This window comes from Lepus europaeus, chromosome 15 (assembly GCF_033115175.1).
Source record: "Lepus europaeus isolate LE1 chromosome 15, mLepTim1.pri, whole genome shotgun sequence".
NCBI lineage: Eukaryota > Metazoa > Chordata > Mammalia > Lagomorpha > Leporidae > Lepus > Lepus europaeus.
In genome coordinates, this window is record NC_084841.1 from 59,225,600 (window position 1) to 59,296,884 (window position 71,285).

General features: G+C 48.2%; 1 protein-coding gene across 2 annotated transcripts; it reads right to left on the bottom strand.

The window, feature by feature from the left end:
• Positions 1–4,270: 4,270 nt before the first annotated feature.
• On the bottom strand, positions 4,271–59,826 carry FOXD1 (forkhead box D1). 2 transcript variants are annotated; one of them, XM_062211862.1, is made up of 3 exons: positions 58,220–59,826; positions 33,365–33,560; positions 4,271–5,325 (listed from the first exon to the last, which is right to left on the bottom strand). In XM_062211862.1, the coding sequence occupies exon 1, from the start codon at positions 59,792–59,794 to the stop codon at positions 58,250–58,252; it is 1,545 nt and encodes a 514-aa protein (XP_062067846.1). In that variant the 5' UTR covers positions 59,795–59,826; the 3' UTR covers positions 4,271–5,325; positions 33,365–33,560; positions 58,220–58,249. The 2 variants fall into 2 exon arrangements, with proteins under 2 accessions (XP_062067846.1, XP_062067845.1); XM_062211861.1 differs by lacking the exon at positions 4,271–5,325 and adding an exon at positions 31,359–31,386.
• Between the last annotated feature and the right edge of the window lie 11,459 nt (positions 59,827–71,285).

The window sequence follows — 71,285 nt, forward strand, 5'->3', positions numbered from 1 at the left end:
TGGCTTCAGATCAGTGGAACGCCGGCCATAGCGGCCATTTGGGGAGTGAACCAATGGAAGGAAGACCTTTCTCTCTGTCTTTCTCTCTCTCACTGTCTGACTCTGCCTGTCAAAAAAAAAAAAAAAAAAAAGACGGCAATGATGAGTACCAGAAATGACCACGTGATCATTGCACAAATTAGGACTGTGATAGTTCTTTCTTCCCTTTTTTCACTTGAGTATGTTTATACAAGGGTACTTGAAAACGTTTATGGAAAAGGGACTTAAAGATATGTTTACTTTGGTGCAAAAATTTTTTGAAATCCATGCATGTGAGTTCTCGAAATGTTCGTGGAAAAGGTTTCATGTGAAAAAGCTTTGCATGGATTTCAAAAATATTTTGCACCAAAAAATATTCATCTGTTTCCACAAATTTTTTCAAGTATTCACGTATGTGTATTAGCCCATATTTTTGTTTTCTGTCCCTCTCTCATCCCTACATTACCGAACCTAAATATGTTATAATTAACTTTATAAATAATGTATAATATTAACTTTTTATATAATGAGGAAGAATTATGGGGCCAGTGCTGTGGCGCAGTGGGTTAACGCCCTGGCCTGAAGCGCCGCCAGTTCAAGACCTGGCTGCTCCACTTCCCATCTAGCTCTCTGCTGTGGCCTGGGATAACAGTGGAAGATGGCCCAAATCCTTGGGCCCCTGCACCACATGGGAGACCCGGAAGAAGCTCCTGGCTCCTGGCTGCGGATAGGCACAGCTCTGGCCGTTGCAGCCAATTGAGGAGTGAACCATCAGATGGAAGACCTCTCTCCCTCTCTCTGCCTCTCCTCTCTCTGTGCAACTCTGACTTTCAAGTAAAATAAATACATCTTTAAAAAGAAGAAGAATTAACATCATCTAATGTGGGTGACCTCATGAGACTGCCTGCCTAGCCCACGCAGTTAGTCTGACTGCTGGCCGGCAGCAGGAGCCCCAGGCACTCCCCGTCGTCACCCCTGCCTTCTGCCAATCAGGCAAACTGCTCCTGGGTGTGGCCCAGGCCCACCTGGAAAGCTACCGATGAGAGAGGCATATTGGCACCAGTGTCGGCTCTGTGCTATAGAGTTAGTGTTCCCCTGAGTGAGGTACCCCCTTCTGCCTGCCTTTTATAAGTGTGTGTGGTCGTGAATAAAGGCGGACACGTTCACTGAAGCCGTCCCCGGTGCTTCTTGTGGGAGAACGCCGTCACCCCGCTCTCCCCGGCAGAGCAGACTTCGCAGGACAAGTCCGCAATCCAAGGACGAAAAGGGGGCTTTGCGTTCTTCTCTGAGGAAAGCGTTCATGTGGTTTTGGTTTTCTGCGTGGCGGTTGTATCATGTCAGGAAGAAGCATGACTTTGTTACAGCTTTCATTTGGAGAGAAAATATGGTGTGAGGAGCTGTGTGCAGTGCCAGTTGACAAGGAGTTGACTGGTGGCTTTATAATGTGTCAGCTTGGCTGCACCGACTCCTATTTCCCAGAATTTCACTCCCTGCGTTTCCAGTTAGAGTGGGTCACAGAGCGATTCTTGTGTGAGACCGGGAGGGAGAGAAGCAGCAGCCACCACTGTTGATCTTGTCCACCCCACTGCTGTGAGGCAGCAGCCGGGCCTGAACCAGCCCCACTGACTCCGGGACCCTCCTGAAGCTGCTCAGACTTCCAGGCCAGGCCTGGGGCCCAGATCTGTGATGACAACACAACTTTTCCTGCAGACGCACATACCCCCAAGTTCAGGGGCAGCTGAAACCACCCATTTGTGCTTGTGTGTTCCACCCTTTTCTTGGTCTACTGTATTTCACATCACCTTCCCTTCTGACCTTACAGACTTCAAACTATCTGCATTGAAGATTTCAAATTCTGCATCAGTCATAAAGACACAGTCTTTAAAGATCACTTATCCACGTGGTCAGCGCTGGGGTGTAATAGGTTAAACATCCTCCTGCAGTGCTGGCATCCCATATGGGAGCTAGTTGGAGTCCTGGCTGCTCCATTTCTGATCCAGCTCCCTGCTGATGGCCTGGGAAAGCAGTGGAAGATGGCCCAGGTGGTTGGGCCCCTGCACTCATGTGGGAGACCCAGAAGAAGCTCCTTGCTCCTGGCTTCAGATCAGCTCAGCTCCAGACATTGCGGCCATTTGGGGAGTGAACCAGCAGATGGAAGATCTCTCTCTCTCTGTCTGTCTCTGTCTCTCCCTCTCTCTATAACTCTGTCTCTCAAGTGAATAAATATATTTTTAAAAACAAAAACAAAAGCAAATAAAGACTACTTATGCAGCTCCCACAGTTGATAAAGATCAAATCTCTATAACAAATCCCTTACCATATCTATCCCCCCTAGTGCTTTTTAAAATCTGTTTGTTTGTTTGAAAGGCAGATTGACACAGAGGGAGGGAGAGACAGAGGAAAAAAACATCTTCCATCTGCTGGTTCAGTCCCCAAATGGCTGCAATGGCCTGGACCAGCCCAGGCTGAAGCCAGGAGCCAGGAACTCCATCTGGGTCTCCCACATGAGGAACAGGGGCCCAAGCACCTGGGTCATTTTTTGCTGCTTTCCAAGGCACAACAGCAGGGAGCTGGATGGGGGGCAGAGCAGCCAGAACTCGAACTGGCATTCCAATGTGGGATGCCAGTGTTTCAAGTGGGGGCTTAACTTACTATGCCACAGCACTGGCCCTCTTCCTTGTGCTTTTGTGACTATTGTTGAACCCTGACTGGTGCAGCGAATTCACTTCCTTCACATTTAGCATTTCAAAGGCAGGGCAGCTTTTCTGGGACCACTGTCAGAGGCCATCGTCATTACCCACCTGTTCAAAGCTGAGTCCCCACATTGAAATTCTAGTCAGCCGGAAGGGGCAAGAGGGTATTGACAAGGTGTCCCCAACAACCAGGCACAGCCCTGTGGCCTCACCCAACTCCCAAGAAAGGCTGGGAAGTCAATTCCATGGGACAGCCACGTAGCCGGGGAATAAAGGGAAAAGTTACTTGGGTAAATAACCAAGTATTTCTACCATATATGGAGAATAGTCTTAATAGTGAGAATATTATTATATGCAATATATATACACATATATATAATACTAAAATATTATATGGGGACAGACATCTAATCTTACAACTAAGGTGTCAGTTAAAATGCCCATGACCCGGGCCGGCACTGTGGCATAGCAGGTAAAGCTGCCGCCTACAGTGCTGGAATCCTATATGGGTGCCAGTTTGGGTCCTGGCTGTTCTAGTTCCCATCCAGCTCTCTGATCTGGGAAAGCAGTAGAAGATGGCACAGGTCCTTGGGCCCCTGCACCCATGTGGGAGACCTGGAAGAAGCTCCTGGCTCCTGGCTTCGGATCTGCCTGTCTCCGGCCATCATGGCCATTTGAGGAGTGAACCAGCAGATGGAGGACCTCTGCCACCCTCTCTGTAATTCTGCCTTTCAAATAAATAAATAAATAAATAAATAAATAAATAAATCTTACAAGAAAAAATGTCCATGTTCCAGATTGCAGTGCCTGGGTTCAAGTCCCAGTTTTTGCTCCTGATTCCAGCATTATGCTAATACAGACCCTGGGAGGCAGCATTGATGGCTCAAGTAGTTGGATTCCTGCTACTCACATGGGAAACCTGATTTGAATTCCCAGTTCCTCACTTTAAATCAGCTCAAGGGCCAGCACTCTGATGGAGTAGGTTAAACCTTCGCCTGCAGCGCCTGCATCCCGTATGGGCACTGGTTCATATCCCATCTGCTTCTCTTCCAATCCAGCTCTCTGCTATGGCCTGGGAAAGCAGTGGGAGATGACCTAAGTGCTTGAACCCCTGCACCCAAGTAGGAGACCCGGAAGAAGCTCCTGGCTCCTGGCTTCAGATAGGCTTGCTCCAGCCGTTGCAGCCATTTGGGAAGTGAACCAGCAGAAGGAAGACCTTTCTCTCCATCTCTGTCTCTGTCTATTTCTCTCTTTCTCTCTCTCTCTCTCTCTCTGTGTGTGTGTGTGTGTGTGTGTGTAACTCTACTCTCAAATTCATAAACAAAATCTTTATAAAATGAACAGCTCAGCCATGGTTGTTGCAGGCAACTGGGCAGTGAACCAGCAGATGGGAGTGTTATCTCACTCTCTCCCTTTTTCCTTCACTTTCTCCCTCTGCCTTGCAAGTAAATGAATAAATAAAAGTTATTTTAAAATTATATATATATAATTATATATATATATGAGTGAACATCAAAGTATGCTTGGAATTTAAACTTTATTTCTCAATATAAGCTCCATCAAGTTGAAGACACTTTTATAAGAAATGACAGCAGCCATCTAGTCCTTCCTTAAGGAATGGAGCATCCTGGGAACTTAACTATATCAATTCAACATTTTTACATCATTGGTGGAATAAAATGAGTGTCCTTTGGGGAGGTTTTAAGATTATGAAACAAAAATAAGCCATAAGAAGACAAATCAACACTAGAAGGTGAATTACTAATGATTTCCCAACAAAACTTTTACAAAATTTCCCTTGTTTGCTACAACGAGTGAAGAGAAGCATTCTCATGATGGAACAGGACCCCCTGGAAAGGCTGTCCTGGTTACTTTTTCTGCTGTGACTTTGACTGATTTTGTCAAAACACTCTCCTAATAGGCAGATGTGGTCATTCTCTGGCCCAACAGAGTCAACGAGCAAAATAAGTTGAGTATTCAGAGAAAAAAAAAAAAACTGTTGCCATGACCTTTGCTCTTGACCAGCCCACTTTCGATCTGTGCACAACTTCCTCCTCTTGGTAGCCATTGCTTTGATTGTGTCTTGTCTTCAGGGTCATACTGGTAAAGCCATGTTTCATCTCCTGTTATCAAATCTTGGAAGAAATGCTCCAGGAACTGCATTCCACTTGTGTAAAATTTCCATTGAAGTCTTCATTCTTGTCTCCAGCTGATTTGGGTGCAACAGTTTTGGCAGCCATTGAGCAGAATTTACTCCACTTCAAGTTTTCGGTCAGAGCTGTGTAAGCGGAACCAACAGAGATGTCAGCAGTTGATCATCGGTCATCTTCGATGAGGACTTGAGCAAGGTTGATGCGATGGTCAGCTGCCACAGGCTTCATCTTTAACTTCATCTCATCCCTTTCTAAAATGAGTTGCTCATTTGTAAACTGCTGATTTCCTTTGGACACTGTCTCCATAAACTTTTTATAAAGCATCAATGATTGCCCCATTCTTCCACCCAAGCTTTGCCATCAATTTCATGTTTGTTCAATTTTAATAAAATTCATGTTGCTCTGGATAGGGGCCGTTTTCAAAATGACACCTTATCTTTCTTGGTGCCTCAAACTGGACCCTGTTCAGACATAGGATAAAAAGTTAGGGTGAGTTTATTTTGGTGCAAGCAAATTTTAGAATCCTTGCATTTTTTTATAATATACATTTTTCTATAAACTTCTTGAAGACTCCTTGTATACAACTATATTATAGTCATATATAACTATATACAATTATGTATCATAACATTCACAGTATTAAGAGTAACAGATATTGGTATATGTATCTATATATAATACTATATATGATTCCAAGTCTTAAAAGTATTATGAAAGAACCACAAAAAATGAGCTGAATCACTCTGTGAACCAAAGCTAGAAACAGTCTGGTGCTATGAAAAAGTCAATTGAATGTTTCCAGATTTAAGATTTTTGTGCCAATAAATAAATAAATAAAAGTATTACTGTGACAACAAACTCCAGGCACTTTCCCAACTAAAAATCATAATTGATTACAAACTGTTGCCTCCAGTGTTGAGTTACATTTTGCCTTACCAACTAAATGCCTCGGTAGTTAAAGTGATTTTGTTTGAGATTCACAGGGATTAAATAGCCTAGAACACATCCACCCTAGACTTAATCTGAAAGAGGAGATTTGGTTCAAATGTTCCTTCTCAGCATGTCAGGAAATGTTTTCTCCAATTAAGTAATCTTATTTTAGAGTTAACTCTGTGCCAAGAAAATAAACAATATATCTTTCATGAACACATCTACTCTGTTGTATAAAAACTTTTATTTTCTGGGAGGCTGCTCTTGGAATTTGTACACATAATGAGATCAGAGCTGGAAAAATCCTGTTTTCTTTAGAATTTAATGGCTTTGGAAACTATAAGGGAGCCATGTGACACGGGCTAATGCCAGAGCTCTATGAACAAGTGAATATCAAAGATCTGCAGATAATCTTTTCCCCTCCCAAAAAACCCTGCAATTTGACAGAAATACTGCATGAAGTATAGGGGATGTTTCCACTCAGCCTTGAGCTGCATAAAATGAGTCACAAGAGAAGCTGCTGCCAATCACAGACCAAGCGCTGCTGCACTCTCAACACATTTCAAGGGATTACGCGTTATGGATATGTACTTCCAAGATCAAGTTGCAATAACGGGAAGTCAGGGAAAACACTTAAGGTCCAAGTGCCTGGCTGGCTAAAGGATGGGTAGAAAGCTGGAGGGCTCCTTGCTAGAGGTCTCTGCTCTGAACCCCAGAAGATGGTCCTGTAGCTGAGTGTTCCTGCTCTGTCTCTCTCTTTTTTACTTTTTAAGATTTATTTGAAAGACAGAGTTACAGAGAGAGGTAGAGACAGAGAGAGAGGTCTTCCATCCACCGGTTCACTCTCCAGATGGCCACAATGGATGGAGCTGCACCAATCCAAAGTCAGGAGCCAGGAGCTTCCTCTGGGTCTCCCACATGGATGCAGGAGCCCAAGGACCTGGGCCATCTTCCACTGCTATCCTAGGCCATAGCAGAGAGCTGGCTGGGAAGAGGAGCAGCTGGGACTACAACAGGTGCCCATATAGCATGCCGGCACTTCAGGCCAGGGCGTTAACCCACTGCCCCACAGCACTGGTCCCTGCTCTGTCTCTCACTGTCCCAACACCCCTTGTCATGCTCCAGCAATACCACATGATTCCTTGTCCCAGGCATAGGAGGGTGCCTCTCTCCTCCACGCTTGGCTATAGTTCGTTTTCCACCCTGAAAACTTGTTATCCCCCAACGCACAACTCCAGCATCGCTTCTACCATGAACCTCAGTCAATTACTCCCTCCTCCTAATTGTTTCTTCTTACTATTTCCCCTGCTGGTGAACTTAAAAGAAAGAATCCATGTTGACAGTGTTTATCCTACACTTCCATCGCCTAACACCAATCCAGGTTGTGAAATGAGCAAGTGAATATCAGATTTTAAAAGCTCCTACTAAGGGAACTTCTCATTCATCCAACTTGGGGCTCCCTTTCTGAGACAGTGAACTACCAGTCCCATGGTTCATGGCGAAGGAGAGTAGAAATGCTCAGATCCCCTTTCTCATTCTCCCTCAGTCTGGATCTGGGCCTCCCAAGACCAACAGTTGGCTTCCAGTTACCAAAATGCTTTTGTCCTTTGATTTCCCTTGGCAGCTCACAGAGGGCGCTAATGAACACTGGCTAGCAGGAATTACCCGGCAGCCCCTCTGTCCATAGGGCCCCAGTGGACATGGAAGCCAAGCACTAGGGTGAAGCTATAGCAGAAGAAAATGTGCCTAGACCTGCGTGGGAAAGCTCTAATTTCTTCAGAAGTAGGAATTGGCTTTGCTCCGCCAGCTTTTGTGAGTAGAGGAGTTTAGATGGGAAATTGGGACAGACAGACAGGGATTCCAGCCATGAAATATTCATGTGTGTGGTTTCATCACTCCCAACAATTGCTCCACAGGCCTTTCCAAGTGATGAAACAAGAGCAACGAGAATCCGGAGAACCGTCTAAGTCCTGGCTCTGCCACTACTTGTGTGATCTTCCACCACCCTCATTACTCCCTTGGGCCTCAGTTTTCTCACCTGCTGATGGGGACCACAATACTTACCCAACCACTTCACCATTTGGTGCTAAGCTTTGAAAAAGTTTCCACAAAATCTTTTATAAAGTGGAAAGTGCCGGCCGGTGCTGCAGCTCACTAGGCTAATCCTCTGCCTGCGGCGCCGGCACACCGGGTTCTAGTCCCGGTTGGGGCGCCAGATTCTGTCCTGGTTGCCCCTCTTCCAGGCCAGCTCTCTGCTGTGGCCAGGGAGTGCAGTGGAGGATTGCCCAAGTGCTTGGGCCCCTGCACCCGCATGGGAGACGGAGAGGCACCCGGCTCCTGGCTTTGGATCAGCGCGGTGCGCCGGCCGCAGCGCGCCGGCCGCAGTGGCCATTGGGGGGGCGAACCAACGGCAAAGGAAGACCTTTCTCTCTGTCTCTCTCTCTTTCACTGTCCACTCTGCCTGTCAAAAAAAAAAAAAAAAGTGGAAAGTGCAGTGCCAGGCACCGCTTGTCTCCCAAGTCCTCTGCTGTCACCCCACCTAGATTCTTGCTAGGCCAGTATCACACTGTGCACCTGCAGGCTCTCCCTGGGAGGCAGTCTTCTACACTGACATGCTACTCCTTGGCACACATCACCAGTAGTGTCCCATGCACATCAGGTACCTCTGACATGCTGTGAGGGGGAGGGAACTTCTGTGCTGTTCTGCCCCCAAACCCATGGCCTCAGTCAGACCAGGAGAAAACATCAATTCAGGCTGTGGGACAATCTGCAGCATACCTGGCCAGTACTCCTCAAGACTGTAAGAGAAATTGTCACAGAACACAGGAGACTGATGAACCATGACAAGCAAATGCAATGATGCTGCCTGAACTGGATCCTGGAGCAGAAGGAAGACATGAATGGAAAAGTTAGTGACACCCAGAAAGATAGAGTGCAGTTCATGGAAAGATGCTGGTGTTGGCTTCTTAGTTTGGACAAATGTCATGGATGTGAAGGATGTTAAGAAGGGGGAAATTAATTGAGGGGTATGTGGGACCTCTCTGCTCTATTTTTGTAACTTTCAGTGTATCTAAACGTATTTAAAACTAAAAAAAAAAAAAGCTATTTTAAGATATCCCACTTCTTCAAGCTTCAACCAAATATTACCTCCCTTGTGACTTCCCTGAATTCCCATTCCATCTAACCTTTCTTTCTTCTAAACTCTGCTAGCACACTCATAGAATGAAAAATGCCCTAAACAGCACTCTGGCCTCAGAATCAGCCCTTGGGGCATTCAGATCTGGCTAAAAGCCCCATGAGAGTCTCGCAGGCATGGAAAGCCAAGATACTGCGGCAAAAACAACGTGAATGAAAGATCTCGGTGAACAAGACCCCAGCGGAAGGAACGGGCCATCAGGGAGGGGGCACCTTTCTCTGAAGGGAGGAAGGAACCTCCACTGTGATACGGCCTTGACTAAACAAGTTCAGAGTTGGTGAACTCAAGGGGCTTCCACAGCCTCGACAGCTCATGGCAAGAGTCTCGGGTGATTGCTGACGTCATAAATAAGAGTGCCAATTGTTAAATCAACAATGGGAGTCACTGGGCACATGCTCCCCACGTAGGATCTCTGTCCTTAATGTGTTTTACTATGAGAGTTAACGATAACACTACTAGTCGAACAGTACTCTATATCTTGTGCGGGTGTGTGGGTGCAGTCTGTTGAAATCTTTGCTTAGTATATACTAAGTTGATCTTCTGTATATAAAGATAATTGAAAATGAAACTTGATGTAGAGTGGGATGGGAGAGGGAGTGGGAGATGGGATGACTGCAGGAGGGAGGGAGGTTAGGGGGCGGAAAGCCACAACAATACAAAAGTTGCACTTTGTAAATTCACATTTATTAAATAAAAAATAATAAACTCTGCTAGCATTTTGCTTCTTCCATAAAGGGTATCTGCATGTTACAATTATCGTTACTGTTCAGTCCTCTTCTCCACACACATGCGCGCGCACACACACACACAACACGCACACATACGCACACACCGTGGCTTAACCTGCTGCGCCACAACACCGGCCCCCACATACGTATACACTGATTTGTGAGCAACTTGAAGGGACTTTTTTTTCATCTACAGGGCCCAGCAGAGTTCCTGATACTTGAGAAACCCCTCCTAAGTGTTTAGGAAGGATGGCTGGCTGTACCGTGGCAATCTGAGCTGTCAAAGTCTGGAATTACAGCAGCATGTTCAACCTATTCAGGCTTAGTGGGACCAGACATTTCCCCAGAATAGAATTTATTCTGTAGGCTACGGCAATGTCTGTTACAAAAGGCATTGCTATATATTCGCAAAACACCTCCCATCCTAGCCTTTTAAAGCTATTTAGAAACCACGATTTATTAATCTTCACACCATCTCTCACATGAAATATTTTTGGCAGAATTGAGTAATCCAAACTGTACATACCACAGGGGATTTGAAAAGTAACTAATTAAAGGTACAATGCTGTGCTCACCTTCTGGGCTTAACGCCACAGAAATTAGTGAGCATTTGGACTCAAAAGAAGAAGAGTTGAGGCATTTTTATAGCTGTGGATTTCAAGCGGTTTGGGGTATCAGTACAGTTGGCTTGCATGAGGAAAGCAGGTTAAAAGTCAGGGACAAATAGGATAGTTGGAAACCAAACAGGATATCAGAGTAAAGAAAGAAAATGAGAAAAAGAATTTCTTCCAAAAAGCAGAACTTGAGCTAGGGGTTGTACATAGGTGATTTGTTTTTAGAAGTCAATCCAGAGCACAGAGTTCAGATCTGAGAAGCTAGCTCCAGCCTGCAGTGGTGTTCTCACTGTGGGGAAAACGGAATTTTGAACATAACCTGCAGTAACTGGGAATGTGCGTGATTCTAAATTTCCCATTATACTAATGCAAATGGTAACAGTCAGTGGTGCTTTAGCTAAATTTTGTATGCTTTAAGGAAATATTGCAAAAACAACTTCTACAGACTTGAAAAATTCTATGACAATGAGTAGCCAGCAACCCTTCCTATCCAGTGAACTTCTCCAGGTTATCAGATGCAACTTCAAAGTTTATGGATGGAGCCAGTGTGTGGTGCAGTGGGTTAAAGCCCCAGTCTGCAGTGCTGGCATCCCATATGGGTGCCAGTTCAAGTCCCGGCTGCTCCACTTCCCATCCAGCTTTTTGCTCTGTCCTGAGAAAGCAGTAGAAGATGACCCAAGTCCTGGGGCCCCTGCACCCACATGGGAGACCTGGAAGAAGCTCCTGGCTCCTGGCTTCGGACTGGCACAGCTCTGGCCATTGCAGCCATCTGGGGAGTGAACCAGCAGATGGAAGACCTCTCTCTCCCCCTCTGCCTCTGCCTCTCTGTAACTCTGCCTCTCAAATAAATAAATATTAAAAAAAAAAAAGTGCTTGGGCCCCTGTCACCCATGTAGGAGATTTGGATGAAGCTTTTGGCTCCTGGTTACTGGCTCCTGGCTTCAGCCTGGCCCACCCCCCACCACTGTGGCCATTTGGGGAGTGAATCTCTCTCTGTTTCTGTAACCCTGACTTTAAAAAAAAAAAAAAAAAAGATTTATCTATTTATTTGAAAGTTGGAGTTACACAGAGAGAAAAGGAGAGGCAGAGAGAAAGAGGTCTTCCATCTGATGGTTCACTTCCCAATTGGCTTCAATGGCCAGAGCCGCACCGATCCGAAGGCAGGAGCCAGGAGTTTCCTCTGGGTCTCCCATGTGGGTGCAGGGGCCCAAGCACTTGGGCCATCATCCACTGCTTTCCCAGGCCTAGCAGAGAGCTGGATCGGAAGTGGAGTAGCTGAGACTAGAACCGGTGTCCATATGGGATGCCAGCACTGCAGGCGTTGGCTTAACCCACTATGCCACAGTGCCGGCCCCTAAATATATAAATCATAAAGAAAGGAAAATTTCCCTTAAAAAAATGTATGGATGAAGGATGGAGGGGGTTTTCAAAAAGCTCATGGAAAGTTCATATTTTATGAGAACCCATTCATGGATTTCCGTATTTTACACCACAATAAATTTACCTTTTTATTCTATTTTCCACTAACCTTTGGAAGTACTCTTACAAATAAATCAACCAAGTCCAGAGGCAGTAATACTTTCATAACTTGCATGATCATTCTTCTATCTAAACCAGCTCAATGGCTGTGTAATGCTCACTAACACCAGGACTTTTATTGGAATTAGTGGGAGGGGCTGCATTGTCCTCCCAGATTCTCTTGTTTCGCAACGAACTGCTCTGTGGCAGCCACCTTGGCAGACGCTGAGTCCACGTGCTTGTGCCTGGTGCTGGATTTCATATGCCTTCAGCCTGTGCCTCTGCGTTGTTCACCCAAACATGGGCAAAATGAAGGGGCTCAGAGTTCTAAGGTCGACAAAGAGCTCCAGCTGTCAGAGACAGGACTCTCTCCAGAAGTGGGTCTGGATCTGTTAGGATCACCACTGTTGCTATTGTCTCTATGATCGGGGAGGTTTTCAAGGTGGCTCAGGGCCATCAGCTCTGTGCCTCTGCTTGGCTGTCAGCTTGGAAACACAGTCCCAAGACTTGCACTTTGGACTACTGAGCTCCAGAAGTTAATGTCACTGTGCCTCAACCTTTAACAGGGACCAGCTTTCTCCTGCCTGAACCTCTCCCTATGGAGCGCTCACTGCTGCACTCACGTTGTGTGAGTTGAAGGTTTGTGACCTGGTTCTGCTTCCTGCTGGCCAAGTGACCTCAAGTAATTCCCACCTTCCTCAGACGTCAGAGTCTTAGTCTATAAAATGAGAGTGGAGGATTAGGACATCTTTCAGCTCCAAGATGTTAGGATGTAAAAATTCTGCCAAGACAAACCTCTTAAGTTTGTTTTCTTGTATTTCCACACTTCCCTTCTCTGTCCCTGACCTGCACGTGGGAAGTGTCCGGTGCCTCACCCTTCCACACCCTCTGCAGAAACCCGAGAAAGTCCTGGCGGTTTCTTTTATAAAAGAGCTGGAGCCATGTTTTCTTCACATCTGGCTCCTGTTTGCTGGTCAACTCCTGCAACCTCTCCAAACCTAGTGAGTAGGCAGAACTCTAGCGAGATGGCTGGCTCTTATCAGATTCCTTGAATCTAGTAACAAATGTGGTTATTTCAGAAATCTTTTTCTCTGTGAATCAACTAATGCCAGTCTGCCTATTTGTCTCTGATGCACACTGAGGGAATTTTAAGTAGGATGTCTCTCATGGGGGGGAAAATGTGTTTTGAGGTTTCCTCTGCCTGTTCTGGCCAGACACAGTTTCAGCTGACCCTCTGGGCACAGTGGTAAGCCTACCTTGTCATTTCCATAGATGTTGTTTATTGTGAGATAGTTGGGGAGAGTCGGTTTGGGGAGGGATAGTAGCTAAAAGCAGCTCTTTCATTCCCATCTTAAAAATCCACTCTTTAATATAGCTTGCTTCATCTAGAATCCTCCAAAAGTACTAATCCTGATGGCAGCATCAGGAGACACAGGATACTGCAGTCAGGGGCATTTTCCAGTTTGCTGAGAATGCTCCCCGTGCTGCTTTGCTCCGGGCTGAATTCCTCTTGGGAAGCCACAGTCAATGGCCTCGTACTGCGTGGTGCTCGTACTGCGTGCTCTGATGTGCAGTGTTGTTTGCAGCGTGGCTCAAGCTGGCTGGATCTTAATTCTCTTCTTGACCCTACCAGAAAGGTGCACTTTGATTAAGATTAATCCGTTTTTCTCTGGGCAACACCAGTGATAAGGGTGCACAGAACACGCTCGTTTTCCATAGCATCAGAACATCAGCTTAGCTGGATCCACTTCCTGACTCTGTGACTCCTGGGGTAGAAGACAAGGTGTGTATGCCAAGATTTCCTGACCTCAGGGAGTCAAGTGAGGAAAATCAATATAGCAGCCCATGCTTTTTGGAAATGAATTTTAAAAAATCAATAAGAGGTTTTCCTCATATCCGATCATATCCAAACCTTTCTTCCTTTTGGATTCTTTGAATGTTTTATTTGGCACATTTTTGATGCATGAAGAAGTTTCTTTTCAATATTGAGGGTGAAAACATTTCTCTTTGTGAGACACTTAGAATGTGAGTTCACTTGAGTTTTGGCCCAGAGAAGCTAAGCTCTATTCCTAGCTCCATTCGGCAGGTCATTTATCCTCTCTGGACTGCATTTCTCATCTAAAAATCCAAAGGTTTAGAAGAAATCATCTTGTGTCAAAAGGCTACATAATTTGCAGGTCCAGCGCAAAATAAAAATGTAGGGCCTGGCCGGTGCCACGGCTCATTAGGCTAATCCTCCACCTGCGGTGCCGGCACACCGGGTTCTAGTCCCGGTCGGGGCACCGGATTCTGTCCCAGTTGCTCCTCTTCCAGTCCAGCTCTCTGCTGTGGCCTGGGAGTGCATTGGAGGATGGCCCAAGTGCTTGGGCCCTGCACCCCATGGGAGACCAGGAGAAGCACCTGGCTCCTGCCTTCAGATCAGCGCAATGCCATTGTGGGGGTGAACTAACGGTAAAGGAAGACCTTTCTCTCTGTCTCTCTCTCTCACTGTCCACTCTGCCTGTCAAAAAAAAAAAAAAAATCATGTGTGGCTTTCAATTTTTCTCACCAAAATAAAATAATCTTTTAATTCAATTTTTCTGTGAACTTTTTTCCTTTTTTTTAATTCAAGAGAAAGATACAGAGACAGTCAGACAGAGATAGCTCATATCCAAACACCCACAACAGCTCTGGGCCAGGTTGGGGCCAAAGCCAGGAGCAAGGAACCCAATTCAGGTTCCCCACGTGCGCAGCAGGAGCCAAATTACTGAGCCGTCACTGCTGCCTCCCAAGGTCTGCATTTGCAGGAAGCTGGAGTCAGGAGTCAGAGTCGGGAATGGAATGCAGGCACTCTGATGTGGGATGCAGGCATCTTAACTAAGAGGCTAATTGCCTACCCCCCATCAACTTTTTTTTTTTTTTTTTGAAGATTGATTTATTTATTTGAAAAAGTTACAGAGAGAGAGAGAGAGAGACAGAAAGACAGATTTTCTACCCACTGGATCACGCCCCAGATGGCCACAATGGCCAAGGATGGGTCAGGCCTAAGCCAGGAGCCAGGAGCTTCTTCCAGGTCTCCCACAGCTCCCCAAGAACTTTTTGCAGCACCCTCCCTTCAGGTTCCATGCTGGCCTTGATCTTTTCTGTGCCGGGTCTAGTACCAAGCTTCTCTGATAACAAAGCCCTTCCTTTATATCCACATGCAGTCTTCATGCAAAACAAAATTAAAAACACTTGAGTTGCATTTTTTTGCTTGAGGTCTACCCCACTTTTACTTTCCATGTCCCTTTGACCATAAGTTGTATCTCATTTCTTCCTGACTCCCTTTTCTTCTCCAAGATGGATTTTCTTCTTCCCTGCCGAAAACATCCAAGTGACCTTTGCTTTGGGCTTTTGCTAAATCACCGTATGTTAGATAATTGTGCCCAGAGGAATTACTTCCAGAGTGGCCTAAACACAAAAGAAAAACACACAGCCAGCCTTTTCTCTAGAGTAGTGCAAACATTTCCTTAAACCTAAGTGTCTCAAGAGGAAAACTGACAGAATAAACCTTTCACCCAGAGAGTCCCTTCTGTGCCGTGCTTGTACTGAATCCTTCTTGAATTTTTACATCCCTGATTTATCTACTGTTTTGCCAATAAAAGCAGTCATGTTCTTTGATTTAGATTTTTTTACAATGGAAAAGTGGCCAGAGAAAATGACTCAGTCGAGTGTTTTATTAACGGAAAGAACTGATATGCCAGCCACCTTCCAAGTTCTTTGTCCTTGTTCTATCACGTTACACCATAATATAGCACCCATCGAGAAGCAAGGGACTACAAGTTAAGTGCCAGCAAATCAATGGTTGTTAGATGTCTGTCTCACTAAAAAGTAAACAACCAAAAAGCATAAGGAGCTTTCAGCATTGGAGAAGTGAAATCTTTTAGAATAATTCAACAATTACAAAGCAACTGCCAAAAAAAAAAAAAAAGTGGGGGAGGGAGGAATTCTCTTAACATACCTTATAAGGAAATAAGTTTAATTTCTTGCATAAGGTATACATCTAGGTTCACATTACTGATGCCTCTTTCAAGTAGATAAACTTCCTGTACAAAATTCCACTTTCAAATTCATGGAAATTCAGACTTTTTTTCTTGAAATTAACTTCTAGAATTTAAAGAGAAGAAAGTGACTTTAGCTCTATCCATGACAGACAACCCAACTCCTAAGTAACTTGCTTTCTGTTGTGAAAGTTTGGCGTGTTCTGTTTGTTATGAAAACAAACACACACACACACACACAAATGCATTTACTTCTTTTATCATCTAAAACAAAAATCAAAACACCATTTGTCTCAAACATTCAAGATCATGTAAGTTCAATTTGAAGGAGCAGTTTGGGTCAAGAATGTTATAAATATAGATAAAGCACTATCTAGTTTATTACAACTGTAAATATTTGAATACCAATACCCTTCAAAATATGAGCAAACAAGTCTTTAAAACAATAAATGCCTAGACCAACAGCTCATCTGCTTCTCTGCCCAGTGGCAGGATTGTATCAAAACTCCCTTTGTTACTTTCCCAGGACTGCGAGAACAAAGTGCCCCAACTGGGTGGCTGCAAACAGTAGGAGTTTACTTTCACAGATCTGGGGGTTATAGGTGTGAGACCAAGGTGTCATTGGCGTGTCTCTGAAAGCTCTAGAGGAGGGTCCCTCCTTGCCTCTTGCTGGCTTTCGTTGGCTGCCAGCAACTCTTGGCACTTCTTGGCGTATAGCTGCATCACTGTAAGCCCTGCCTCCATCGTCACGTAGCATTCTCTCTGGGCTTCTTATCCTCTTGTACGGACACCAGCCACCTAGCATTAGGCACTCATGCTTCTCTAGTAGGATTGCATCTTAACTGAGTACAATTCCAAGGACCCTAAGTTCACATTCTGAGGTTCTAGGAAGGACACAAATCTTAGGGGGATACTACCCAATCTAATATACCCCCCTAAATACCAGATAAGCTCTCCTGTGTTTAAAGGAATAAGGAAAAGAGAAGAAAAGCTCGGTGAATCTCCTAAGTATTCATTCCATTGAACCATCAACCCCAACCATTCTCAAAGTGGTCCATCCAACCCAATTCAACTTCAAGAGATGGGGGCTTCTTAAAATGGAGACTTTTAAGTTCCACCCCAGATCTACCAAGTCAGAAATGCTAACTGTAGAGGCCAGGAGCCTACCTTTTAAACAAGTTCCTGGGGGATTTATGTACTCTAACATTTGAGCACCACTGATCTGTTTGGAGATAAAAGTTTGCCCTCCATTCCCCCAAGGTGCTTCTGAAATGCATTCCTTATTTTTCCCCTCTTTTTGGGTGAACTTGAGAACAGCTAGTCAACAAACTTGCTTATAGTTGAACACCATTTAAAGGTACCCCCTCAATCCTTTTCTCTCTTCAGATCAAACAATATAAATTAATATAAGATTAATTCCTTAGTATTGATAGGATATTTTTTCTAATCATTAAATCATTTATAAACTCTGGTCAAATTCTTTTCATCTCTTGAATCAGGAAAATATCTTTTGACCATGGAAAGAGATGTCACTGTTTCATATTCCAGACTAAAGAGACTAAAGTCACACTGAAGCCACCTGTATCAGGGTTTCCAGAGAGATGGAATCAGTTTCCAGTCATAGAGGCTAAGAATCCCCATCATCTGCAGGTTAGAGACCCAAGAGGGCCAGTGGTGTAAGTTCTGGTATCAGTCCAAGGCCTGAGAACCAGGGGAGCCACTGTTGTACATCTAGTCAAGACCAGGAGAAAATTCATGTGCCAGTTCAAGTAAGCAGGCAGGAAGCAAAGAGTTACATGCCTCCCTCCAGGCTTCTTTCTATTCAAGTCCTCAGTGAGTTGGATGATGGCCACCCACATGGGAGAGGGCTCTGGACTTTACTGAAACCACCGATCCAAAAGCTAATCTCATCTGGAAATACCCTCACAGGTACACCCAGAATTAATGTTTAATCTGGGCACCTCTTGGCCCAGTCAAGTTGATACATAGAATTAACCATAGGGACTGGTGCTGTGGCATAGCAGGTGAGGCCACTGCCTGCAGTGTGGGCATCCCATTTGGGTACCAGTTCTAGTCCTGGCTACTCCACTTACGATCCAGCTCTCTGCCATGGCCTGGGAAAGCAATGGAAGATGGCCCAAGTCCTTGGGCCCCTGTACCCATGTGGGAGACCTGGAAGAAGCTCCTGGCTCCTGGCTTCAGATCCACCCAGCTCTGGCCATTGCAGCCACTTGGGGAGTGAAACAGCAGATGGAAGACTTCCGTCTTTCTCTCTCTCTCTCTCTCTGCCTCTGCCTCTCTCTGACTTTGTCTTTCAAATAAATAAATAAATAAATATTCTTTAAAAAAGAATTAACCATAATATAATACCAAGATTATTTCCAACCATGACAAAAAGTTGCATACTTAGGGGCTAGTGTTGTGGTATACCTGGTTCAGCCACCACTTAGGATGCCAGCATCCAATGTTGGTGTGCCTGGTTCAAGTCTTGGTTGTTCCACTTCCAATCAAGCTCCCTGCTAATGTGCCAGAGAAGGCAGCAGAAGATGGCTCAAGTGTCCGGCCCCTGACACCCATGAGGGTTCCAGTCTCCTGGAAGTTCCAGTCTCCTGGGCTTCAGCCTGGTGCAGCCCAGTTTGTTGCAGCCACTTGGGGAATGAACCAACAGATGGAAGATTCTCTCCCTCTCTCTCTCTCTGTCTGATAGTTTCTCTTCCAAATACATACATACATACATACATACATAAACACATGAATATGTAAATACATAAATAAATATAAATTTTTAAAAAGTTATATACTTAAGTATTAATTGCCTAATAAGTAGAGTCTGCCCCAGTTCATTCTAGCTTCCTGTGAGCCCTTTGTGTTAACTTCTGTCAAAGAAGAAATGAACTTGCCACTTCCAAGCAGCGTGCTGAGGCTTGGAGGGCAACAGGAGTTCTTGAAGGTGATGACACTGAGAAACAACATGATCACGAAGTAAGAGCACAAGGCACCTTTGCATCTGAACTAAAGCTTTTGCAAATCTTGAGAACCAGTCAATCCTTTTGGAGCAACGCAAAAATGACACTTAATGAGGGCCATACACAGTATTTCCATACTGCTAAGGCCAGAAGGTTTGAAAAGCCTAATCCTGATACCTGATACTTCTCAGCATTTAATTTTGCTCTCCCTTGAAATTGAAATCCTTGCTGATCATTCACATATGCATCCATCACACATCAGTCACTATGTGAGTATCATGGTCCAGCAGGGAGGTAGTCTTGCAAAACCAGAGTTGCAGCATGTGCTAGGAATCAGAGAATTTCTGAATGAGATGGCAATTTGATGAGTTAGAGAAGGAAAATAGAAAGTGCTATTCAGATGCAGAACCACCACTCAAGTGAGGAGAAATGACTCCTGCCTTTGTGTGAGAGAGACAAAGAGAGTCAATCACACTTTTCTCGTGGTAGAAAAAGTGCTATTACTTGGCTGTTAGCGTTCACATACTGTATTTCACATTCTTGGAACAACTGTGAGTTTTTACTGAGAATGTTTTTCTTAGACTAGGAAAGTTAGCAGCTGCTGATCTCATGGCCATCTCTAGCTGCAAGGGAGCCTTGAAAATGCATTCTCCAGGGCTGGCATTGTGGCACAATGGGTTAAGCCACTGCTTGGATGCTGACATCCCATATCAGAGTACCAGTTCGAGTCCTATCTGCTCTACTTCCAATCAAGCTCCCTGTTAATGTGCTTGAAAAGGCAGCAGAATGTAGCTCAAGTGCTTGGGACCCTGCCACCATGTAAGAGACCCAGATGGAGTTCCTGGCTCCTGGCAGTTTCGGTCATTTGGCAAGTGAACAAGCAGATGCAAGATTTCTCTTTCTATCCCTGCCTCCCTGCCCTCACTGTGTTCTAGTCTCTGGGGTTTTGAACTATGAATCAGTAAAACACTGAAGAATTGTTGGTTGGCAGACAGACTGTCAAATCTTAGAACTGTATGGGATCTTGTAAAAGAATCTATTACTTATCTTACACATGGTGAGAACTGAGAGATTTTCTAACGGAGAGTCTAGAAAGAAGAGGCTCTCCAAGTGAATCTTCATTCCCATCTCTCATCAAACATGCTTCTAGAAGTATCATACTTTGATTCTAACCGCTACTACCATGCCCATCTCCCCAGAATATACAGTTCCTTCTTTAAAATTCCACCTGGGCACAAGGAAATCCCCTTTCTTTAGTCTCCTTTCATGTAGCTAAGACAGGCTGCCATTCCAAAATGACTTAGCTGAATGTGATTGGTGAACCAAAAGAAAATAAACAGATGCAACCTGACAACAGTCAGGTTTTTGAAGTTCAAGGGGAGGAATTCTGACTCAGTGTTGACAACAGTGGAAGGACAAGAGCGATATCAGAGACACCCTCCTTTCCACCTCTCTGACAGTCCATACCAGTGGACCTTGGCTGTACGTTTTCTCACCTGTAGAAGCCTGGCCCAGATAATTCTGCCCTGGAATGAATACAAGGTTTTTGCTCACCAAACCGGTGCTGCTAAGGACTAACCACAAGATGCCAGAGTCCTAAGTCAGGGCCTGCACACTCACTATTAACAGAGTAGGGTCCATTCTTCCTTATTGGCCCCACGCCAAACCTGTAAGCTGGTACACAATCAGGGCCAAATGTGACTTCTCTTGGGTGAAAAATGCAAACCTCTTCCTCATACAAATGATCTTCCCACTTACTACCAATTCAGAATTTTAGGGCCATGCTTTCCTCAAATCGTTGGGCTTTGGATGACAGATCCCCCAAGGAGCCTGGCTTGGCTTATCTGCTTTATGCATCCATGCCAACACACTCTCAAACAGCAGACCAATTTCTTGGCTGCAGTTTGAATGTGTCGCCCAAATTTGGGAAAATGCAATCCCCAAAGTCAGCGTTAATGGTACTTGGAAGTGGAGCCTTTGGGAGGTAATTAGCAGTAGATGAGATCACGGGTGGAGACTGATCCCACAGTTTGCGGCTTTAGAAGGGGAAGCGAGAGGTGAGCATTCTGGCTCAGGTGTGGTACTCCCACACAGGAGTGCCTAGACTGACTCTCGCCTCTACCTCCAACCCAGCTTCCTTGCTGATGTGTCTGGGAAGCATCAGATGCTTGAGTCCCTGCCACTCACATAGGAACTTGGATGGAGTTCCTGGCTCCTGGCTTGGTTTGGCTCAGCTCCAGCTGTTGCAGGCATCTGGGGAGTGAACCATCAGATAGAAAATATCTCTTTCTTTCTCTATCTTCTTCTCTCTCCTTCTCTCTCTCCCCCCCCCCCACTGTCCCTTTTAAATAAACAAGGAAATAAAACAAATAACAACTTTAAAAAGAAGAAGAGGCAGTGGAACCCAAGCTAGCAGGCTTGCTCTATCTCACCATGGGACTGCAAGGAGTCCCTCCAGCCAGAAGGCCCCCACCAGGTATGGCCTCTCCACCTTGGACCTCCTCGCCTTCAGAAACAGGAGCTGAATAAACTTTTATTCCTTCTAAATTACCCAGGCTGTGGTGTTCAGTGACGGCAACAGATCAAGATAGTCTTCATTTTGAAATGAGGACGCGGAGCCCATTGATGATTCCTAATGGCCCAGGCTCTCCTGGTTATTCAGGGGCCTAGAGGCACCTGGAACTCCCCTCATTCAACAACCAGGTCTGTGCAAGTCTCACCTCACCACGTCTCATTGCTTAACTCCCCTGCTTTTGCCTTAGCAGCCCCGACCTCAGAGAAGCACCCAAGGCCGCACTTACCTGGTCCCACAGGTGCTTTCCTGCTGCCCTCAGGCTTGGTGGGCCTCTATGTTCACCCTGCAATGCCTAAAGTTTCACAGACATAAACAACAGATACTGCCCAATCCTAGCTCACCTGTGAGCCCCACTGGGAACGTGGAGAAGGCAGAGTTGTTTCCTTTGAGGTACCAAAGTAAGTCATCAGTACCAAAAAGCACCTGTTGAAAGTAATGCTGCCTTACTCTTTAAAAAAAACTCTTCTACTTTCTCCCTTGGTCTATGTCCACCTGCCTGAGTAAACTACAAGTAGACCCCCTGGCCCTAATTCCCAACAGGTAAACCAGGAAAGCCACTACCTCCATGCCTTAGAGTTACCTTTACTGAGCATGGACCCTACTAGACACAGATGAGAGCTGACCGCAAGAGGACAACTTTTTTAAAAAATAGCCTTCTTAAAAATTTATTTATTATTTATTTGAAAGGAAGGAGCCCCAAACACTTGAACCATCCTCTGCTACTTTACAGGGAGCTGGATCAGAAGTGGAGCAGCCAGGACTTGAACTGGCACCCATATGGGATGTCACCATCACAGGCAGTGGCTTAACCAAGGCCACAATGCCAGACCCCTAAAAATAACCTTTTTTAACACATTTTTATCTGTCTCTAAAAACAACATACGCTCTTTTTTAACATTATCTTTCTTTCAAGATCTCTTTATTTGAAACACAGAGTGACATAGAAAGAAAGAAATCTTGCATCTGCTGGTTCACTTCTCAAATAGCCACAAAAGCAGGTGCTGGGCCAAGCCAAAGCCAGGAGCCAGGAGCTCCATTCTAGTCTGACAGCAGGGGCCCAAGCACTTGTGCTAGCCTCTGCTGCCTTCCCAGACACATTAGCAGGAAGCTGGGTAGGAAGCAGAGAAGTCCAGACTGAGCACTCTAAGAAAAGATGCCAGCATCATAAGAGGTAGCTTAACCCACCGCACCACAACATGGGCTCCTGACATACACTCTTGGGGGAAACAGAGAAATATAAAGAAGTTTTTAAAAATAGAATCCCACCACCACTGTTAATGTTTTGGTACGTTTCTTTTCAGTCCTTTTTTGTTTTTCTCAACACACATAGAGAACTATCCCATAGTTGCAGACAGAGGGATGGTTTAAAAAGAATCAAAGTCTCAAATCGCCAGCACAGGCAGAAAAAGAGGCCTGAGCATCCCTGGAGCTGCTGACACACACAGAGCAATGGGAGTGGGAAAGCTTCATTTTTAAATTTGGGGAAAGGAAACTGCATGTGGTATTCACATCCGCATTGTAAGTCTTTCCAATGACAAAAATTAAATTAATCCATTTGTTGGTGAGGTTTGGAATCAGTGCTTGCCGTGGCCCTGACTACTCACTTCTGCGCTCTTGCTGAAGTGGAGCAGAATCATGTGCTATGGACTGGTGCTGTGGCGAGATAATGGCAGTGCCGTCCCCAGCAGCAACAACAGCGACTGCCCGAACACAGGAAATCACTGTGGAAGGGGAAGCTCCAGGCTGGCAGAAGTGTGTTAACCTTTCATCCATGTCATTGGGTTTAATATGTTAACTTTGTAGTAAAAGCTGCTGCTTTGAGCTCAGGGTTCATAAAAAGTGTTACTGGTCCTTGATGTTCCCAGTTGAGGATAGGAAGCAAAACAGAACCCTGAAAGCTCACATTGATGGGAGCAAAGACAGAGCTGGGGGGTCAGCCAGGGCCCCGGCTCCTCCCCAGCCTGACAGACTGAGCAGCCATTCAGGGCCGCTGGAGCGCTTCCAAGCTGGGAGTGTAAATTTACTTGTATCATCTTTGCCGAGAGGAACTGCGGAGTCCCCAGTGCCTCCTGGTTGATTGGGATCGACTGTTTATTTGTTTAGTCCTGTAATGATATTATCCACAGGGCTAGAGCCACACAGGGAGGATGAGGAATTCCTGGAGGGGAGGCCCTGTGTGTTTATTGCCCTGTCAGCCCTTCACGACAAAAGACAAGAGTTGCTGTAATTTGTGCGTTCCCACACACATGACTCATATGGACAATATCGAAGCGAGGTGCTGATGAAGACAAAGAAGAGGATTAGTAGAAATCGAGATGCCAGCTGCCTTGGGAAACACGCCAAGAAATGCGCTCAGGACCAGCCTCTGGCGCACTACCGCAGACCAAGAGCTGGAAAGAACTCCGAGACGGTGTCCATGCCAGGGGAAAAGACGCACCAGCTCTCGACTGGCTCGGGCCTTGTGTCGTCGTGGACCTTGAGCCTAGTTCTTTTCAAGCTCTGTGGCTTCTGATTCCTTAGAAGAAGAATCTGGGTTTCTGGTGGCAGAGCCTCTCCGGGGGCGGCTGATTTCCCTCCTCCTCAGCACATTTGTTTATGGCTCGGATTCAACGCAGTTCTCAGCTATGGGCGCATTGCAGGGCCAACTGGAGTTCCTCTCCTCCTTGTCAGACTGAAACCACCTCAAGTGTGCTGCCAGCTGGTCCCTGATTGTTTTTCTGGAAGCCTGCAGCTCTGGAAGCTTTTTCTGCCTCAGGAACGTGCCACCCATCCAAGAAACACACTGCCTGAACAGAGCCGGCGTGTCACTCAGCAGGCCGGCGGGCCTGCCCAACCTTTGTGCTGACCGTGGGGCCAGGGCAACCGTGCGTCACAGATGCTGCCATTCCCCCCTCCAAGAAAAAAATTAGATCAGCGCCAGGGCGCGTCCCATGCCCCTCGTCTCACACATCTGTCTCGCCTCTCACGCCTCATGCCTCAAGCCTCTTGCCTCCTGGCTCTGCCTTGTGCCTTGCACTTCACGCCTCACACCTCGCGGCTCTGCCTCGAGCCCTGCACCTCCGGTCTCTGCCTCACGTCTCTTCCTCACGTTCCGTGTCTTCTGCCTCGCACCTGCGCCCATCAGTGCTGCACGGAGCGCTGCCGCGAGGGCTCCCTGGAGAGGAGTGCTAATGGTACCAGCGCTGCCACAGACCTCAAGAAGTGACACTCACGGACACAACCAAGCCACGCCAACGCAGGGACTTCACGCTGCAGGGAGACAATCCCAAACAGCCTGGGCTCATTTTGAGCATGGGGACAATCCTACCGTGGACGATCCTAAGAATGACCCACCCCAGAAGAGAGCCACGTGCGGCTACAGTGGAGACGCTTCGAGACGACAGCAGGGAGAGGTCGATGAAGAGACACGTCTGCGACCCTGGCAGCCCCCTCTAACGCACACGGACCCTTTCCGCTGTATCCCACTGCCTGCGTACAGGCTACAGAAGGAAAAGCTTAACAAGCCTACGAGAGCTCCATGAGTAATCCCGGTGGCCTGAATTGCTGGCAGGGGTGGCCATTGAGGGCTTAGCCTCAGGCTGGTGCCTTTTCCCTTCCTCTAAGTGGGAAAGAAAACCTAAAGGAATCCCCTTGCTTCGATGACCTCGTGTGAATGAGAGGCGGAGATGGGGGAACCGGCTTGCCCTGAGACAGAGCAAACAACCCAATTCACCAGACGGGCTGTGGCAAAAGCAAACGATGGACAAGCGCACCAGGACGAGGGTTCCCTGTGCAAACGTGAACCCGCTCCCTGCCCGCGGGGGCCCAGAAACCTTGCAGGCATGGAGTCGAAGCTCCCTGCCACCCGCCCCGGAGGGCGCCCGGCCCTGCCAAAAACCATTTACAAATAAAGAGCTCTCAGAAATGTGCCCCACCTTGGGCCAAAGAAGAGAACCTCTTTTCCAATAAATATTTGGCCAGGAAGGGGGGAGGGGGGAGCCAAGAGTAACAAAGGGAGCCGGCGGCCGGGTTTGTTTGGATTGCCCGGGCCGGCGCGGGAGCGGCCGGGCGCAGCTGACCACGGGTACAGATAGGTTAATTTCCACATGGAGCTGCAGAAACCCTATCCGCGGGTTGCGAAGCGTGGGTCAGCCAAGGCATGTTAATCTGTTTAGCATGTGCGCCGCGCGGAGGAGCCAGACCACCGGGGCGCAGGAGGCGCGGCCGCAGCCCCAGCCCCAGCCCCAGCCGCAGCCGCAGCCGCGCTCCGCCGGGGGAGTTAATAAAGAGCTTAAGGCAAGTAAGTGCCGCGAGGTTGCGGGCGGCTCGGTGCCGGCGACCCGGGGAGGGCGAGGCTGCCCTGGCCCGCGCTCGCGTCCGGCAGGCCCTCGGGGCTGAGCGAGCCCCGCAGCGCCGAGCAGCCTGGACGCCCGCGGGCTGGGCGCGCCCGGAGCGGGCCGGGCCGGGAACTCCGCGCGCCGCGCCCCAGCCTTCCAGGCCGAGCCTCCCCTCCGCGTCCGCGCCGTGCGGGGAGGAGAGGGGGGCGAGGGGCTAGCCGTTTCGAACATTTTTAACTAATCAAAATATTTGCTGATGAGTATTTATTTTTACAAGAACTCGGGTTTGGCTGGAGACTTCCCTTGCAACAATATGGGCTGCCGTATTAGGTTTGTGAGGGAGCCAAGTGCGGTGGGGCTTTGGGAATGTGCGCGCCGAACTCCCGAGCTCCGGAGAGGCTTCTCTGCTTGGGGGAAGCAGCTTTCCCAAGACCATCCTTCTGCAGCTGGCGCTTGGAACACAACCACATGTCCCCCGAAGCACGGGGGGCTCCACGTATTATGTTTGGGCTGAACGCAAAGAGGAACGCACGCCCTTTCCGGGCCCAGCCAACAAAGGACAAAATAGCGGGAACCGGCCCTGTCTTGAGAAAGGGCAGCCGAAGCCCAGAGGTCCCAGCGTGAGGTGCAAGCAACAGAACTGGATCCATACAACGGGGCGCCTGCCTGCACACGTCCCGTGGCGTTCTCCCTCTCAAGGCTCACCGGAGACAGATTCACTTTGAACTTTACCGCAGTAAAGTCGTTGAGTCTGGCTGGAAAGTGACTGAACAACCACTTCTTCTCGGCTCAAGTCATTGCAGGGCTACTGGTCACCGTCTCGGAAAAACCATGGCTAATGAAATCGGGTCAAGTTGGGCGGCGGACCGATTAGAATTCATAGTAAACAACCTTGCACTGCGAAGATACCTGAAAAACACTGGCTGCTAATATTTTAAAAATATTATTGACTGAGAACTGGACAAAAGAAAAATGTCCTAACTGGTAGTAGTAACAGTCATTAAGAAAAGGACTGCTGGAGTGTGGACTCGTGAATGGCCGTCCCTAACAATTCCACAGTCCACTGAAAATCTTCGAGAAGACTGCAGGGCTCTGCGTTGGGAAAAGGGAAGCTGGCCAGGCGTTGTCCTGCAAGAGTGCTCCAGGGTGCCCCTGCCCAGGAGTACCTTCAGGAAATGTCCATGAGCAGGCATTGGGAGAGTGTGGAGGTCAGAGTAGGGAGAAACCAAATTTACCCATCATAAAATAAAGATGTCCAAGTGCAAGATGAGACAACACTGGGTCAAGCACATACAGAAAACACTATCTGAAGAATCGTAGTGTAAGTTAAGCATCACTGGACAAGGCAATAGGGTAGCTTCTAAGAGCAAGCACAGTACCAGGAAATAGCAAGCAAGTACCTAGGAATCAGGAATCCACTTCTCTCTTTACTATTAGATGTTCTTATTCCATTTGGGGAGCTACAACAGAAGAATTTTGGAGAACTAACAGTCTTCCTTCTCTCTTGTACCACAATACTTCAAGAAGTTTGGAAAATGAAATTCTAAGTTTATGCTGGTGCCAATACATTGTGAAATCCACATGTAGCTTTTCCCATGCATTTTCCATGAACTTTTGAAGACCTCCCTCCATGCTTCCTTCACTTTTATAGTTTATATCAGTCATTAACTGTCCTGATCTTAATGAATTAATCACGGTTGCCACCTGTCTGATTTTGTCCCCTACACTCCCCCATCTCAAAATTAAATTGTCTATGACTGTGAAAGAAGTTGGTGGCTTCTTTTGATCAGAGATCCATGGCCCTCAATTAAAACAGAAAAAGGAAAGATAGCACTAGTCAAAACTGCCTTCACTTTATATTATTCTGAGACTGGTTGGCAGAAATGAAGGGACTAAGGAAAGTAAAAAATTTCAGAGAGAGAAAAAACAACATAGCTGAGGAACTTAAATTCTTTGGAACTGAAGAAGAAAATAGTTTCAATATTTCCAACTCAGATTTCCTTTACTCAGTGACCCCAGTCAAAATAGGACACTTTGCTCTTTGCCAGTAAAGAGAAAAACATCAGTGACTCGCCTGGTGCCCAGTAAGCAAAGAAGACAGCCTATGTGGAAGGTAGCACCATCCCATGCCAGGGCTGGGGCTTCTCCCCCCTGCCCCTTGCATCCTTGTGCTGCTGTAACCAAATATCATAAACTGAGAGGTTTAAACAATGCATGTTTATCTCTCACAGTTCTTGAGGATGGAAGGCCCTGCAGATTTGGCTCCTGGTGAGGGCCCTCTTCCTGGCTTGCAGACATCTCCCTTCTTGCTGGATCCTCACATAGCAGAGACGGTGGGCCCTAATCTCATCCTTTTCTTACAAGGACACTAATCTGACCATGGGGGCCCCAGCCCCCATGACCATGTCTAAACCTAATTATACCCCAAAGGCCCCACCTCCACATTTGATCCCATTAGAGGTTAGAACTTTAATACATAAACAGGAGACAGAAACGTTCAGTCCACAATAGGCACTATTGTGTCAGGGCAACACAGCTGTGGAACTGGCCGGACACAATGTTGGATGACAGTTCTTGTCCTACCTTCTGCAAAGGACCTGTCTCACCTGTGAAGCATTCCCTGTCTTCCTATCTCAGGACCCCTTATTCCTCTTTAAATAGTTTTAGAACCCTTACTTTTGCCATCTTTGTTTAGTAGCATAAGCTTACATCTTCATAAGTAGCATAAGCTACTTTGCATGAGTAGATTCTGGGGGCCCCTTGCTAAAATGCTCTCTTGTTAAGAGTGTGTCTTAGTCAATTTTGTATTGCTATAACAAAATATATGAGACTGAGTAATTTATAAAAAAACAAACAGGGCCAGCACTGTGGCATAGCAGACAAAGCCGCAGCCTACAGAGCTGGCATCCCATATGGGCGCTGGTTCGAGACTCAGCTGCTCCACTTCTGATCCAGCTCCCTGCTAATGATCTGAGAAAGCACTAGAAGATGGCCTAAGTGCTTGGGCCCTTGAACCCTCATGGGAGACCTGGAAGAAGCTCCATGCTCCTGGCTTCGGATCAGCCCAGTTCCAGCTGTTGTGGCCATTTGGGAAGTGAGCCAGCAGATGGAAGACCTCTCTCTGCTCCTGCCTCTGCCTCTCTGTAACTCTGCCTTTCAAATAAATAGATAAATCTTTTTTTAAAAAGAAAAAGAACCAGCAGATGTAAGATCTCTCTCTCTCTCTCTTCCTCTCTCTGTAACTCTTGACTTTCAAATAAAAAAGGAAAAATGCTTAAAAAAACATTTCTTCAAATTTCTAAAGGGTAGGAAGTACAAGATCAAGGTGCTGATATCTGGTGAGGGCCTTTTTACCACGTGGAAACGTGGCAGAAGGCATCACACGGGCGGCAGAGAGGCAAAAAGGGGCCAAAAATGTCCTTTGATAAAGAACCCACTCCCACCAAAACAACATTAATCCGTAAGTAAGGGAGAAGCCCTCATTACTGAAACACCTCGCAGCAGGCACTGTTGCACTGGAGATTAGCTTCCCAACACATGTTACTGGAGGAACGCATTCAAACCATAGCTCAGTGAAAATGTGGTAATGATGATAAAGATGACAACAGCTAACTCGGATTTAGCCTGACCATATGCCAGTCTTTTGCCTGCATTATATTTTATAATTTTCACAAGCAATTTCTGAGGTATATATTATTATTGCCCATTTTACAAATGAGAAGACTTAGGATTGGGGGGGTTACATCTCTCAATAAGGAGCAGTTATCAATCTTCAAAGCTGGTCTCAAACCATTGTTCTGGATCAGGGGTGGGGAATGTCAGGGCCCATGAGCCATATAAGGCCCATGAGATCATTTGGTTTGGCCCTGCTGATACAACCACAGACAGGACTCAAAATTCAGTAAGTCTACAACAGGCTGATTTTTAGGTTGATAATTTTGTATGGCCAATGAATGATGTTACGAACCTACAAATAGCTTGCAGAACAAAGGTTCCCCACCCCTGCTAGGTACTTCCAAGTCTGTAGCCCTAAGCCCTTCACTACACACACAGTGTCCTCCAAATCTCTGAGAGGATGATAATGTAAAATTTTCATTTCAGTTCCCTTAGAATCAACCTTAACAGAAAACCTAAGTTTTTGAGAATCAACTCTCTTATTGGGTAGAATATTTCCAATTTCTTCAACATATTAATTCTGGCCTCACTTTTCTTTTAATCCAAAGTTTCATTCCACCACTTAAGAGTAGATTTTGTTGTGTACCTTCACTGAGCCTACATCAGTCCATCTGCTAGAATGACAGTGACTGATAGCTTTAACTTTTTAATATATTAAACACCAGGCTGGGAAATTTTATTTAGGCCATTTATCACTCTTAAAAAAACTAAGACTGAGGAGATGTAGAAAAAACAAATCAGACTTGCACAGAACTGAGTTTCCCATGGCCCCCTGTAGGTAGGTGGTGGAATCAAGACTTAGTGAAGAGCTCTAGGGTAGAAAGTGCAGAAATCTGGTTAAATGAGGAGCAGGCCTGGAACTAGCCCCCGACTGTGGCAATCCTGAGGTAAAGAAGTAGATTCCTGTCAATCAGAGCAGAGAGAGCAGAGTGGCCATCTTCAGCAGTTCACGGGTCTCCTGTATTAACAGTGGGACTGGTCATGTGGATACTTGCTGCTGCTGCTGCTGCTGCTTTTTCTTCTACTATTTCTTTTTTAAGATTTATTTATTTGAAAGGCAGAGTTAGAGAGAGATCTTCTATCCGCTGGTTCGCCCCCCAAGCATCCACAATGGCCAAGGCAGGGCCAGACCAAAGCCAGGAGCCTAGAACTCCATTCTACATGGGTGTAGGGGCCCAAGGATTTGGACGATCCTCCACTGCTTTCCCAGGTAGATCAGCTGGGAGAGAGCAGCCAGGATTGGAACCTGTGCTTGCATGAGGATGCTGACGTCCCAGGCGGTGGCTCAACCTTCTGTGCCACAATCCCAGCCCCCAGTGCTCCTCTTTCAAGTAAGCAGGATGCCAAATTGGGAGACAAAGCCAATCAAACACTTTTAGTGTCTCTGATGAAAGCATCACAAGAAAACTCATTTTATTCTTTGATTCTTTATTGATCCACAACTGTACATATCTATAATTGTACAACTGATACATAAATAATTGTGCACATTTATTGTACGTGCAGTATCATCTCTGATACATGTATGTAATGTGAAGCAATCAAAAAAATTTAGCATTCCCATCTCCCCAAACATTGATCATTTCTTTGTGTTGGGAACTTTCAAACTCTCCTCTTCCAGTTCTTTATAAAATATGTAATATGCTGTTATGAACTCTAGTCACCCTACTATACTTCAAAACATTAGAAAAGCTGTCTCCTAAAATGACATGGTCTCATATAATGGCCAGAAAGTATTTCTTCCCAAGTAACGTGACCAATAAACTGAACAGCTTTCGAAACACAACAGATCCCCGTCATTTAGAAAAACTAATTGTCTAGGGTTCCAACTGGAAGAGAATCAATCCCCCACAATTCCTCAACCACCAGGTGCCCTTGTATGAGCCAGACTTGCCTGAAAAGGAGACTAAGTCTTACGCTGCCCAGTGAATCTCCAGGCTCCACATTCCAAAAGTGTCCCCTTAAATGAGTCCAAGCAGTTGCTTCTGAAAGCATAAATTCCAGAAGACAATGAAAGTTGCAATCACAAGGGGTAACAGAAGCCAAACACATTAGGAATATGTTCCTTGAGCAAATAGCATAATCCCGGACACACGGGAACACATGGTTTGTCTCAAACATGTTTCATTTTGTCATCGCACTGAGTGTACAGTATTTCTCTTTGGGTGCAAGAGTGATTGATTTCCTTGGGAGAATTGTTTGTAAGAACATGAAAGTTGCCAAAGCAAACACGTTGGAGGGAAGTGTGGAGAAGGGGAGGAAGAATATTTGGAGTAGATCTGGGTTTGGGAAGTTCATGCAGAGGTGAGACAGTGAGATGTAGAACAAATAAAAACATTCTGCACACTTCATCTACATAAATTATGTTCAGAAATTCACTCTGTGTAGACATTAGCTGTGGGGCTACAGCTCTCCCCAGGGTGCCTCTAGAATGTGGGCTCAGGGCCAATTTTTAAGTGAATGATTTGTAACTTTACCTCCACATAAATTAGTCTATTAATATCTGGATCATCCAGATTTTAATCCACTAAAGTCATCTAATCATTGCAAAATAAAAACCCCAATAATCTATTTGTCTCTTGTGATAAGATTCTACTACTGACTTGTACTAATAGATTTGTCTCAAGCTATGTTGACAAAATGGAAAACATTAGGGATATTTCCTCTGGTCTCCTTCCCTACCATATTAAAAAAAAACTACATAAGTAATATTCTCTGCAGCAGCAATTATCATTGTGTGAATTTGAAATGTTCCTTTCAGTCATTTGTTAAAGGTGAGCATGTTTTAGCTCTTATGTGCCTGTAGATATTTAGCTTCTAAGAGATATTAATTTGTTAAAAATATTTATGAGAGGGGCTAATATTGCATCACAGTGTGTTAAACCTCCTCTTGCAGTGCCAGCATCCCATATTGGAGTGGCGGTTTGCGTTTGGCTGCTCCGCTTCCCATCCAGTTTCCTGCTGTTGTGCCTGGGAAGGTAGCAGCTGTTGGCCCAAGTGCTTGAGCCACTGCCCTGGATGGAGTTCCTGGCTCCTGACTTCGGCCTGGTGCAGACCTAGCCGTTGTGGTCATTTGGGGGAGTGAACCAGAGGATAGAAGTCTCTCTCTCTCTCTCTCCTCCCCACTTTCACTCTCTCCCTCTCTGTCTCTCCCACTCTCTGTGGATCTACCTTTAACATAAACAAATGAGTATTTACAAATATTCATAATACTTAGATGCATAAGTGTGTAGTTACATTCCAGAAGGATTTGTTTTGTTTGTTTACTCATTAGGATTTTGTTTTTCATAAAGCTATTCTTAAAGTGCAAAGAACTTCTGAGAATGAGCAGTAGGAACTCTGAGTGAAGTTTCTCATTTAAAGAAGATACTCTAGGGGCTGGTGCTGTGGCACAGTGGGCTAAGGCCCTGGTCTGCAGTGCTGGCATCTCATATGGACGCCAGTTCTGATCCGGCTCTCTGCTATGGCCTGGGAAAGCAGTGGAGGATAGCCCGAGTGCTTGGGCCCTGCAGCCTCATGGAAGACCCGGAGGAGGCTCCAGGCTCCTGGTTTTGGACTGGCCCTGCTCCAGCCATTGCGGCCATTTGGGGAGTGAACCAGCAGATGGAAGACCTATCTCTCTCTCTGCCTCTAATTCTGACTTTCAAATAAATAAATAAATCTTGAAGGAGGAGGAGGAGGGAGAGGAGGAGGAGAAGAAGAAATTCTAAGTACAAAATAAATAAGTTAAAACCAGAGAAGAGTCCCTTCTGAACCAAGTGTGCAGTGCCCAGCATACTACATTAAGGTATCATTTCTTTCTAAAGTCTCCTGTTGTCTTACTGTTCAGATAGCCCATAGAAGGGAAGGTGATAACTTTTACTAGTTATCTATTTCTGTGTAACAAATTACCCCCAAACTTAGCCATTTAATACAATTATGTTCTTTCAGCTTCTATGGGTCAGGAATGTGGACACAGCTTACCTGGGTTTCCTGCTGTCTTCTCTCACCTGACTCTGAGGCTCAGTAGACAGGATCCATCCCTCACTCATTCGCCTGCTTGTTGGCAGGATTTCGTTCCTCGCCGCTTGGTGGACTGAGGCCTCAGGTCTCCCAAGGCCGTCGCTGGAGGCCTCGCTGGGTGGATCTTTACATGAAGCAGCTGCTGAGTGCATCCGTGCTAGCAAGTGGGCAGGAGAGGGTGCCAGCAAGATACAAGAGATTTGCAGATGACAAAAGTGATATCCTACCTTTTTTGCAGTGTTTTCTGTTTCTAAATTTTTATTTGTGTATTTATTTATTGAAAATGCAGAGAGGCAGCAAGAAACAGATCTCTCATCTGCTGGTTCACTCCTCAAATTTCTGTAACAGGAGAGGCCAAACCATGCTGAAGCCAGGAGCCCAGAACTCAATTTGAGTCTCCCACATGGGTGGCAGGGACCCAACTACTTGAGCCATCACCTGTGCCTCCCTGGGTACATTAGCAAGATGCTGGAATCAGGAGCAGAGTCAGGACTTGAATCCAGGCACTTCAGTGTGGGATGTAAGCATCTCAACACAGCTTAACCTCTAGGGCGAACCACCCCTGCTGCATGGCAGTGAGTCACCAGGTCCAGCCGCCATTCAAAAAGAGGGTTATGCAGAGTTGTGAATACCAGGAGATGTGAGTCATGGATCTGAAGCTGCCTTGGTGACTATTAGGGGTGTACCTCCCCTGCATCCCAGGCCTCACTTTGTACCCTACACAGGGCTTCTCCAGTGTGACTCTTGTACCAGCAGTGGCAGGGAGAACTTGTTAGAATTGCAGATTCTTAGGCCTAGTCCAGACCTCCTGCGTCAGAAACTCTTGGAGTGGGGCCCAGCGAGCTGTGTTCTACAAGCCCCCTAGGGGATTCTGAGCATGCTGAAGTTCAGGAAGTATTGCCTTAGAAACAAAGGGAGCACAGCTGGCTGGGCTGCCCGATTTCTCTCCTCTTTTTTTATTTATTTGAAAGGCAGAGATACAGGGGATAGAGAAAGAGAGATCTTCTATCCACTGGTTCACTCCCCACATGGCCACAAGGGCTGGGTTGATCCGAAGCCAGGAGCTTGAAGCTTCTTTCGGGTCTCCCGCATGGGTACAGGGGCCCAAGTGTTTGGGCCATCCTCCGCTGCTTTTCCCAGGCCATTAGCAAGGAGCTGGATGAGAAGTAGAGCACCCAGGATATGAACCAGTGCCCATGTGGGCTGCCAACCTGCTATGCCACAAGGCTGGCCCCTCATTTCCCTCTTACAGAACCAGGATCTCAGTCATGGAAAGCTCTTCATGTTTCTTCCACACACTGGTGGTTGCTGATGGCTTTAATGATGATGACTTGCAACTTAAAACAGGAGACATCTTAGAGCAGTGCCTCATATGGAGACTCTAGAAGAATTTTTTGGTTTATCTTTACCTTGGATTTCAGTTTTTCAACCTAGTGAACAGCATATACCTAACCCTACAGACTTGTGCTTTGTAGGTTTTTGAGACTGAAAGTACCTAAATCACTTGAACACAGTTTCAGAATTTCTAATTAAAGTAAAAAAAATATCAATTCAGTTGTCCAAACACCAGATTCACTAATATACCTTAATTCTCTACAAGGGGCATTTTTAGGAGTCAGACTGAAGAGCAAACAATATAGCCAACAAGTGTCCCTACCTCACCAGGGATCTTCTCTTGAAGAATCTCTGTTTCTAGGATGCATTACATTCATTGATGGGAATTGTTAATTCAGCAACCCAGTGGGATTGCGGTCCCATTTCCAGTAACACAATCGTGTATCTAACAATACCTCAATGCAATATACCTCCTTGCCATGTATGAGATGAGTATGGAAATGTTTCCCACAGCTGTAACTTAGCATCTCTCCCCAGATTCTGTGGACACAAACAACAGAATGTGCTCACTCTACATCTATGAAATAAATGGTTGTTTTCGATTATTGACTTGTGGGTAGCTAAGTATATTTTTTGCTTATTTAATATTAATCGGCATTTTGGCCAACTAGAAGCATGAAGGTTTGCTCAATTTGAATGGAAAGAACTTTAGAAGTCTTGTATCCAGAAATTATGAAAAGAAGTTTCTGTCATTGCAGGAACATCTCTGCTAACCTAGGAATTTTGGTCAGACTGATCAGTGGTCATCTAGCATAGCAGTGCGATGTGGGACACCTGCAGGAATGATTTATGCCAGCCAGACTTCCAGCTAGACAGTGTAGATCCAATCAGCTAAAATTTATGGGGAGAGCAGTTTTTTGTCTTTACTTTGCACCACTGGATAAGTAGACAAGGCCAATCAACTCCAAAGTTTTACTCACATTATTCACCTGGTAGATAAGTCAATCTGCTCAGAAAATAATTACTGAACACTAGTTTATCCAAGGAGTTAAGGAAATACAAAGCATTAATTACATGGTTTGGCTTTACTTTTTTTTTAAGATTTATTTATTTATTTGAAAGTCAGAGTTACATAGAGAGAGGAGAGGTAGAGATATCCGATGGTTCACTCCCCAGATGGCTGCAATGGCCAGAGCTGCACCGATCCGAAGCCAGGAGCCAGGAGCCTCTTCCAGGTCTCCCACTTGGGTGCAGGGGCCCAAGCACTTGGGCCATCCTCTACTGCTTTCCCAGGCCATAGCAGAGAGCTGGATCAGAAGAGGAGCAGTCAGGACTAGAACCAGTGCCCATATGGGATGCCAGCACTTCAGGCTAGGGCTTTAACCACTGCGCCACAGCACCGGCCCCTTGGCTTTACTTTTAAACAGCTTGAAATACAGTGGCTACTTAATAGTGGACACTGTGAACATGGGCACTTCACCAAAGCACAGGAGGAATGAAGGCTTACATGGAGGGGTACACATGACAAATGATCAGGGACTGGGGAACAAGTCCCCTGCTGGCGGCAAACAAGAGTAAGGAGTCCAGGCTCCAGAACTGGACCTCCTGGGCTTGAGTCCTAGTTCCTCCACTGATAGATATGTGAAACTGACCAGTGGCTTCACCTTTTCTTGCTTAGCCTTTCCTTCTAAAAAACAGGAATGTACCTTGCAGGAAAGCTGTGAGAATTACAGGAGGTAATTTACGAAACATGCCTAACACAGCACCTTGCCCAAAGTACTTCATACATGTTAACTATGTAGTTGTGGGATTCCTGGAGAAGGCAAAATCTCAGTGGGGTTTCTATGTGATGAAGGCAACAGAGGGAAGAGGGGAAGATTCTACCAGCATAGACAAAAACATCAGTGTGAAACACAGGAACACTAAGTTTGACCCAGTTGTGAAAGGTCTTGAATCGAACAGGAACTTAAGATGTCATCATGTATCCGGCTGAGAAGCAGCTCTTGGCAGAAGCATGGCATGAAGGGAGTGTTTTAGAAAGTTGATTTGCAGCATATGTAGGCAACAGGGAGATTGGAGGCAAGGAGACCACAGGGGAAAGTATTCCTGTGGTACAGGCACAGAGTACCAGGTGTCCAGTTTCTTAAGAATTGAGCACTTGTGATGAATGGCTGGAGGTAAGAATTAAAGTGCTGAAGGAAGAGAGAGTCCTGAAAGTGTTAAGCCTGGGTTCGTGGGGGAAATGGAGGATTATTAGCAGAAGTAAAGCAGCAAGAAGGGAAGCCACTTAACTGTATCTTACACATGTTACCATTGAGCTGTTTCTGCTGGGCAGGTGGAGAAGATGCTGGGCTCTGGTTACCACGTGGGGAAAGGCAGGTCTGATGCCGTGGCTGTGGCTGCCATCCCTGTGAGTCCTCAGAAATCATTCCCCACTCTCTCCTTCACTTCACCCACCTGGCCCCAGCTAGAATTGCAGCCCTCCTCACCCTTCTGCCTTCCAGCATTTATCAGGGCAGAAATGAAGAACAGGTGCGGGTGTCTGACAGCTGTCTCTGTAGTTAGAACTCGTCTCTTTTCCTCACTCAGAAAATGACACAGCCCATTGAACTTTCCCACGTACGAGTCAATGTAATAGAAGCATGTGGTGGAATGAGAAGGCCATGCCAAGATGGCTGCTGGCAAATGAGCATCAGTTACTCAGGAATGGCTTTGAAACCCACCTGGCAATGGAGCCTGCCTGGCAACAGGCTGTGATTGGATGGCTTCGGATACTGCCTCACAACAGGTTGTGATTGGTTAGGGCATAGACCGCCCCTTGACCAGATTGGCTCCTTGGCTATATAAGCTGTGGTACCAACTGAAATAAATGAGTCTGCAGGCTGCTCGCCTCTGGCCCACTTTCACCTGACTCCTGGGGTCTGTGTGGTGACTCCGCACCTCTTGTCCCCACCATGCTCCTCCTCTCAGAACGAATCCTCAGCAACAGAAGCGTGCTTGGAGGAGAGAGCATCCTTCATCAATGAATCGCTTACTCTACCCAAGGGCTCCAACCCACAGTTCCTGCTCCTCACGTGCAAATGCAGGCAGTCAGACGAGGAGCGTCCACTGGTGACTTCACCAGCCTCTCGTTGCCTGAATGTGACGAGTTCAAGTATTACTTCCTGCTTACTCCTTCATGCTGTATTCTTTCATACACACTATTCTCATGTACAATGTCTATTCCTTCCTGCTTTGCAAAGCCATTCCCCCACCTTCTGGACAGTCATCTCCCTGTGGTCTAATACTAATCAGCTCTTATTTTTATTGAAGTGTGTCATATAATATTTTTTAAAGATTTATTTATTTGAGAGGCAGAGTTACAGAGAGGCAGAGGCAGAGGCAGAGAGAGACAGAGGTCTTCTATCCACTGGTTCACTCCCCAAATGGTCACAACAGACGTAGCTGGGCCAACCCAAAGCCAGGAGCCAGGAGGTTCTTCCAGGTCTCCCACGCAGATGCAGGGACCCAAGCACTTGGGCCATCTTCTACTGCCTTCCCAGGCCATAAGAAGAGGGCTAAATTGGAAGATAAGCCAGGACTCAAACTGGTGTCCATAGGGATGCTGGCGCCACAGGCATAGGCTTAGCCTACTATGCCACAGCACTGGCCCATCATATAATATTTTAATTAACATACATATCTCCACCCACTGCTACTGCTAACAATCAGATGTCTTTTTTTTTTCTTTTAAGATTTATTATAATTATTCAAAAGGCAGAGTTACAGAGAGAGGTAGAGACACAGAGAGATCTTCCATCCGCTGCTTCACTCCCCCACTGGCCACGATGGCCAGAGTTGAGCTGATCTGAAGCCAGGAGCCAGGAGCTTCTTCTGGGTCTCCCACATAGTGCAGGGGTCCAAGCGCTTGGGCCATCTTCCACTGCTTTCCCAGGCCAGAGCAGAGAGCTGGATCGGAAGTGGAGCAGCCAGGACTTGAACCAGCGCCTATATGGGATGACAGTGCTGCAGACTGGGGCTTTAACCTGCTGAGCCACAGTGCCGCCCCCCACCCCTTTTTAACTACAACATATTACATCATGCCTGGCACATAGGAGGTACTCACTAAATGCAAGATGCTTAAAATGAAAGAATGGATAATTACATGTAGGTCTTTGATTTCCCTTGATCATTTGTTTTGGTTACAATATGAGTATTTTCATGTGATCTTTATTTGTAATTTTTCAACCCTTATGCCACATTATGCTCCATAGGTCAAGGATCTGATAACAAATTCCCAAGTTTTTAATAACACTTCATAAGAAATGGTTTTATATTTTTATGTATTTTATTGACAATTTTTTAAAATGTATTTGAGAGGCAGAGAGATGGAGAAAGCACAACAGAGGGGATAGCTGTCATCCACTGATTCACTTGCCAAATGCCTGCGATAGCCCCAAAACTAGGGCCAAAGCCAAAGCTCGGAACTCAATCAAGGTCTCCCATGTGGGGAGGAACCCAGCTACTGCCTCCCAGGGTCTACATTAGCAGGAAGCTGGAATAAGGAGCATTGCCTATACACAAAGCCTGGCACTCTGATGAGGGACAGAATCACCCCAACTTAAAAGCTAAGCCAAATGCCCACTCCCTGTACAGAAATCTCTGGAAAAGTTGTGAACATTGTCATTTAAACAGTCCTGGCTGTTGAGGGCAGTTGTGAAGTGAACCAGCAGAAGCGCGATCTTCCCTCTCCCCTCTTCCCTCTCCCTCTTACTCCTAACTCTCTGCCTTTCAAAAAAATACAATAGTAGAATTTTAAAATAAGTCAATAAAATGTAGACTTTGAGGGAAATGACTTAGCCTAAGGATAAAATAGGGAAGCTATTAAAAAAAAAGTTAAGAAATGAAAAAAAAAGTTTCAAGGATTTCCGGAGAGGCCAGTGTTGTGGCATGGTGGGTAGTTGCTGCCTGAGATGCATGCATCCCATTTGAACGCTGGTCCAAGTCCCAGCTGCTCCACTTCTGATCCAGCTCCCTGCTGATGCACCTGGGAAGGCAGCCCACGATGGCCCAACTGCTTGGACCCCTGCATCCACGTGGGGAACCAGGATGAAGTTCCTGGCTCTTGGCTTTGGCCTGGCCCAGCCCTGGCTGTTGCAACCATTTGGAGAGTAAACCAGCGGATGGAAAACCTGTCTCCTTCTCTCTCTATGTAATTCTGCCTTTCAAATAAATAAATAAATAAATCTTTTTTTTAAAAAAAAAGAATTTCTGAAAGGTATTATAGAACGAAGAAATATATCTTAAGTTACTTAATTTTTAAAATAGGAATCTGTTATTAAGCAAATCAAGAAATGAACAATAATCATTAGAGATTTTCCAATAAATTTTTTTGCAGATACCTAAGATGTAGCTTTTCTACTCAAGTTTCTTAGGCTCTGTGTAGTTGCTTCTGACCTCTTCACACAGTCAGGAGCCCATGCATGTAAGCAGGTGCACGAACGGGTGGAATAAAAGAGGCCATTTTCATTCTCCACATATAAATCTCCAAAAATAATAAGACACATGTGTGTAAAAGTGGTAAGCCACTAATAATACTTAGAACTCCACAATTCCTAGTGGAAATAAAATAATAAAGCAATAAAACAGTCAAGGAAAAGAACAAGTACGAATGTTAAAACACTGGCATCAGGGTTCAAAACTTGTCTTAAATCCAGTCACTCATGATGTGGTTGCCTACAAGGGGAATTTACATGGTTTTTATGTCATTGTGCACTTACAGATAGACTGGCCAGCCCTCAGGAATAGGGTGTGCATAAAAGCTGTGCCACACGTATGCACCTTTGAGCAGGAAGACCAACCACACTCTTCCTCACTGGAGATTATTTTAACTAATTAACTAGTAGTACAACTGATTGAGTCACCTTTGGCAGAAGGAGTAAGAGAGTTTGCAGCTATGTTAGAATTAATAAAAACTTTGGCCGGCGCCGTGGCTTAACAGGCTAATCCTCCGCCTTGCGGCTCTGGCACACCAGGTTCTAGTCCCGGTCGGGGCGCCGGATTCTATCCCGGTTGCCCCTCTTCCAGGCCAGCTCTCTGCTATGGCCTGGGAAGGCAGTGGAGGATGGCCCAAGTCCTTGGGCCCTGCACCCGCATGGGAGACCAGGAGAAGCACCTGGCTCCTGGCTTTGGATGAGCGCGATGAGCCGGCCGCAGCAGCCATTGGAGGGTGAACCAACGGCAAAAAGGAAGACCTTTCTCTCTCACTATCCACTCTGCCTGTCAAAAAAAAAAAAAAAAGAATTAAGCCGGCGCCGTGGCTTAACAGGCTAATCCTCCGCCTTGCGGCTCTGGCACACCAGGTTCTAGTCCCGGTCGGGGCGCCGGATTCTATCCCGGTTGCCCCTCTTCCAGGCCAGCTCTCTGCTATGGCCCGGGAAGGCAGTGGAGGATGGCCCAAGTCCTTGGGCCCTGCACCTGCATGGGAGACCAGGAGAAGCACCTGGCCCCTGGCTTCGGATCAGTGCGATGAGCCGGCCGCAGCTGCCATCGGAGGGTGAACCAACGGCAAAAAGGAAGACCTCTCTCACTGTCTCTCTCTCTCACTATCCACTCTGCCTGTCCCCCCCCCCCAAAAAAAAAGAATTAATAAAAACTTCACTTATTATAATGGTTCAAAATTATAAACCAGGTAAGGTCATAGATACTGCTTTTTCAGAAAAAGACTCCTAAATGCTACCGTGTAGATGCTTGCTTAATCCAAAAATAAGTCACGCACCTTTCCAAGAACCATTTTTAAAGGATGACTGTAGAAATGAGGCGGTTTTTTAAAACCTTCGTCAGAACCTTTAAGAGCAAATGTGCTTCTAGGCGATAGCCTGGAGCGTCGCAGTCACACCAGGCACTGTCATTCCTGAGGGCGTGCTGAGGACTCTCCTTCCCTAACCAAAGCAAAAGTCACACAAGATGATCATCTTCAAGGATACTATTGTTCTGTCCCAAAAAATGTTCTAGCCAGCCTGGTCATTATTTACCATATTTGACACCAGGCTGTACTGACAAAATTAAATCCACAAAGAATGAAAAGTTTCAAACAGTGTTTTTTACATTCTAAAAAATATTCAGCATTGGCCCTATCAACAGAAAATACAATTGAAAATTATCAGTCTTTTAAGTATTGCTTATAAAAAACCAGACAGGATGAAATTAATTACCCTTAAGAAAAATCAACCAATGAAAGCTCTTGTCATCAGCAGAAAGTATTATTAATGAGACACTGACTGAAGGATTTTTTTTTTTTACTTTTTATTTTGAAATAATTATAGGCTTCATAGGAAGTTATAAAAATAGTACGTCAAGGGGTTGGCCATGTGGTGCAGCAGGTTAAGCCTGTGCCTGCAACACATATGGGCAACAGTTTGAGTCCCGGCTGCTCCACTTCCAAACCAGCTTCCTGCTAATGCTCCAGGGAAAGCAGCAGAAAATGGCCCAAGTCCTTGGTCCCCTGCACCCACATTAGAGACCTGGATTGAGTTCCAGGCTCCTGCCTTTGGCCTGGCCCAGCCCTGTCCATTACAGCTATTTGGGGAATGAACTGGCAGATGTAAGATCTCTTTCCCTCTCTCTCTCTCTCTCTCTCTCTCTCTCTCTCTCTCTCTGTGTGTGTGTATGTGTATCCCTCCCTCCCTCCTACCTTCCCTCCCTCCCTCCCTCCTTCCCTCCCTCCCTCCCCCCTCCCTCTTTCTCTGGAAATCTGCCTTTCAAATATAAAAAATAAATCCTTCCAAAAAAAATAGTATGAGTTCCAAGCACTCTTCCCCCAGCTTTCTCCAGTGGTAATATATAGCTGCAGTACGACATCAAAATCAGGAAATTGATGTTTGTATAACACTGTTACATATTATAGATCTTGTTCAGTTTTCAACAATTTTTGCATGCATTCATTAGTCTGTGTGTGTCTTTATCTGTTTTGTACTTCTGTAATGGATTACATAAGCCTGTGTAATTTAAAAGATCAGAAATCCAAGATCAAGGTGCTAGCGTTTGGTAAGCTGTGTTGTTGCGTCATCCCTTGTCAGAAAGTAGAGAAGCAAAAAGAAAGAAACTCTGTGTCCCAACATGGCAAGAGAGCAGAAGGGAGCTAGCTCACTCCCACAAGCTATTTTTATAGTATATTAATCCATTCATGATGGGCTGTCCTCATGATCTAAACACCTCCCTTTAGGTCCCACCTCCCAACACTGTTGCATTTGGGAGGACACATTGAAACCATAGCAGTGTGTGTGTGTGTGTGTGTGTGTGGTCCTATGCAAGTTTATCCCTGTATAGATCTACATAACTCCCACAAGAATCCAGGTGCAGAATTCTCCTATCACTACAAAGCAACTCCCTTCTGCTACCCTTTCATGCTCAGACTCCTTCTCGTTTCCCTATCCCCTGGCAATTACCAGCCTGTTCTCATCTCCATAGTTTTGTCATTTTGAGACTGCCATATACGTGCTGTCATGCAGTTGCTATGCTTTGGGGGCTGACTTTTTTCACTAAGCATTATGCCCTTGAGATCCAGCTTGCTGCAAACACCCATAGTTTATTCCTTTTAGCTGTTCGGGATTCCTATGTATGAATATTGCAGTGTTCTGTCCATTGAAGGACATGTGAGTTAGTTCATTTATTTGTGGGGTTTTTTGTTGTTGTTGTTGTTTTGTTTTGTTTTGTTTTTAGAAATAAAAGTTGTTGGGGCCCAGGGTTGTGCCACCTGCTGTGCTGGCATTCCTATATGGGCACTGGTTGCAATCCACTTCCAATCCAGCTCCCTGCTAATGCACCTGGGAAAGCAGTAGAAGATGGACCAAGTGCTTGGGCCCCTGCACCCACGTGGGAGACCTGGAAGAAGTTCCTGGCTCCTGGCTTCAGCCATTTGAGGAGTGAACCAGTGGATGGAAGACCTTTCTCTCTCTCTGTCTCTCCCTTTCTGTAACTCTGCCTTTCAAATAAACAAAATAAATCTAGAAAGAAAGGAAGGAAGGAAGGAAGGAAGGAAGGAAGGAAGGAAGGAAGGAAGGAAGGAAGGAAGGAAAGAAAGGAAGGAAGGAAGGAAGGAAGGAAGGAAGGAAGGAAGGAAGGAAGGAAGGAAGGAAGGAAATTAGTTGTTGGGGCCGGTGCTGTGGCCCAGCGGGTTAGGCTCTGGCCTAAAGTGCCGGCATCCCATATAGGCACTGGTTCTAGTCCCAGCTGCTCCTCTTCCCAGCCAGCTCTCTGCTATGGCCTGGGATAGCAGTAGAAGATAGCCCAAGTGCTTGGGCCCCTGCAGCTGTGTGGGAGACCCGGAAGAAGCTCCTGGCTCCTGGCTTCCGATCTGCACAGCTCTGGCTCTTGCAGCCAATGGGGGAATGAACCAGGGGATGGAAGACCTCTCTCTCTCTCTCTCTCTCTCTCTCTCTCTCTCTCTGCCTCTCCTCTCTCTAACTCTGGCTTTCAAATAAATAAATCTTTTAAAAGAAAGAGAGTTGTTGATGAAAATAGGTGTTGACCTACTAAGATGCTCATATCCCACATCATGGTGCCTGGATTCAAGTTCTGGCTCCGGCTCCTGACTTCAGTTTCCTGCTAAAACAGACCCTAAAAGGCAGTGGTGATGGTCCAAGTAATTGGATCCCTACCTCTCAAGTGGGAGAACTGGATTGAGTTCCTGGTTCCCAGCTACAGACTTGACCCAGCCCAGGCATTGAGGGCATTTAGGGAGAGAACCAGTGGGTGGGAGCTCACTCGCTTTCTGTCTCTCACTCTCTTTCCCTTTCTCTCCCCTTCTCAAATAAACAAAATTTTTAAAAGATAAAAATAGGAGCTGGCACTGTGGTGTAGTGGGTAAAACCACTGCCTGCAATGCCAGCCTCCCACATGGTTACCAGTTCTTGTCCCAGATGCTCCACTTCAATCCAGCTCCCTGCTAATGAGCCTGGGAAAGCAGCGAAAGTAGCCCTAGCCATTGCAGCCATTTGGGCAGTAGATGGAAGCTCTCTCTCTCTCCCTCCCTTCTTCACTCTTTCTCCCTCCCTCCCTCTCTTTCCTCTCTATAACTCTGCTTTTCAAATAAATTTTTAAAAATCTTAGAAAAAAATTCATTTCTTTAAGATGAATTCCCTACAGAATTGCCAGGCTGTGAGGCAAGTGCACTCATGTTGAGTTTTGTAAGAAACCGGCAAACTATTTTCTGGAGTTGACAATATCATTTACATTATACAGGTCATATATGAGAAATTTATTTATCCTTGCTAGTATTTGGTATTTTTACTATTTTTTAACTATTTTAAAGGGTGTGTAGTTTCTTTAGTTATTTTTGGGAATTATTGGCTGAATTTATTTGGGTGGTATTATGCTAATTCAGTGAGGATGATTCTTATCTTCACCCTGTCTTCCTTAGTATGAATTTCCAGCTTTATTTTATATGAATTTTTAGACTTCAGATTATGAAAGGGTGTGTCCCAACTTCAAATTTAACAATGCCCAGTATGAGTGACCACCAACTCACTTTACCTCCTCTTATCATTCCCCACATGAGATGAATGTGCCTGTGCACCCACATGCTGCCCTTCCTGGGAGAAAGCCCTACTGGCTGCATCCTGTTCTATCTGTCCAGGGGAGGCAGGACAAACCACGGGCTGCACGGTTGCTTTCCTGGTCATCCACAGCATGCATCCGTGAGAGAGCTGGGTTTGTGAGATTCTGGGGGGACAGGGAGTGAGCAGGACCCTGTGATTCTGCAGCAAACTTGCTCTGCTTTTCTCTGTCCAAAGTAAACCGCTCAGGATGGAACAAAGCACAGCGGCTATATTTGTTGCACAATGAACACTTTACTCACAAACAGAATTGGAAGTGCACTTGACAGGCTGCTGCAGTCAGTGCTTGCATGCCTGAGCCAGAACACGCTGGGTGCAATTTGCTCTCCCCCTCAAGTTCAGGCCATTCCTGTGAAGAGGCCCAGAATACCGACCTCTGGTCGTGGAGGGTGAAATGGCAAGTAGCAAATAGAAGCCAATTACAGAAGCAGCTGTGGCTTCTGCTCCCTTACACGGACCCACAACTGCATCTTGAAAATGATGTAGCTAACAGTTATCAGAGATAAATTATTTCTCTTCATTTACTAACTTGCAACCACAAAATTACCTCTCGGGCTGATTATGAGGTGTTGGAGCTTTTAGAAGGAGAAAGGCGTTTGCTTCCATTCCAGACTGAGGTAAAGCTTCCCGGAGTCTGTCTCTCATTCTTTATCCACACTGATGACATAATTCTTAATGACTTGCCATCATATTGATGGGATGAATCTCCTGGACACAGTAATGAGTGAGCCATGCCAGTCAAAGGACTACATACATGCTGTATGATCCCACTTCTACCAAGTTCAAGAACACGGAAAACTAACGTATGGTGAGAGGAGTGGGAATAGTAGGTGGGTGGACAGATTGCCTGGAGTTCTTTTTGGTGTGTTTAAAATGTTCTATGACTTGATCTAACTAACAGACACACAGGTGCATGTATGCGAGCGTGTGCAACTCACCACATTCCACACTGAGGAGCTGGACACTTTCCTGTACACATGGTACTCTTTCATTAAAATTAAATCAACAGGGCCAGTGCTGGGGCTTAGCAGGAAAAGTCACCACCTACAGTGCTAGCATCCCATATGGGCACTGGTTTGAGTCCTTGCTGCTTCACTTCTGATCCAGCTCTCCACTATGGCCTGGGAAAGAAGTAGAAGATGGCCCAAGTCCTTGGGCCCCTGCACCCACGTGGGAGACCTGGAAGAAGCTCCTGACTTCAGACTGACCTAGCTCCAGGGGCCCTTGCAGCCATTTGGGGAGTGAACCAGGGCATGGAGGACCTCTCTCTGCCTCTGTCGCTCTGTAATTCTGCCTTCAAATAAATAAATAAATCTTTTTAAAAATTAAAAAATTAAATCAACAACTGAAGTGAAAAATTAAAGGGTTTGGCAATTAAATCAGAGATTTTTGGTTTTTCATTTCAAAACTTCCAAATTCTAATTTTCCCCAATGCAAATGGGCCAGTTTCCTCACCTCTCCTATGTTCTGCTCCCTCTCAGTTTCTTACCAAGCCAGATTTAAGTTGCAAGGTCATGCATCTTTTAGCTGTTAAATTAAAATGTTGATATATTTCACTCTTTTTTTTTTTTTTGAGGTATGGATCCAAGGAATTTTGCCTGCTGTGGGTTGACATTTACTTAATAGCATCTTTTGCTGAAGTTCCATTTTCTAAATTAACATGATCAAGAATAGTGACCTGATGATATTTCTTTGTACATCTGGATCTTTTCCAAAAAGAAGGATTAAGACTGGGGGGGGGGGGTGATGTAAGGGAGAGAGGGAGGGAGGAAGGGAGGAAGGGAGGAAGGAAGGGAGGGAAGGAGGGAGGGAGGAAGAGAACAACCCTTCTTGTTCACCTTTATCTTAAGGCAAAATGTTTGACATTTTTGTAAAAAGTCAGATACATTTTGTCTCACCAACAAAACTGACACCACTGCCCCCAATACAAACTCTGTAACTGCAGTGTAGCTACCACTTCTGTTTTAATGCCCCAATATCTTGGGTCTGGGATGCTTCCTACTAAACCATGAGAATAAAGAAAACAAATCCACAAATAAACCACAGGCTATAGGCAACAGCATGCCTCAAGAACTGGACGAAGCCAGACTTCACTTCTTAGGACGTCCGTGGGGGTGGGCTGGGAGGAAAGGAAGAAGGCTTCGAAGTACAGGAAGTGCACAATCTAGACGCCAGTGCGTGCTCCACACAGTTTCCTTAGAAGACTGGCGACAAAAAAAGTGCGGGTTATTTATGCAAACGACTCCTACAGTAGATCGTGGCGACCCAGATAGCGGCTCCGGAGGGCACCTGGTCCACTTTCCTCATTCCCAAGTGCTCGACGTGCAAATTTCGTGGTAAAGGATGGGGATAGGGCTAGGGGCGAGCTCTACGCAGACAAGGTGAGAAAGTAGGAGGATCTCGGGGGAAGAGGACTACACGGAGGAGCCCACGGAATGCAAAAGGAGCTGCCCGGGGCAGAAAGGGGCGGCCGAGGCGCCTCGCTCCGCTTGGCCGCGCCGTGCGTTCTAACGCTGTTGGCCGGATCCGCTGCGCGGTAGGGCCAGGGAGAAGGATGTGGGGACGCGTGGGAGAGCCAGGGCCGGGCAACAGGTGGGGAGGTGGCAGACTTTTGTCTGCGGAAGGAAATGGGCTGGCTGCGCGTAGAACTGGGGTCCGCGGGGTCCGGTGCGCTGCCGCCACCGCCCCTGGCCCCTCTAATTAGAGTGGGGATGCAGGGTGGCATTCGTCCGCGAGCGTTTTAATCGAGCCTCTTTTCAGGGGCCCGGGATAAATGTAGCCACTGTTACCGTGCGCTGAATGCGTCGCACAGGCCCCCGCCCGGCCCCCAGCGTGGCCATTCAGGGCTGGGCTCTTTTCAGAGCGGCTCAGCAGCTCGGCCCCCGCGCGCAGCGACTCTCCAGAGCGCTCCTAATTAGTCTAATTAGAAAGGTGGATTGATAGCCGCACACAAGACGGGGTTGGGGAAGCAGGATGCTCAATGTGCCCATCCCGGCTGGGCTGCCGCCTGTTCTCTCTGCAAAGAAAGGGCCGCCAAGGAGGAGGCTGGGCCCGGTCGTACCGCCGGCTGGGCGGTCTTTGACCCCGCGCCTCCCGCCCACAGCCCGGGCGGGCCGCGGGAGCCACCCGCTTCCCCGAGGAGCGTCTCCAGGTCGCGGGCTCCGATGGAAGGGCCGTGGACGAGCGGGCACAGCCTCCCGCCCCGGCCCGGCGCCTCAACGCCCCTCCTGGAGCCGCGCCTTGCCCGAAAACCGAGTAGAGGCGAGCGCACTTGGCGGCGCGGGCTGCGTGCGGGGCCCGGGCAGCCGGCGGAGGTCGGAGCGGGACCTCCGCGCCACGTGGCCGCTCCTCGCGCCCGGCCGCCTCGGCTCCGCGCGCTGTCCCCGCAGCCCCTCATCCCCTCATCCCCATAAAGGCGGGAGAAAACTTGGGGCTGGGAGCGAGGCCTAACTGCGCGCGGCTGTGGCTGGAGAGCCCGCTAGGCGCCCTCGCCCTGCTACGCGCGCAGGCCGGTCCCCCGCGCCGAGCCGCCCCTGCCCCGGGCCGGCCTCCAGCCCCGGCCGGGCGCATTCCTGCGCTGGCTGCGGCCGGCGGGAGGCGGGGAAGGGAGCGGCGCGGGTGGCTTGGAGAACACTGAACCTTTAATTGGGCTATAAATCAGACAGGGGAGTGCGGTGGAGTTTGTGCAGGTGTAAAAACAGAGGGGAAAGCCCGGCCAAGCCGCCTAAGCGCCCGGGCAGGTCAGAACCTCCAGCAAACTAACATCTTGATAAGTCCGCTGACAACAAAATAAACACTGGAGAGGGCCGGGAGGCGGGGAGCGCGGTCGCCCGGGCCCGCTCGCCGCAGCACAGCGGCCGTCTGCCGGGGGAAGGCCGGCCGCTCCCCGGCCCTGCCTGGGGCTCCTGGGGGCGGACGAGGCAGAAAAGGAGAGAAAAGCGACCATCTCTCCCTCCCGGAAGGTAGGAAGCGCGCGCCGCCTCGCCGGCTCCTGCAGGCGACCGCAGGCCGGGCCTTCCCGCAGCCGAGCCTCGGCCCCGCGCCGCGTCCCAGGCGCGGCACCGCCGAGAGACAGACCACCCGCCCCGGCTGCACTTTGCGAGCTGACGTTGGGAAAACACGGCCAGGCCCCTGGCAGAAGACAGCGACGCGGCCAGCAGAGAGGCCGGTCGGAAGCGAATTCGGTGCGCTGTTCCGGAGGAAAACCGTCAAAGCGCTACCAAGCCCTTGGCACAGGCGGCGAGCGGCTTCGGGGACAAAGGAAGACAATGCAGGTCTCGTTAGATCATTTTTCTGGACATTGTTTCAGGTCTGAAAGGGACCAAATCGTTTCAAAATGTTGCCAGTAAAAATTATCCTAAGAGGAATGCAACTAATCCTTTCAGGTTCCTGTCAACCCTTTCCACAAAAGGAATCCGATTTTTCAAACCAAAAGATCCCCAAGTCTTTGGGGGCAGATTTATTGCATGCCAGGGCTTTCGTTACAGAATAGAGTTACAACAACAACCCGCACCCACCGGCTCCCTAGTTCTGAAGACGTGTGGGAGACCATTTGCTGGCGTCCCGCTCGGCGTGCAGATGGGGTGGGGGCGGGGAGGGAGGGAGCGAGAGAGGGCGAGGAAAGACTAAATTCCTTAAATAGAAAGACAGGACGCCGAGGGCCTCAGCATTCTATTTTTGTCCTCTGTACCCCTTACTCCTTTTGGAGAAGAAAACTAGACCCAAAGTTGGTGACTTGGACTAAGTTCCTTGGCGAGGACGACTTAAAGGTGAGGCTGATGCTTGAATTGAACGTGGAAAAACTCTTGGGCGCCCGTACACCCTCAGTGGTGCAAAACCCGGACCCTCGGACTGGGTCTGCAAATTGCAACTTCTGCAAGTGGAAAGATGGTTTATTTAAATGTTTATAAAATAATACAAGGAAAAATACACTGTACTTTTATGTTTCACTTTCTATGGTAATAAAAAGATAAGCAAAAGCGGGGGGTGAGGGTGGGGGTGGAGGGGCGTGGCCTAGAACTTTTCACAAACCCATGTGGACCTCAACTCATTCTGTCTCAGTTCACAGCAGTATCTGACGACCTGAACACATAGCGTCCCCTTTCCAGATCTCCATAGAGAAATGACCGCGGTGGCTATGAGGCGAGCCCCCAGTAAAATCCGCTTACTTGAGAGGAAGCTCAGAGCCATAGTTCTCAGCCTGAGAAACCCCCACACCACACGGACACTATGGTGTGTTAGACATTTTGTGAGTGAATTGGCCATACCAGAAAGATACTGCCAGGGAACTATTGGCAGGTTAGTTTACATCCTAGCAAGATTTGGGGCAATAAAAAACAATGATTTTCTTCATGGAGAAATGAAAAGAAAAAAAAAAAAAGTCGTCCTAGCCTTCTCCCCACCAGTCCTCTTGTTCTGTGAGCATTGCGCTCTTGTTATTAGAGGCAGTGTGATGGCGGGAATTCTTTAATTAGTTTCCTATATTTAAAGTGGGAATAAAAGGATTTGCAATATAGCAGGTGCTCAATAAATAGTGCAGACTAATCCCACTTTTCAAAGCTTAGGGGTTAAAGACATGATCAGTAGATAAGTAAGTAGAGGAAAGAAACAGCAAGAGACTGGCAGAGTGGATTTAAAACACACTTGGTTTGTTTATTTTAGAAGAGGGGAGAAAGTTATCTGTCCAAATACATGTTTGGTTGAAATAAAACATTAAGCCATCTCTTTTACCCTCATTACTTCTAGGAAAGACTAGGTAACAATTTCTTTCCTATCCTGGGGTGGGAATTTGTAAGAAAGATGAGTTTTTGTATATAGCCAAAGGTTCCTTTTAACTAATTTAAGGATTTGAGTATATTTCAAAGGTTAATTTTTTTTTTCATTTTCCCTAGAAGAATAAAGATGTGGGAAGAAGCCACTAGGATCATAATTCTTTACATTAGTATAGGTTTTATGTTTTCCAAAGCATTTTCACTTAATTATATTATTTGATTCTCAAAACTCGGCCACCCCACCAAAAATTTAAAAAGCTATAAATGAGGGTGAAAAGTTATCCCACATTAAATTTCAAAAATGTAAATGTCTTCTGTATTCTCTTGCATGCTTTGCAGATTTTTTGGCTTGTGACTTTTTTCTCTCTCTCTCCATAGTCAATCATCTTAACAGAATGTCATCCTGCACATTTTCATATATATGAAATTCTCTACCAAAAAATAAGCAAAAACAGAGATAGAACCAAGTGACGTTTTCTCCAAAATAACCCTTTATTGTAGACTTTTCAGAGAAATGAATCACTTCATTGCTGGAAATACCTGCCTTCCAGCTATTTTAATGAGAATTCCTAGGCAAGTGTGCAAAAACACTTCTGCCTTTTGCCGTAATTGATCTCTGCCCTGCACTCTTTTTCTTTGCCAGTTTGTTGATCAGGGGTTTCAAGTAGGACAGAATCCTCAGTCTATGCCTGTCTTCCTCTGGGGCCAGGGAGAAACAGGCTAGGCCCCACCCCCACCCCACCTCCTGGTGCTGGGCCTAGGACATTCCACTTAGCTCCTATTCAGCTTAACGGACTAGATATATTCCACTAGCAGTAACATCCTATATTCAGGGAAACACCCTACCCTGAAAAAGAAAGCCACTGTCGATGTAAGAGTAGTAGAAAATTATCCTTCCAAGCCTTCTAATCTCAAACTCTGAACTGGAATTTTCCAGATTCCCTAACTAAACCTGCTGATGCTGACTCCTCTCCACCCCCTCACCTCCCTCTCACCCCCCACCCCTGCCACTAGAAGTCTCTTAATATGTAGAAATCAAAAGAAAAAGGTTTCTGGCTTTTAAACTAAAATCCACCTGCTCTCTAGAAAGTTGGGTGTACTCTTGCATTCAGCACTGTCCCTGGGAAAGACTGCTCTCCTTTATGCTCTGCAGCCCACTGTGGGCAGGCCCCATCCCTGGAGTGACTGTAGCCTGGCTGTCTCGGTACTGGCTGAAGCAGCCACCCAGTCCCTGCCTGGGGAGTCTGAGCTCGTGGGAGGCCTCTGGCTGGCAAGAGTCGAGGGTGAGCTAGCAGGTAGCCTGGGATTCTCCCACAAGCCTTTTAGGGAGACCTCTGGTGAGGCTGGTGGGGGCTCCAGATGGGCTGGTCACTTGGGAGGTTCTTGTGCAGTGGAGACTGTGCAACTGTTCAAAGAAGGTTAAGCCTAGGACTGCATCTGGAGGGAAGAGGAGACACAGCCTCAGAAAAATGCTTTCTCATTTAGTGTTCAATCTGCCGATCTGCCCCCTCACACAGCCTTCCCTCTTCCGCACTGGGAGGATGTGTCCTTAAGGCAGGTTGTAAGACCTGCTTAGCAATTACGCAAACAATTCTAAACTGGTAGATCTGCACCGCTAAAAGTCAACAAGAGAAGCAGAGGAAAGGGGTCAATGGGACAAAGGTGAGTGCTCTCTGTGTGTGATGCTTTAGGGATTGCTGATGGGGAAAAGATGCTAGGAGAGCATCATGTAGGAGGAAGGTATGCCTTGGAAATAATTAGCCATCAATTCCCACTGTGTCTAAAACAAGAAGTAGAAGTGGTAGGGAGGAGGGTGTGGCAACAGTGCACAAAATCCGACAAGAAATCAATGACTTTCTACACAGCAGCCTCAGAGGCAACTTCCCGACTCCAGTGGGGTTTCATAAATCACAATGACAGTAACAAAGTGGCAGTGTGATGTAGTGGAGAGAAAGCGGGGCTCCAGTGCCGTTGTCCCAGTAGCTGTGACCTTGGCCAAGTCATTCGATCTCCTTTGAGCCTTGAGATCTCTATTTGTAAAATGGGGTCAGTAATAATTCTTGTCTGTACTGTCTCACAGCACAGTTGGGAGAAATATGAGTGAAATTCCTTTTAAAAAGTTAATGTGCAGTGGGTTCCTGGTGCCCGGATGACATCAAAGCTGCTAATTGGATGATGGTGACATGGGTGTGTCCGCTTTGTGTGAGACTATTGAGATTTGTGCTCTTTTCTATTTGTCCCCTAAAAAGTATATTTTAAAAAGTTACAGTCACTGAAAAAAAAAGTTTTTAAAGCTAGGATGCTAATGACAACATCAAGAAAAATTATAAATTGGGGTCAGAAGCTAATAGTTTTTCATCTTCATTTTCCCTCTTCACCACCCTATCACACCTGGAGGCTCCAATCAGGATCCACGACCATCATCAGGGGCTTTCTCTTGCTATGTTTTCCTCGTTACTGAATAGTATTTTCCTGGCAAAGAAGCTGGAGCAATGAACTAGGAAGTTTCCTGCACGCCAGAGGGGTCAGTAATAAAAAAAAAGAGCCCAAGCCGTTCACATCAAGGGGAAAGATGTGATTAGAGAGATGTGACATGCAAAGAAATTATCTGCAAAGCGAATTCAGTCGGGAAAGGCTCAGCCCCCCAGAGCCCTGAGCAGCTGCTCATGATCAGATCCTCCGTCTTTCTGTCAGACATAATTGTATCCGTGTTGGCAGGGTATTTACTGCTGAAGTCGAAGGGCCAGATTTTACACTAAACATATTTACACATTCTCATGCGTGGTCCTGTAAACACGCCACGTCTCCCTGGCCGTGACATCAAGCACATTGACCAACACAAAGCATATGTCTAATTACAAAATCATAGGGGGAGAAGGGAGGCGAGCGGTGGCTGACGGGCAGCGAGTGTGCATGCCTGTGTGTGCCTGTGTGTGACCCAGCTGCGCCACCAGGAAGCCAGCAGCAACAAGAATGGATGCGGACAATGCTGGGCCCGCTTCACTTGTCCTCTGCTCCCCAGGCCCGTCCTTGTCTGGTTCAGTTCTAAAGCGGGTGGGGGAGCCCTGGCATTCCAATCACACATATGTGGATGCTCCCCCCCCCCCCAGGAGCCTGGACGGTTCCTGGGCAGATTTCTGATTTGGACTGTTTGCTGCTGAGCGGACCTCCAAGCTGCCCAGAATGACTCCTCTTGGTCGGTAACAAAAACAGGTGTGAGCAGAACGTGGAGCCAGCAGAGAAGTTTTAAATTCTAAGTAGAGCCCTCGGTTCCTGACTTTAGGTATAAGATCAGCTCCCTACCCATCAACAGCAGTTGTAACAACAAGGTTCGTTGCTCCAAGCGTGCTCCTCGGTCAGGCGAGGAAATCAGAGTCCCCAGGGCCAGAGAGACAAAAACAAAACAGGTACAGCCTCAACCGCGGCCTGGGACAGCCTTTAATAAATGAGGCCGGCTGGCACTCCAACAGAATAATCGCCTTTCCTCGGAACAGCCGGCTCCCCAGCTCTGAGGCTGGCTCAGGGAGAGACGGTGGGTTTACAAAAATAAAAAATAAATAAATAAAAGGCGGGTGGCTGGTGGCGGTGGTGGACTGTGGAAGGCAGAAGCCTCCTGCATGGGGACTCCGGGCCCTCTAAGAGTTTTGACAACAAATACATCTAAAATTCCAGTTCCTTCACCAGAAATGTTGGGCAGGAAGGGGCTCCTGGGGAGGAAACCAGAAGTGGAGATGAGTAAACAGAAAGACGCTCCCGCGAGTTAAAACAACGGGAAAGGCTCTCAGAATATTTGTCCCTTTGCCTCCCGAGTTTTTCTGCTGCTGCTGCTGCTACTGCTTCTTAAGAAAAAGGAAAGTCCTTAAAAAACTGGACAGGATGGGGATGTAGAGGAAACGCGTTGAGCAGAGGCTCTGGGATCTGATTTTAAAGAAATAAAATAATTACCTCGTGGAGGGGAAAAAAGAAAAAGAAATCAACCAAGAAGCATCTAAGGTCATGACACCCTGTGTGGTACAAGGAGCAATTCAGTCCATAAGGGCTTCATTACCCGCGCAATAGATAACATTTGGCTAAACCTAGCTGCAGATTAAGTCTCCGCGGCACAACGGGGCCCTGAAAGGAGAGGTTCCTTTTTGTGTGGTCCTTCTCCGGGAGCCGCCTGCACCATTAGCCCCAATACATCCCTCTCCCTATTAACTGCAATTCCCTCCCGACTGCGCCGCGGTCATTTGTGTCGAGCTCTACGGGGGCGTTTGATGAGCAGGGAAACAAGGAGAAGGGAAGAAAAGCTTCGGGTTAATGAGTTGTAGCAAATCCACACTTTGTAGTTGGGAGGAGGAGCGCTGGTGGCCAATGTTTGTCCAACTGGTTTATTTTTCGAGACCCAGCCTATTGAGGAAGGCTTGTTCAAGCAGGCTTCGCCCCTACAAACACACAAACATCCTTCTGTTTGCCTTCAAAGAACAGGGGACCGGCGCGGGATTTGCATGCGAATGAGGAGCTCCGGGAGGAGCCGTCCTCTCCGGGCTAGGGCTGCGGGAGCCCGGCGGCCTTTGTTCCAGCACCTGCTCGCCCGCGCGGCCTGACGGGGCGCGCCCCGCACCCCCGGCCCGCGCCTAGCTCCCCTCCTACCCCTCGGCCCTGGCCTAGCGGCCCGCACCTTTCCAGCCCATACCCGTCCGCCAGCTCTCGCTCCCCCAGGGTCGTCCGCCCCGCCGAGCAGGCCCGAGGGTCAGCAGAGCCGGGGAGGGACCCCAGACCCCGAGGGTGGGGGCGCTGAAGGGGCAGGACGCAGCACGGGACATCCAGGCGCGCGCTGCCTTTGCAGTGTGCGGGCTCCAGGGCGCGCGCCCGCGCGCGGGGGCAGCGAGAGCCCAGGAGCGCTGGATCGTCCAGGGCCTCCTCGCCCTTCTCTGAAACGCACCGACACCCTGCGGGGTGCAACTGGTCCCCGCGTTTTTGTTTTTTTTTTTTTTTTTTTTTTTTTTTTTTTAAAGACGCGGGAGTCTGAACCGGAGAGGACTTAGCTCGGACCGCCAGCTCTCAGGACATCTATGCAGCATGCAAACATTAAAAAACACTCGCGGCTTTGTCCTCGGCCCTCTCTCCGCAACTGCGTTCTCATCTGGGTCCCAGCCCCGGGCCTTGCAGAAGGCGGTGCCGCCTGCCCGCGCCTCTGCACCCCCCACCCCGGCGGCGCGCGGGGGTTCTCGGGGCCGGGGTCTCTCCTCTCTCGGCCGGCGGGCTCGGGCAAAAGTAACTTTCTTGCATATAGGATTTTGATCTACCAGTATTTCAATTTGTATCTCTATATTTAGTGGTAAGTTTGAGGGTGAGTGTGTTTACGCTAACCTCTTATTTAACCTCTTTCAAACATTTCATAGGAAGAAAACAAAAAAGCAAGCCCCTCCTTCTGCGGCTGAGTCAGTTCTGACCTCGCTGAGGGGAGGAGAGGGCAGGATGTCAGGAGTGAGCACCGCCGGAAAACACTGGCCTACAACGCACACTTCACCAACCTGTAAGTTAAACCTGTAGCTCTCCGGTCCAGATTTAATCTCCACTTGCAAGACACTGATGCTAAGCGTTTAAATTAGGTATCCCATACGCCTCACTGCTCCAGGCCACAATAACATCTAGTCATCAAAACTGGTGCCACGTTTTTCCCCCAAAGTAGGAATTCCACCCAACGAGTAGTCAGTGAAAAGCCTTAAGTGGGAATGCAGTATGCTACATCACTTTCATTCTAAATAGAATTCATTCAGTAAAGACCTGACCCATTTTCACTTCCTACTCCTGAACACTTATGCTACCCTCAAATTAAAGATTCCTCTTGCATACCCTGGATTATTCATTTTAAAAGAATCTCAGTAGTAAGTGTGCTTTTCGAGTTTAAAAATCCTCTGTACCCAACGACTGGAACTCCATTTTAAACACTGGGGTGGTCAGATGCGATTTATTTATATTTGCACATATTGTCTCACATCACTTTACTGATAGGCCTCTCAATTTTCCTAATAAAAATGTTAAGCCAGAAACTGCCTCTTTGCCTCTATTACAACATAATAGTATGTTGTAGAGATTTTTCAGATATGTGCAACTGTTGTGAAAAGTGAGCAGAAAATAAATGAAGTGGAACACTCAAACATAAAAATTCCTATTCGAGTAACTGGCTTTGCTTTAAAATGCCTGAACACCCTCTAAAAGAGAACAGAGTGAGGCTTGGAGATGCATACCCCGCAACTTTTATTTGTAGTCGGTTAAAAATAATTTCTGATTTCCTGTGATGGTTTTGACTTAGGAAGTCGCAATGAAAAATCATGGCTTGATGCTTCTGCTAACTTCTCTTTGAAAATACTAGCTAGATCTACTCTATAGCAGGTTCCTATTTATCCCACATAGAAACTTTTCTTAACAGAAAAATAAATAAATAAACTAAGAAGGGGACGACCAAAGCCACTCATCTTAGTGGGTTTTCTTTAAAAAGTAAGCATTTTATTTCTGAAAAAGTGTAAAAATCTTACATTAGAATAGTACAATAATAATTGCCGTAAAATTTACAATACCCTTGTAGAGAATACGCAGTAAGTACAAAATTAAAATTCCGCGTGTCCATTATGATACAAAACACAGGTTAAAATAAGAAACGATAATTTGACTTTTTTTTTTTTGCTTGTGTAAACATGTTAATCATTGCTTCCTTTTCATGAGAAAGTACATCAGACAAGTGTCCTCCAATAAAAAGTATTGCTTCGCCGGCATTTTCAATCCTTTCACTACGTGTGTATTACTCTTCTTTTGAACAGTATGAATTTTGTTCAACGCCTGGACCTGAGAATCTCTACACCTTGAAAAGGCTTCGATTTTTTTTTTTTTTCCTTCAATCTGCTCAACGTCAAGGCAGGCCCCAGTGCCCGGACTGGCGGCCCCCATCAGCGCCCCGCTCCTGCCCGGCCGGTGCGGGGGCTGCGGCGCGGGGCGCCCGTGCATAAATAGAGGGACCCGCGGAGCCGAGCGGCGCGCCCCGAGCCAGCCCCGCACCGTCCCCGTGCGGGACTGCAAGGCAGCGAAAACGAACCCCAAACCACCCAGACGAATAAAGGAGCCGGGGTTCCTACCTGCTGTTCTCAAGCGCGCTAACAGCGTTATTAACAATTTGAAATCCTAGCAGTAAAGTTCTCCACACTGGACAGGGCAGTCCCTTGGTGCAGAGTCCCCAGCGCGGCCGACGAGGAGACGGAGGAGGCGGCGGCGGCGGCGGCCGCCACGAGCGAGCGGGTGAGCGCGGCGGCCGGGCCCGCAGCCGCCTGCGCCGCGCAGCCGCCGCCGCCGCCGCCGCCGGACCCGGAGCCGGACGCGAGCGCGGGTGCGGGTGCGGGTGCGGGCGGCGCGGCCGGCGAGGCCGAGGGCGAGGCCTGCGCGGCGGCGGCAGCGGCAGCCGCGGCGGCAGCGGCGGCGGCCGGGCCCAGGCTGCCCCCGATGATGCTCTCGATGGAGAAGGGCGAGCGCGCCAGAGCCGAGGCGCCCGGGCCGCCGGCCTTGGCCGCCGAGGCCTGCAGGGGGCCGGGCAGCGCGGCGCCGAGCGGGTGCGGCCGGTAGCCGAAGGCGGTCCGGGCCAGTTCGGCGGCCGCGCCGTGCGGCGGGGGCGGCGGCGGCGGCGGCGGGGGCGGCGGCGGCGGGGGCGAGTGCGGGTGGAAGGCGGCGGCGGCGGCGAAGATCGCCGAGGGTGGCGCGTAGGGCGGCAGCTGCAGGCCGTAGCCGCAGCCATAGGGGCCGTAGCCGTAGGCGTGCGGCGGCGGCGGCGGCGCGGGCGGGAAGAGCGCAGCGGCGGCGGCAGCGGCGGCGGCGGCGGCTGCAGCCGCGGCGGTGGGGTCGCCCGCGCCGCCCCCGGCCCCCGCGCCACGCAGCAGCAGCGACTCCGCGGCGGCGGCCGCGCTGGGCGCGAGCAGCGGCTGGCGCTTGAAGCGCTTCCTCCGGCGCAGGAAGCTGCCGTTGTCGAACATGTCGGCCGACTCGGGGTCGAGCGTCCAGTAGTTGCCCTTGCCCGGGTTGCCCGGCTCGCGGGGGATCTTGACGAAGCAGTCGTTGAGCGAGAGGTTGTGGCGGATGCTGTTCTGCCAGGCGGGGAACTTCTCCCGGTAGTAGGGGAAACGGCCGCTGATAAACTCGCAGATCTCGCTCAGCGTCAGCCGCTTCTTGGGGCTCTGCAGGATGGCCATGGTGATGAGCGCGATGTACGAGTAGGGCGGCTTCACCAGCGGGTTCTTGGCGCCGCCGCCCGCGCCCCCCGCGCCCGCGCCCACGCCGCCGCCGCCGCCGCCGCCGCCGCCGCCCCCAGCGCCCGGGCCCGCGCCCGCGCCGCCGCCGCCGCCACCGCCCCCTCCGGCCCCGGGCCCCGCCGCCGGGGCCGGGCCCGGGGGCGCCGGAGAGCCCTCCGCGCGCGGGGCCAGCAGGATGTCGTCGTCGTCGTCGTCGTCCTCCAGGTCCTCCAGCTCGTCCTCGCCTGCGTACGAGCGCCGCCGCCGCCGCTGCCGCCGCCGCCGCGCGGGCACGGCCAGCCGGGGCCCGCCGCCGCCGCCCTCGTCGTCGTCCTCCTCTTCCTCGTCGTCGTCGTCCTCTCCCTCCCCCACCACGTCGATGTCTGTCTCCTCGGCGAGGCCGCAGGCATCGGACATCTCCGTGCTCAGGGTCATAGCTGTGGCGCGGCGGGGTGGCACATAGGGGCGCCGGAGTCCGGGCTCCGCGCGCGCCCCAGCCCGGGTCCCGGGCTGCCGGCCCGGCCCGGGGGCGCCACGCTGGGGGCGCGGCGGCGGCGGCGCCGGCGGCCGGGGCTGCGTGCGTGGGGCCTCGCGGGCCGCGGCGGGGCCTCGCGCGGCGACTTTGGAACTCTCGCGCCGCCGCCGCAGTCGTCGCGCGCCTTCCGCGCTCCGGGGTTCGGCGCGCACCAGCCGGGGCGGAGGACTTGACCTTCTCTTCCGCGGCTCGGCTTCGGTCGGTTCCGTGGAGGGGTGGGCGAATCCAAGCTGTCGGGCGCGCGGGAGGGTGCGGGACGGGTGAGAGCCCGGACACGGAGCGCGGCGAGGCCGGGGCTGAGTCCAGGAGAGGGCGGACCTTTCCCGGGCTTATAGCAGAAGGGGGCCTGTCACATGGTGCGCACGTCAGAGCGCGGCCGAGGGAAGGGAGAGCGAGCTCGGAAATCAGCGTGTTCGGGAGAGAAAGTTCACCCGTAGGCGGGGGCAGCGCACGCGAGGGCGGGGAGGAAGGAGGACCCCCGCCATTCCCGCCCAGGCGGCGGAGGCTGAATTACGCGGTGGTCTGTCAGGGGTCGCAGCCCGCTTCTCCCCCTCTCGGCCCTCCACCCCTACTCCACAGGGTCTGACAGCTCCAGGGTCCCCCGCCGTCGTCTGGCTGGGCGCAGAACCGCCGCGTCCTGAGGTGGTCCCGGGTTGGGCGCCCCGGGGATCTGTTGGGGCAAGCGGTGCCCCCAACTCCCCGAGCCAACCGATGGGGAAAACCCCCATCTAAGCACGGCAATAATTGCGTATTGACCCTTCAACCCGTTCCCCTCGGTTCTTCTCCAAAGACATCTGTTTTCCGCCGTCTGTTAATGAGAGCGCAACTAAGCCGGCGTTGTGGTCACTCTTCCTGCGCTTGAACGTTCCGGAGCCCGGGCAGCCGAGAAGACCTGACGAGTCCGTAGGGGTGGAGAGAGCCATCACTGAATGCGGAAAAGTGATGGGATATTTTGGTCGAAACCCAAAGACACACAGACACATCGCACCTAGTAACGGCTCAAACAATTTCCTTCGAACTGGACGGTCCGTAACAATGCCATCCCGATCAGCGTTTCGTAGCAATCTCAAAATATCTAAATTACTGAAACGTACATAATCGTTCCACGCAGGCAGGCTTACTAATAGACGCTACGAGGATACACAAGAACTTAAGAGCAACTTTTTAAAACGTGGTTTTAGAAAATTCATTCAATATTTCCAGTAACTCCTAGTAAAGATAAACGAATTTGTCAAATATCTGAATCCAGTTCCATTCACATCAGTTTTCGTTTTCAGGTCGCAAGGCAGGGGAAGGGAACCAGCCACAGACACTGCTGTCTTAGGGATGCCTGGCTTTATCATCAATCCTTGATTATTTTGGCTATTGGAAAACCCTAGTCATTTGTGGAATTCGAATTCACACCGCTACACCTTCTGGGTCTTTGCATCTCTTAAGGTGCTTTTCTTTCTAGGTGCTGACCTTGCCTTGAGAAGTTAACTTTCTGATTTAAATGCCCAGCTGACAGGCGCCGAGAATGAAAACCGAAAGTTTTTTTCTAGGAGCATCCTCAGCTGCCCCTGTGGGTATCATTTCGTGCACCAGGCACTTTTCACGTCTTGAAACGCCCGCTCTCTACCGTTATCCATCACGGAGCCTTAAAAACAAACTGTTCCTCCATCCAAGACTCCTTTTAAAATCGAGTTTTTGTTGCAGAAGGCAGCTACTGCCATGCAACACTTACAAATGACCCATAAAATCTACCATACATCTTGGAAAGATCTATGGGAACCCCTCAACGTTCTAAATAAATCATTTTTCACTGGCTGTCGTGTGGTCTATGGCTGGACCGTTTAATTGTTGCGGCGGGCTCCGCATCGACCTGCGCCTGCGTTAATCGGCGCTGTGACTCAAGCATCGCATCGCCCTGTTGGTGCAGCCAGGGGTCCCTACCCTCGGAAAGTGTAAGTTGTCAAAGTACTCGGTCGATATCTAAAGAGACACCGCGGTGCCGCAGCGCTGAGGGTTGGTGCGTGGCGAAGTGCGTGAGGACGAAGCACCGAGGAAAAACTCTTCCCTGGGTCCAGGGGTCCCGCGCCCTGAACTTGCGTGTCCAGGAAGAGCGCGCGGGGCGGGCGGCGCGTTCCCTCGGTGGCAGTGTCTTCAGGTCCCTTCCCACAGGCTAACGGGCGCCTCCCTGGAAACGTTTGGAAAACGTGGCAAGTTATCTTCGGGCCGCTCAGGGAAACGTGTGGGGAGTTCCCGAAGGTCGCAGCGGAAGATCAATCAGCAGGAGCCGCCGCAGGGCCGGCCCGTGTTACGAGAGCCGCGGGTGAGCTTTGCCGAAACCCCGCATCCCGGCGCGCCACGCGCTTTGCGTGCCTTAGCGAAGCCGCACGTCTCTGCACGCGCCCTGCAGCGCGGCGCCCCTCAGTTCTCCAGGCGCGGAACCCCAGCGGCTCCCGTCCCGCGCGCCCCCTTTCTCTCCCGAGCCTAACGCGCTCCCGGTGTTGGGCTGCGGCTGCAGGGAAATCCCGCCTGCGCCCCCTGAAAGCCCCCCGCCCGCCTCATGCGTGTCCAGGACACAGGCATCTTCCCCTGGGCCACCGCGCTCCCGCTCGCCCTGCTCGCGTGGACGCGGAAAGGGGCCCGCGCAGGGCAGCGCTGCCCCCTGGCGGCGGCGCGGCGCTGTGTGGCCATCGCGCAGCGCGGGGGCTAGGCCCGGGGTGGGAACGCTCCAAGTGCGGGCGCGGGGCGCGTGTGGCCAGACGGCTCCGCGACGTTCCTCCCCCTGCGCCTGCAGCAGCCTGCACAGCCCGGGGCAAGCGTTGGCTTTTTCCGCGGGTGGTCGGGAGCCGTCCGCGCCGGGGAAGGCCGAGCCTCAGCCTTTGTCCTTGGGTCCCCGACCAAGAATACCGCAGGTTCAGGGGCCTCCTTGGGCGGTCAAGGTCTGGTGGACACCTTGGGGGCGCGGAGCTCCCTGAACAGGAGACGAGTGTGCCGTGTGCATCTCGAGTGGCGTGGGATGAGGGCTTCCCGTGGACGCGTTTGCAGCCTCGGCGGACCCTGAGCCCGCCACTCGTTCGGCGTCTGTGTGCCTGGCGCTCGATGCCGCAGGGAGAAGGCGCGGATGGCGAGTCCCTGACCGCTCAGTCACGCGGCCCGGTAGGGAGACTACTGTAGCTCCGCGGGAGCGCTCTTGAGCTCTGCAGCCCTTGGCCTGGGCGCCTGCGGACTGCCCTTCCCTGTGGCTGCCTGCGTCCTTACTCCGTCCCCTAAGCGCTGGAAGCCGGGCTCTGTTTGGGGGATTTGGGGGAGGGGTAATAAAATACACCTAACGTGTGTGTTACCGCTGCAACCATGTTAAGTGTGCCATTCAGAGGTAGTAAGTACAGTTGCGTTGTTGTACAATCATTACCACTACCCATTTCTAGAGCTTTTTCACCATTCCAAATTATGTACGAATTAAAAAATAACACACACACACACACACACTCCATCCGCTAGACCCTGGCAAACACCGTTCTACTTCTGTGAATTTGTGTAGGTTCAGCACCTTATACAAGTGGAATCATACATTATTTGTCCTTGGTGGCCAGGTTATTTCACTTAGCTTAATGTGTTCATGGTCATTCAAGTATTAGCATATATCAGAATTGCTTCCTTTTTAGGGCTGAATACTATTTCATTGTATGGATATACCACATTTTGTTTATCCATTCATCCGTGGATGGGACATTTGGACTGTTTCCCTCTCTTTCTGTTCATCTTTTCAACCGCCTCTCACAGTAGACAGCAGGTGTCATTTTCCTACATCGCTTTACCCCATAAATTCTCAGAGGAACCCCATTCTCTTAACAAAGCCTAAGTGTCAGTGAAGTCACAGGGGTGGTTTCCAAGGGAGCACAAGTTGGTCAGCCTCAATCTTCTGGATCCGAAACCCGAGCTTGCTCATAGCTTTGAGACTTACAGGTGCAGACTGCACAGCCTCACGAGGGGAAAAATGTGCCACTTAAGAGTCCTCCAGAGTGCCTTTCAAACAAAACTGGGACCCTCCCTGCATCACGCCTGTTACCCCTTGGAATGGCCTTCTTCCCTGTCTCCACCCGAGATGACCACGGGCTGTTTCTCTGCACTCTGCCCTCCCTTGCTGTCCTTTTCCTGCCGTGCCGTGAGCGGGTGCCACTGAGCAACTTGGCAGTTGCAATGACCGCATCAGGGGCAGGCTCTCCCAGGGGCAGTGTTGGAGAGCAGAACCTCTCACCTGTGTGTGCCCGGTGCAGCAGCCTCTTCCAAGCAGAGGGCTCCAGGGGCCAGGCACTGGCTACCCTCAGCCTGGCTCCGGGGCCAGTGAGAGAGCATGAACACAAGTTCTCCAGCAGCCACTCACACTGATGCATTCAACGCTGTACTTCCAGTTGGTTTTCTGGAAGTAGACTTATGTTTATTTCTCATGTAAAAAAAAAAAAAACAGAAAAGTAACAGTAGGATATCAAGACAGTGCCTTTATTTATTTTTCATGTGTACCCTTCAGTTCCCCTGGGCAGGGTTCTGTGAAGAGAAATCTCACCGTGGTAACGACTGGGGCTCTCTAAACTGACTGTAGGGGTGCAGCTGTTGGCAAGATGCTCTGGAATGAAAAGGGTGCTTATGAGGCCATGAGAAAGCCTCGTTAGAGCTGTAATCTTTTGTGGATTTAAAGTATGTAGAGTAACCATCTCTCTCTCTCTCTCTCTCTCTCTCTCTCTCACTCTCTCCTCCCTCCTGTCCTGTCTTAAGCTGAGACTGAGTTGTCACTTCTCTGCCACACAAATGCACACGCTGTGAAGCCCCATGCCTACCCTCAGGGACAGCGCTTCACCTGACACCTGTTCATTGTTGCAGTCAAGTCCAAGCTCACACCCCTGTGCCCCAGGTGCTCTCGCTACCATTCTCCAGAGGCATGTGGGAGCGCTTGGCTGGGAAGCTTTTGAGGAGTCTTCCAGAGCAGAAAAATAAATAAATAAATAAATAAATATTAAAAATGGGAAAGGGCTTGAACCCACAATGTCCCACAATGTACAGAAGAGTAACTGCAAGGATCCCACTAGTAATCAGACAGGCAACAGAAGAAAGAGGGAACTGTAGCAGATTCCACCCAGATGAGGGATGTGTTGTTCTGCCAAAGGTAGAGTGCTACAATGTTTTTAGCAAACACTCTGAGGATTCAGAGCATGGATCTTGGGGCCCCCTCAGTTTAATCCATTCTGGAACCCTATGCTAATGAAATAACCAGAAATGTGGACACACACCCAAGTTTATTTGCAATAATAAGTTAACAAGTTCATTCTCTGGAAATACACTTAGTATTTTTGTTTCTCATATAAGAAAAATTGAAAAATAATGAAGCCATTTGTAGAAGGCACATTTATTCATCTTACATTTGTAGTTCACTATGTTTGTTGCAATGACTTTTTAAAACTAAAGATCAATTTTATTTATTTGAAAGACAGAGTGACAGAGAGAGGGAGAGACAGAGAGTGAGAAAAAACTAAAGATCAATTTTATTTATTTGAAAGACAGAGTGACAGAGAGAGGGAGAGACAGAGAGTGAGAAAAAACTAAAGATCAATTTTATTTATTTGAAAGACAGAGTGACAGAGAGAGGGAGAGACAGAGAGTGAGAAATCTTCTATCTTCTGGTTCACTCTCCTAATGGCCATATGGCCAGGACTGGGCCAGGCTGAAGCAAGGAGCCTGGACTCCATTTGGGTCTCCCACATGGGTGGCAGGGTCTCAAGCACTTGGGCCATCTTCCATTGCTTTCCCAAGCACATTAGCAGGGAGCTGGATCAGAAGCTGAGCAGCCAGAACACGAACCAGCATTCATATGGGATGCCCCCATCGAAGGTGGCAGCTTAACCCACTAAGCCACATTGGCCCATGCGGTGACTTTTTTAAGGGGTAAAAATGGGAAACAATCTAAATGTTCAAGATTTGAATATATTCCTGTATATCCTTCTAGTGGGATATTTTGCAAACCTTAAAAATTAGGTCTATGAGAAATTTCTATAACTTTAAAATCTTAAGATTATTATTAAGTGAAAAGTCAAGATAGAAAATTATACACAGTACTTTCTCAATTATTTAAGGATTATACATGTAATTATAATGACTAGAGGAAATAGACTAAAAGGTTCAGTGGTTATCACTGGGGCCTGAAATTATGAGAGGTGTTTATTTTGTTGTTTATTGTACTTTTCTGTGTTTCCCAGATTTCTCATTGAAAAATTTCCAGATTGCTGAGTTGAGACACCTGGGGAGCACAATGAGAGTAAAAGATTGCAAATGGAACAGTGTATGTGATCTGAAGCATAATGAGGGGAACAGACATCAAGGGTTTAAAGTAAGTATGGCAAACATAGAAAGGAGGGAAGAGACCTAATAGTAACACCAAGCAAGAAAAAGAAACAGTTCCTAAAAACTGTGGAAGCACTATGCACTGAGAAAGCAGTAGAAGAAATGAAGAACCCATGGGTGAGGTAAAGATCAAGACATATTCACGAGAGAAAGAAACAGCTTGAAGCTCGATTCAGGGAACTCTCGCAAAAGCAACAAGATAGGATCATATTCTGACACATGAAATCAACATAGTGGGTTTTTTTTAAGTATGTGTTTATTTGAAACATATATATGTTTATGAGAGAGAGAGAGAGAGAGAGAGAGAGAGAGAGAGAGAGAGAGAGAGAGAGAGAATCTTCCATCTTCTGGTTCACTCCCCAAATTGCCTCAGGCCAACCCCATCCTAGTCTTCCATGTGGGTGGCAGCAGAAGACGGCCTGAGTGCTTGAGCTCTTGCCACCCATGTGGTCCCCAGCGTCTTCTGCTAATGGATTAAGGATAGAACTTAGTCCAGTGATGGTGTCTGGAGTTGGGGCTTTGGGAGTGATTGCACTGGATTAGGTTGCCAGGGTGGAACTCAGTGATGACTGCTGGTTACTTTTTAAGGACCACCTAGAGGGTAGATGGCTAGCACAATCCCTGTCTCCGTCTGCTTCCTGGCTCACCATGTGGCCCTCTCCCCATGATCACCATGCAGCACTCTCACCCTCATCAGATGCCAGAGTGATGGGGCCACGTGATCTTGGACCATGAACTCCAAAACCATCCTAGGCACATTAGCAGGGAACTGGGTTGAAAGTGGAGCAAGTGAACTGGAACCGACTCTGATATGGGATTCCACAATCACATGCAGTGGCTTAACCCCCTACGACACAGTGCTGGTCCCCAGGAAGGGTTGGCAGGCTGGGGTGGTGACCCAGCACTGGAGCAGAAATCACTGGCAGGTGTCTGAACTTCTGTCCCTATCAGTTGATGTTAGCTGTCAGCAGGGTTGCCAGCTATAGCACCAGTGTGTGCCTGGGCTGCCTACAAACAAATCAGTGGACTCTGGCTTGTCTCTTGTGAGCTCACCTAGGAAGTCACATCATGTCACTTCTACAGTAGTCACAAGCCATCCCGCTTCAGAGGAGGGGACCATGTGGGTTTTCTAGGGCTTCCATGACAAAGCAGCAGAGTTGGGGGGGCTCGGACAGGAACCCTGCCTCGCCATTCTAGAGCTGAAGTCCAAAGTCAAGGTTCTGCTGGGTGGTTCCTTCTGAGGCAGGGAAGAGAGGATCCATGCCAGGCCCCTTTCCTTGGCTGGCATTGGCTGTTTTCTCCCTGTGTTTCCTCGCATGATCTTCCCTCTGTGTGTGAGTCCAAATATTATGACATCAGTCCTGTTGCATGGGGGCCTCCCCTAATGACTTCATTACAGCTTGATCACCTCCAAAAAGACCCTATCTCCAAATCCCCATTCTGAGATTTTGAGGGAGTGAGAGCTTTAACATATGAATTTTGGGAAAACACGATTTCACCCACAAGAGGAGCATAGACCCAATCATCAACAGGAGTGTTGAAGCACTGGGGAGAGAGTGTTCCCGCCTCCCTTGTGCTATAAAAAGCTGAGTGATGAGGTTCTGTGACAGCTTATATTACACATTTCATATAAATCAGCTCCCAGCATAATAAAACACATAATTTTGGGGGAAAACTACTTTTCTATGTCTTATATTTTTGTAGTGGGCTAAGAGCCCAAATACCAACAACCCCAAAAAACCACTTGGAAAATTGATGGCTGACTCTTCCCGAAGGCAATTGAAGGGCTGTGCCTCTTAACAGAACTTCCAGCAAATTATTATTCCTGGCGTAAGGATTTGCTCTGCTTTAAGAGCCTTTGCTGATTTGCTTATTTGTAGTAGACACTCACATTAGTGACTGTAGCTCAGCCTTGACCAATCTTGTCTTCACTCAGAGGCATTCATGCCTGTTGGTTTTATTTTTACATACAAAGTACAATGTAAACCTGTATCATTACCAAATTTTAGGAGAAACAAATACTAATAAGTACTTTCTAGAACAATAAACACAATCATGCTTTATTTATTGCCATCCTTTGAGATGAATCTTTTAGTGCAAAATGAACACATGGATGGGACTCTTGCCACATCCGGGGAGGCACGGGTGACACTCTTTGCCCTATGACACATCAGCAAATGTCCTGCAGTGCTAACCATTGGATAAATATGACACAAATTCGGTCTGCTTTTGCCCTCTCTAAACCCTAAACTTTCATTTGAAAGTCGGGTAGAGCTGCTTCAAGGAATGTCTAAGCCCACAGAGCAGATACCATGAGCAAGGTTCACCCTCCCAAGCTGAAAAAAAATTTGTGGACAAGAAATTGTCATTGAAATTCAATGGTAGCAGACTTGTCCAGGGAATCTTGTAGGAATTTGGTCCCTTTATGAATCTCAGGATAGATGAGTGTTTGGAGATAGCAAATAGCGGACAACAGAGCAATAATGGAAAGGTAGCCATATGAGGAACTAGGATCATCATGTTAGAAGTCTCGAGACCAGGCCGGTGCCGTGACTTAACAGGCTAATCCTCCACCTTGCGGCGCCAGCACACCGGGTTTTAGGTTCTAGTCCCGATCGGGGCACTGGATTCTGTCCCGGTTGCCCCTCTTCCAGGCCAGCTCTCTGCTATGGCCCGGGGAGTGCAGTGGAGGATGGCCCAAGTGCTTGGGCCCTGCACCCGCATGGGAGACCAGGAGAAGCACCTGGCTCCTGGCTTTGGATCAGCACGGTGCGCTGGCCGCAGCGGCCATTGGAGGGTGAACCAATGGCAAAAGGAAGACCTTTCTCTCTGTCTCTCTCTCACTATCCACTCTGCCTGTCAAAAAAAAAAAAAAAAAAGAAGAAGTCTCGGGACCTGTATAATAATGGCTGTTCGGCAAAGAAATTCTGTCTTGGGGCTGTGAAGACAGCATCCCATATGGGCACCAGTTCGTGTCTAGGCAGCTCCACTTCCAATCCAGTTCCCTGCTAATACACTTAGGAAAGCAGCAGAAACTGATCTAAGTGCTTGGGCCCCTGCCACCCGTGTGGGACCATGGATGGAATTCTAGACTATTGGCTTTGACCTGGCCCAGCCCTGGCCATTGTGGCCATTTGGACAATGAACCCACAGATGGGAAATCAATCTCTCTCTCTCTCTCTCTCTCTCTCTCTCATTCTCTTTCTGTAACTCCGTCTTTTAAATAAATAAAATAAATCTTAAAAAAAGAAAGTAGGTCCCACAGGAATGTGGATCCCACATGCACTTGCAACAAACTAGAAAGGCACTAAAGTCAAGGAAAAAAAAAAAAAACCCCAAGCACATCGCTCTGCCTCTCCTGGGGTGGCCAGTTGCCTTCCCCCCCCTTCGGCTCCCATATTTCATGCTCTCAAGTCGCATCCCAGACCACAGAGGACCACAATTGGCCTTATGTTGTCTGCCTTCCCTGCCCCTGCTGTCTCTTCCATCCTTGGAACAGTAACCAAGATTGTGTCGCAACCCATAACAGGCTTTCCCAACTTCATACCATTGGTTTTCAGTGCTTCACAGAGTCTGTAAAAAGCTTGATAACCCCAAAAATTTTGGCATCGCTTACCTGGAAACTGGAGATTTGCTTTCACTCGGCGTTCAGAAGCCTGAAGTCCTTGCTCCTTGCTGTGGCTGGTCTCTGGGAGAATGGTAAGCAGAACATGCAAGCAACCAAACAATGAGGACACAGCTGTGGTTCTCAACTTTGGGGGGCATCGGGCACTGAGAGGGTTTCTTGCAACATGTGCCATGCCCGCCCCCAGAACTGCTGGCTGCGTGATTCTGGGGTGTGTCCTGAAAATCACATTTCTGAAAAGTCCCTAGATGATGCTGATGCTTGTCCAGGGACCACAGCTTGAAAACCACCAGGGAAGGGTGGAGTGGGGTTTACAGAACTTGAATCTGGCTTGTTAAATCCAGAACAGTGGTTCTCAAATTTGTCAGTATATTAGACCTATCAGAGTCACTTGGGGAAAGACTTAAAAACCCTGATGCCCAGGCTGCTCCCCACAGTTAACTTGGATTCTCTGATGGCAGGACCAGAGCAGCTCCTGAAGGGCTTCCAAAATGCAGTGAAATCTGAGAGCCAGAGATCTAGACCAGAAATCTCAGCCCTGCTTGCCAGATAGTCACATGAGCAGCTTTTAAAGCTTATCCCTGGGGCTGGCGCTGTGGCATAGCAGGTAAAACTGCCACCCGCAGTGCTGGCATCCCATATCGATGCCGGTTCAAGTCCTGACTGCTCCACTTCCGACCCAGCTCCCTGCTAATGTGCGTGGGAAAGCAGTAGGAGATGGCCCAAGTCCTTGGACCCTTGCACCCATGTGGGAGACCCAGAAGAAGCTCCAGGTTCCTGGCTTCAGATCTGCTACACTCCGGTAGTTTCAGCCATTTAGGGATTGAACTACCAGATGGAAGACCTCCCCCACCCCCGCCTCTGCTTCTCTGTAACTTTGACTTTTAAATAAATAGGTAAGTATTTAAAAAAAAAAAAAATTCAGCCAGGGCTTATGACCACGAATCTGGACCTGAATGTATCACTGTCGTAATCTCTGATTTCCATCCAACTAAGAAAACTTGTGGACAAAAGGGATTAGGATGAGGACTTTTATGTTTTGAAAATCAGAGAGGACTGTTCTGCATTGTCTGGGCAAGCTGGGGGCAGGAGCATGGGAGCATACTTCAGGGTGGACTCCCTAGAAACGGGGCCAGGCCTGCTCCTAAAGTCACCCAGAGCTGCATCCTCAGGGCACCCACTGCACCCGCAGCCTCAGGGCCACCTAGGAGCTTGTTAGAGAAGGGAGTTTTCAGGTCCACTAGAGGAATTCTGATGGCGGGAACAAGGAATGGAATGTGTGTCCCCTCAAAGTGTATGCCGAAATCTTCTCTTTTAAAATACTTTTTTTTTTTTTTTTGGACAGGCAGAGTGGAAAGTGAGAGAGAGACAGAGAGAAAGGTCTTCCT

What these genes read in the sequence shown, in the direction of transcription:
- FOXD1 (XM_062211862.1), bottom strand. Translation starts at nt 59,794, where the DNA reads ATGACCCTGAGCACGGAGATGTCCGATGCCTGCGGCCTCGCCGAGGAG.